At 38.7% G+C, this 72089-nt stretch overlaps 2 protein-coding genes across 3 annotated transcripts; one reads left to right on the forward strand and one right to left on the reverse strand.

Moving 5' to 3' along the window:
* Positions 1-1025: 1025 nt before the first annotated feature.
* Positions 1026-31415, reverse strand: KLHL15 (kelch like family member 15). Of its 2 annotated transcripts, XM_029241009.1 has the most exons (3): positions 31046-31415; positions 19075-19786; positions 1026-4626 (listed from the first exon to the last, which is right to left on the reverse strand). In XM_029241009.1, exons 2-3 carry the CDS (start codon positions 19777-19779, stop codon positions 3517-3519), a joined length of 1815 nt encoding a protein of 604 aa, XP_029096842.1. In that variant the 5' UTR covers positions 19780-19786; positions 31046-31415; the 3' UTR covers positions 1026-3516. The 2 variants fall into 2 exon arrangements, with proteins under 2 accessions (XP_029096842.1, XP_029096841.1); XM_029241008.1 differs by lacking the exon at positions 31046-31415 and having other exon boundaries at positions 19075-20185.
* A 12359-nt stretch (positions 31416-43774) lies between these two features.
* On the forward strand, positions 43775-59728 carry EIF2S3 (eukaryotic translation initiation factor 2 subunit gamma). The gene is made up of 12 exons (XM_029241222.1): positions 43775-43877; positions 44432-44495; positions 45488-45615; positions 45706-45827; positions 47943-48037; positions 49320-49478; positions 50422-50556; positions 52056-52150; positions 52571-52715; positions 54610-54779; positions 55161-55333; positions 59313-59728. The coding sequence occupies exons 1-12, from the start codon at positions 43809-43811 to the stop codon at positions 59374-59376; spliced, it is 1419 nt and encodes a 472-aa protein (XP_029097055.1). The 5' UTR covers positions 43775-43808; the 3' UTR covers positions 59377-59728.
* The last annotated feature ends 12361 nt before the right edge of the window (positions 59729-72089 follow it).

Raw genomic sequence — 72089 nt, forward strand, 5'->3', positions numbered from 1 at the left:
AACCAACTCTAATCTGATAGAACGTATGATCCCTAAAAATGTTCAGAGTACAAAAAAAAATAAAAAATGTATAATAGGCAAACAGGAAAAATGGCACGAGCAGTTTTACTGCCATATAGCCCTCATTTATATCTAATTTACACTATTATCTATGTTGTGTTTTACTTCAGTCTAAAATTTTAAATTACGTATTCTCAAAAGAGCTAGTCTTTTCTGAGAGATAGCTTATAAACTGAAATAACAATTTATATTATAAACTGAAATGTTATGACCTACAACCACATATACATATATAAAAATAGTCCCACTGAACGTTTGACATGTTTAGATAATGCAGCTCAAATAATTTGCTATAAAATACTTTAAAGCTTAGTTTCATGTAATTAAGACAAAACCATTTTTACCACTTCTCCCCACACAAATGTGTGTCCTTTACTATGACTCGAGCAGGCTTCCCAGAATGAGGTGTCCAAAGGTGCTGCTTTAGAAAAGATAAGTGAAGGGCTCAGTCAATATTTCACAAATTATAGTAACACTCACACAGAGTAATGAGGACACAGAGAAAGCTGTCTCAAGAAAAGCTAATAATTCTATTAATTATGCTTTACTTTTTAAAAACCAGTAGTATTTCTTCCAATACAAAACCTTCAATGTGAGAATCTTGAATTTTATGAAAAGGTTGTAGTGCAAGGATTTTCTTTAAGCAGATTAAAATAAAAACTTAGAAGGTCAAAGACATGGAAGAGAACAAACGTTTCTAATTAAGATGCAATTAACAAAAATCAGCTATTTTTGTAAAGTCTGGCATTTAAAATGTAAAGTGAAAATTAACACACAAAGATCACAGCAATTACACTGTATAGTTTTAAATCTTACTGAATTAAAAAAAAAACTATTTTGAGCACATATAATGTATATAAACAAAAAATGGTTCCAAATGAAGCACACAAAAAATAAACTTGAAAAAAATTCTATGAAAAAATTTTCCATAGTTTAGTATAACAAAAATAAATCTCTTTCAGCAATTAAACCATAATTTTAAAAGGGAATGTAAGTTAATCATGAATTTAAAATAAGCTAAATTAGCACTACATATAAACAGAAGAGTTTTCTCATACATTCGGAACCCAAAGCAATAACAACGATTCTTAAAGCTCAAAACTGATTACAGCTGACATCAGGTCAGACATGACTTACGTGTGAAGCTAAACCCAGAGTCAGTTCAAGTTAAAAGATTTCACCAATTTTCCAAAACATGAACTTTGACCTTGGCCTTGTGTTTTTACAATGAAGACCAAGAATATTCAATTGTTTGCCCAGATCTTACTTTAACTAGGACTACGAAGTCATATCTAAGCAATTAAAGAGAACCACCACTGGAGTGTAAAAGCCTGATGGGGTTCCCTGTCTCGGTCTTTTCCAGCAAAAGACAACAATGAGGAAAATAATGAAGACGTTACTGTTATTTTCTTTAAAGCAAGACGGCACACATAAAACACTAAGCCAACTAATATATTAGAAAAAGAATTAAACGGCTAATCTAACTCCTAGTTTTCAAAAGTAAAATGACTAAAAATGATTTTTAAGATGTAGAAAAAGGCTTTTACCCATATTACCATGGGAAACAGGATACTGAATTTCGTTTTTAGAAACTGAAAGTAAATGATAGGACCACTTAATAAAAATTTAAGTCTCATATACAAAAGAATATTAAGTTGATTTCTAAAGCCAATCCCAATGTTTCGCTTTTTAAAAAACTACTTATGTACCTGACTGTTTCCAGCCTCCAGTTGTAGAGTTTTAAAATCAGGTTTTTTTCATAGTTGTCTATTTTAATTGCAAAAATGAAACAAGTCTTCACATTTCCATGATTTCACTCTTCCATTTTATATTCAGTGGCGGCAGCAGCAAAAAAAAAAAAAAGTAAAACTAGAAAATTTACACAACAGCCATATAGAAGGCATTGCAATATTGCACCAATATCCTAAGATCTGGCAAGTTTTGCCAGTGTAGATCTAGTCTGTATCATACATAGAGTCTACTCAGAAGAAAATGGCATCAGTTTGAATGATCCACTCCCTGGTTATTCTTGCTTAATTTTGACAACTATATGCTTTTTCTTCGAGTTTAAAGAGTTGAAAGGTGCGGCTAATCTTAAAACACTTATTATAAATGCTTTTAAACAGTTATTCTTGATCCATTCTGAACTCTGAGGTTACTATCTTTCATGCTAGTAGCTTTCAGTAAATAAAACAAAAGCTGAGGGCTTACATCCCCAGTGCCACTAAATATTTTGTACTAAATAAACAAGTAGATATGACCAGTTAAGATTATAATTCTATTCCTTACCTCTAAGTCAAAACTGAGCTCAAATTTTCCACAAGTTGCTACTTTCCATTCAATAACAGATGCAGCAGCCTTATTGAATGTAAAGAATGGGAGTTGCACTTACTTTTAAGGGGCCTTTATTTAGGACTCTGGTATTACCTAAATTCTCTTTAAAAGTGCTTGCACGCTGCAGGGCCAGGGCTTGTCATATACCACTCCGATTCTCACTAAAAACAGGGTAACATTAAACAGACTGCAAAGAAAAACATTTTCAAAAAGAAGACATACATCGATAAGCAACACTAACGTTTACTTTTGAAAATAAAACATAAAATGTTAGTTTTCATAAAACCATACATGTTTCAGGAATATAAGGAGTTTGAATATTACTGAATCAGTATGGACTGAAGATAGGCTACTCTGATACCAAACGAGGACTCCAGTTATTTTAACTTTCTAAAAATGTTAATACATGAAAAGACGTTACATCTAGAATACAACAAGTATGGCAAACCGTGTGTGCAAGTGCACTAGCTTAAAAATATAGAATCCTAACCACGCATAAAAGGGGATGTGCCTTATATATTCATAAGATGTAAGCAAGTATGGATATGCTTTCACTAACACAATGCAGATAAGAGAAGGCAGCTTAGAAATAGTGTTCTGAATATAAAAAAGTTAAATTTGTAGAAAATTTATATTTTTGCATTTTCAGCAAAAAGCCATGCAAAAAGGTCAAGAGTTTTAAACTTAAAAAATAAAACCAAAAAGTCTAACAGACTGCAATACACCGAAATAAATGTTCAAAAAGATTTCAGATAGAGATAGGAACTGAAATTACATCCAGTGACACTTATCAGGTCTTCTCTTAGAAGATGCATGACTCCTACACTGACATTTGAAAGAAATGTTTAAAGCATAACATCAACTTCCCAGATAAGTGAATCGTTCTATTAAACTGCTTCTGGAAGTAGTTTCAAGAGCTAGTGCTTAGAATTGACTTATTGCATGAGTTTGAGGCCACTAAAAAGAAAAAACAGGATGCGAGAACAGAACGAAAACATTTTCATGTATTAGACCAATGGCTTTGATAGTAAAACTAGTGAGGTTCTTCTTTATGTGTTTTAATTAACTACTTTGTCTCAAACAAATTTTTTGTTTGGCTTTATTGAAGGGAGAAAGATGCCATTAGTTGCAACGTCTGACCTCGTCCAGTATATATTCTGGAAAATGCAGGTTGCATACTTGTAAACCATCCAGCTTGCAGGGCATCCGCGGGTACTCATCTTCCTTCCATTTGTTTTCATCCGGATCAAAAGTGAGAATAGAATCGCTGTAATGACCATTGTAGCAAAGGCCTCCAAGAACCATTATCTGTTTGTCCAGCACAGTCACACCATGGCCACTTCTACCAATTGGCATGGACGCCAAGATGGTCCACTGATCAGTCTCTGGGTTGTACACTTCTGTGGAAGGGCATCCCTGAGACTCAAAAGAGGCCCTCAAGATCACACAGACACCACCGAAGACATAAAGCTTGCCGTTGTAAGAAATCATCTTGTGAAAACATCTAGCGTAATTCATTTTGCTCTTATTCTCCCAACAGTTGGTAACTACTTGAGTTCTCCTGGTCCGCTGTTCTATGGTCCCTTCTTTACTGGGGTCAAACACGCACACTTGTTTGGAGGTGGAAGATGAGGTGATTCCACCAGTGATAAACAACTTGTTATTGAGCACTGTCCCCTCATGTCCATACTTGTTAACTGGATAAGGATCCACAAATTCCCATTTATCATTGGTGATATCATATCTCTCTGTTGAATAGAAAGTCTCATCTCTGGTTCTGCCTGCTACAGCGTAAATAAACTTTCCAATAACACCAACTGCAAATTCTGAACGTGGTACAGACATGTCTGCCATCCGGAGCCAAGAGTTTTGTCTCGGGTCATACCTGAACACTTTGGAAGAAGCATGGAATTCGCCATCTGGGCCCAGTTCTTCCCCACCCAACAAGAACACGAAGTTATTCACGATAGCAAGGCAGTCCGGACGCAGAGGTACTTGTGGGCCCTCCAGTTCCCACCAGACTCTTGGTTTCTTTAAGAGAAGTATTTTACTGTTAACCATGCTATGTCCAATCATGCCTCGGAATACTGTAGTTTGGGGTTTGGCAGAGCGGATGCGGCTTGATTTCATGTCCAACAGAGGCTGCTGGTGAACGTTCTGAAAGTAATTCAAGGCTTGGTCAACTTCATAGCGCAGCTGTCGGGAGTATCTATAAAATTCTGATGTCTTAACCTAAGAATACAAGTAAAAGAATTTAACAACAAAAACAAAAAACAAAACGTCAATGGCAAACAAAATATCAAAGCCCACTAAGATGATTAGCTTATGATTTTAAGCTACTTTACTAAAACTGATTTCCTGTTAAGATCACATACTTTCTTTTTATTATTTTTTTTACAAAGCTTTTATCATATTTGTTTTTGTAATTTCTATTTGTACTAATTTATGCACATTCCCAATCTTTTTAAAAGTAAACAAGTTATTTTCCAGGCACAAGCTAAATTCCTCTAACAAAATGTATTAATCATCTAATATATGTCGGGCCCTGGGCTACAAGTGGTGGCTATACGAGGAGAAGTAGAGGTTTCACAGTAGAGGAAATGTTGGCCTTGGTTTTCTTAACCACAAGGAACACTGTAAGAACACCCATGGCTGAATAATTTGGGGAATTAAGTTAGTGAGTTAGTAAAAATTTAAATACACACAAAATTCTCAGTTGGTTTTTGACATAAAAACTTGGTGTGATATCATTAACTCCTATAGTAATAATTCAGTTGACAAGAAAAGGTCAAACTTTTTCCTTTTTGTTTTTGGGGTTGGAACTACCTAATTATAATGACTGCTAACATCTTATGAAGCACTTTTAAGTATCATGCTAACTACTGTGGGGAGATGAAAAAAAAAAAGAGTATAAGATGTGGTCCATTTCCTCAAAGAACTTAGAGTATATTTCAGGAAATGAAAACAAATACACATCTACCAGTTTTAAGTAAATGAGGCAATTGACAGTTAGGTATGAAGCTGTATAGCACATCTGTGAGTGCTATGAACTTTAGATACAGAACATATCAAACTGGTCCAAAACATTCAAGGGATGTTTTGTGAAAGAGGTAGGAAGTTGGAAACCAAGCAGAAACAGCCTGTATCATGACAAGGGTGAGATAAGAGGGCTAGGATTTGGATGGTTACCATTTGGATCCTGTAGAGATAAAATCGACAGATTTTATACTTTTTCTCTTTATTGAAATTGTTCACTATTATTATTTGCTGATTTCTTTCACAGTTATTTTGCTAGGAGGAATTAGGTTGTATGTCCAACCATTGTGATCGTATGATTAATTCTTTGTATTAAGAACAATTATACGATCTTTCCTCTTAGAGGGGTCATTAGGCTAACAAATTAAATATTTAAGGGCCTACTGTGCACAGCCAGTAGTCTGACTGCCTCACAGGTTTTGAAGTAACAGAATCAGCATAGTAATTAAGCATGACATCAAGCAGCCCAGTATGGTGATTAAGAATTCGATTTAGGAAATATCTGACTTTGCCACTCACAAGCTGTGTGATTTTGGGCAAGTGACTCAGTATCTTTAAGCCAGTTTCCTCATCTGTATTACTGGGACAATAGCACCTACACCTCATAACCCTGAGGTAGGAGACAGGCAAGATAATCCTACACGGAAAGGACTTAGTATGGTGCCTGTCATGTGGCAGTGCAGAAAAAATTACGGCTGTTATTAGCTATTATTACTGACCAGGGGACATCTGTGGAAGTGTCACTCAGTTTACGTTAATGCATCTGATGATGTGCGTTTGTTTGTGTAAATATTCAGTCTTCCAGAAAGTAGAGGAAAAATGAGAAAAACTGTTACTCTGTACCTAATCCTCACCAGAAAAGCATGACTGATGACATGCAAGTAGGAGGAAGCTTTAGAGGAAGCAGCCGTGTTGTTTGGAGATCAAGAAAGAAAGGAAGGGGAATGCTGCCCATAAAGGATAGGCAGATTTCAAGATTTCAAAGGAAAAATAGGATCAATTCCAAGATCAGAAACTGTGTAAAGAAGCTCGAGAAGGCTTGGAGGCTCTCAAAAGCATAATGCTGACTACATAATTGCAAAACATACTGATGAGGGGAAGAAAGGGGGAAAGTATCTAAAAAATCTGATGTGCTGCAGAGAGCTTTCTGGAATTCGGATGTTAAAAAACCACTTACGACAGATGGTAAAAAACAGGCACATAAAACAAGTATTATAAAGAGTGAAATGGAGCTGTAAGAATATTGTGAACAAAGGTAAAGCCTTAGGAGGAATTGTGACTTTACAAAGTGCCAGATAGTGAATAAATGGCATTTTAGAGGTTAAAGTAAAAAAAAAAAAAAAAGTAGAGGAAAAAGTGAACTCCCCCCTGGATGAGGTGGTTAATGTAATATTAACAAAGATAAAGAGAAACAGCCTCCTATCTTATTCCCATTCTCGGCTAAGAATATTATATTCTTTCCAATCTGAAGATCAAACACAATAACTAAGAAAAAACTTAAATCCAAGATGGCTGAGAAAAAAGAAAAACCAGGCAGATATTCTCACCGAGTTCAAGTCATCTGATCTCACAAATCACGTCCTGGGATCCTAGGAGCCTTCACAGATAAGGTTGCTTAACTGCTCTCTGTAATGTGTGTGGAATCATGAAGGATGGCAGAGGACTTAGAAACCAGACAGATTTCCGAACTAAGGCTGGTTAGCTTGAGCCTGATCCTGCATTGTTAAAAACTAGTTAGCACTTGCATATAAGAAAGCACTACAAACTAGGAGGCAACACAGACTCACCCAGTAATGCCAAGACTGACCATTTCTGGTTTAATTTTTGATGATGTAACAACACTGCTACAGAATGAGAGAACCTATGACTTCAGCAAAGTAATCAACAAAGCTTAGTCATAAAGAAAACAGAAACACTAGGGACCCATGAACCACCTGAAATTGCAACAGTAGTTATGTTAATGCATTTGGGGGAGAGGGGAGAGGGGAGAAGTCCAAAGCTTTTATCAGATGTTCCAGGGATCCACAAACTCCAAATGTAAAGCTTTAAATGACTCTATCCTCACTGCGAACCAACAATGTGATATGACAGTCTTAAGAACTAATAAAATCATGGACTGAATTAGACAGTCCCACCCTCTCTGTTCAGGTGAAACCACAACTAAGTGTTCAACTCCACCAGTGTACTTTAGACAACAAAGTGGATCATGTCGAGAAGACAGCAAAGAGATCCAAATCACAGGAAGAGTGGTCAAACAGATTAAGAATGTTTCAATCCACGAGAAGACTCAGGAGAGAAAGATGGCAACTGTTTTCAGGACCAATAAGTAGAAGTTAAGAGAAAGACTTTAGGCCAATATAAGGAAAAGCTTTGCAATTAGGACTGACAACATAATGGATGTTCACTGCATTATTATTTGTAAGAGCACAAAAACTGGGCACAACTCACATATCTATTAATATGAAACTGGTTGACCAAACTCTGGTATATAACATGCAATCGTTAAAAGGAATGAGATTAATCCACATGCAGTTAACACAGACATTCAAAATGTCAAAATGACAAAACCTGCAGAACTGTATATATAATACTCTCAAAAAATAAAAATGGACTGTTTTGCACAGTCAGCAGTAATATGCAGGGGAAAAATGTATATAATACAACATATAGTTACCAGTGAGCTCGTGAGGGGCTTGCCCTTTTGAGATTCGAAATAGGTCTGTATTGGGCTTTTCTACAGGGACTACAGTAAAAATGGTACAGGTACATGTTCCCAAAGTGAAGAACTGTCTACTTCTGGAGTCTAGCATCCTGCCACTGAAGGTAGTGCAGGTGTGGCCACCTATCAGGAGGGCTGGAGAGGAATTCCAGCATCACACGAGGACTAGGCAGAATGGCCTATAATGACTTTCCACCTTCCAACCCCAGGTTCTTGCAGATCATGTCAAACTGGGCCAGCTTAATGGCTTCCTAGAGTCACTTCCTAGCCTTTTCTTTTTTTTATATACCCAATCTTCTGGTCCCTTTGTCCTCTCCCTATTTATTCTATCGTGCTCCTTTGATATTTGGGTTCCAATGAGTTTACAAGAATCACTTCAGCACTATGTTGAAGTCCCAGTCAAAGCTACATCTTTACCTGATCTGTTCTACCTCTAAGCCCACAATAATGGAAGTTGTGCCTTTTGAGATAGCTATTATACCCTAAGAGATATTCTAACCAAAGAAATTTAGCTCCTACTTCTCTCTGCCAAGGCTAGAAGTTCTAGACCTACCTTGCCTTTTCCCAGGGCTACTTATTGCTGCAATTTTCCTCTAAAACCACACAATATCAATAAGCATAACTAGCTTCTCCATTCATGATAGAAACAGGAAATTAATGAATCTGTGATAATCCTGGACAAAGTAATTACAGATACACTCTGCTTTAAAACAAAAAGTGTAGGGCCAAAAGCTTCTTTGTGAATGGAATCACTTAAAATGCATTAATGAAGGGAGCTATCCAAAAAGAAACGTGTGGCTCATCTTTTCACAGAGAAAGCATTTCTCTCATCATTTGCTCCTCATATAACAGTTTAACTATCTGTGTATCAGGCTCTCTCAAAAGAAAGATATGGAAAGAATGACATTTCTTTCATGTTCTGAATTACTTTCCTTATCCTTCCTAGGATTTAAAAAGCTGTCTTATTTTAAAACTTGGAAAGATTATCACTTTTCTTGCTTTGATATTTAAAAAAATTGTATTATGACAAGCATTTTGAAGTGAAAGTATTTATTACCTCTTAAAAACAGTGATCTGAACATTTTAAATTGGCCATTTCCTCCTCTAATCTTTTGGTTTAATGAAATTGTGTGCATGCACATATGCGTGTAGAGAAAATGTGAGAAATTAATAATTTTGAATGTGATTCCTCTAAATATGTTTATTAAGTCAAAGAAATAATAGCTAGCCATTAGCACTGGGTAAAAATTCCATGATTCTCTTCTCACTGTCAAAATGTTATATAGTCCACTTACTAACTTTTTAACTTTTAAAGGTAATTTGTTTATACTGCTCTTAATTTTGAAAGAATTAAAATGAAGCAGGCAATATAATTAAAACAGGCATTTCCATAGAGCTTACTACCTTTATTTGATTAAAAATCTACAATTTAAAAGTATCTACTAAAACAGGCTATAGTTTAAAAAATTATTTTAGGCTTTCAGCCAGCCAATTTAAGGTATTATCAGCTGTTTCACCTTTCAAAAGGATTTTTTAAATGCCCAATATACTAAACCAAAGAAACAAAAGGCCTTTGATTAGTTTATCCAGTTGTAGGGAGGTGGGAGGGGTGAGGACTGAGGGTTAGAATAATCTCTCAACTCAAGATCCCAGGTTTTAGACTTGACACTGTCCCCAAGTCACTGTGTGACCATGGAGCCTCCAGTTTAGGTATTTTCCCTTTATAAAAGGTGTAAGTTGCATGAACAGACATCTCTCTGGCCCTCCTACATCCAAAACTGCTAACCTAATTTTTGCAACGATGAATATAAGGTGTCATGTGGAAGGAAGACTGAGTCCTGGCTGTCAGTTTTATCATCCTTCCTCCATGATTCAGTATTCTCAAAAGAAATACCCAGAAATAAAGCAGTTACTGTCATGGAGCTTTAGTGCGAAAACAAATTATGTCTTTGGGAACCACAGCTACATTTGATATTAATTTTGATATTCAGTAAAATGTGGAAGTCTTTATATGTTGTACTGCAAAAGCATCTACCCTGATATCAGAGGTTTACTTATAAAATCATGCTCAGGGCTTCCCTGGTGGCGCAGTGGTTGAGAGTCCGCCTGCCGATGCAGGGGACACAGGTTCGTGCCCCGGTCCGGGAAGATCCCACATGCCGCGGAGCGGCTGGGCCCGTGAGTCATGGCCGCTGAGCCTGCGCGTCCGGAGCCTGTGCTCCACAACGGGAGAGGCCACAACAGTGAGAGGCCCACGTACCGCAAAAAAAGAAAAAAAAAAAAAAAATCATGCTCAGAACTGAAGCTTGTATTGATTTATGTGACACAAAAAAAGCTAGTTACAAAGTACCTTTAATTAATCCCTTTGTCCTGAAAAACTGAATAATGACCAGGGATAAGGCTATTTTAAAAAATTAGTTCCTGTTAAGCACAAATCCTCTCAATAACACTATAATTGCAGTCAAATACCAAACAGTTAAAACAAATTTTAAAAAGGATTACACATCCTGTCTTCTCCAAGTAGACAAGAGTCTAAAGTATTGACAGCTTCAGAAGGCAAGTGACCAGGGCAAATGGGGGAAAGGGAAAGGACTCCCTCACGACAATATTCTTATAAGAGTTTCAGCACAATTTGGTGAGTCCTCTATCCCTTCAACTTTTCTATAGATAGTGAAAAATATTTAACTCAAAAATAAATGTGCTTCATATGTAGAAAATAAACTTACGGTTACCAAGGGGGAAAGGGGGGCGGGTGGGAGGGATAAACTGGGAGATTGCGACTGACATATACACACACTACTATATATAAAATAGATAACGAGTAAGAACCTACTGTATAGCACAGGGAACTCTACTTAATACTCTGTAATGACCTATATGGGAATAGAATCTAAAGAGTGGATATATGTGTATGTGTAACTGATTCACTTTGCTGTACAGCAGAAACCGACACAACATTGTACGTCAACTATACTCCAATAAAAATTAATTATAAATAAATAAATAAATGTGCTTAGGGAATTCCCTGGGGGCCCAGTGGTGAGGACTTGGCGCTTTCACTGCCAAGGGCCCAGGTTCGATCTCTGGTCGGGGAACTAAGACCCCACAAGCTGCACTGCAAGGCCAAAAATAAATAAACAGATAGACAGGTAAATAAATAGGCTTAGAAAGTCCCATTTCCTTCCAATTTTGGTAAACAGTAATAGAGCACCACTAGAAGTTAAATGAGTGCACAAGCCTAAAAGGTAGGAAATAATGTAAAAGACTTAAGAATATCTTACCACCTGATTACACCGATATGTAGATAGTACAACTAAGTTCTAGAATTCACAACTTTTCTTACACAGTTTTTCCCTACTTATGGAAATACTCTCAACTATGTCAATATTTTATTTATAAATACGGAAGAGCAGAAGGAAAGTCAAATAAAAGGTTTAATCCTAGAACTAACTTCTGAATGAGCAAGGCATGACACATGTAACATTTTCTGGGTAAATATTAAATTTGAGAATTAAAACTTTCAAGCCTAAAATCTTAATATACCCCCCTGGTTCCTTTCCTGCTCCTAACCTTTTCTCCAGTCATTTTCTGAATTCTCTGATCCTTTTCGATTTCTGCGTATCATTTGGTTTCTCTCCCTCTCTTTATTTCCCAATTCATTAAAAAGATTTTCTCCTTTTACAAGTAAATGTGGCTGTCCCCATTCCATGTCTTCCTCTCCTGTTACTCCACAGTCAGTTTCCAATTCTATGCTTTTGTCTTCATCTCCCTTTTATTTAAAAGGAAAATCAGCGAGGTAGGTTGAATTTTTTAACTCCCATTTTCAGTAGGTTCCTACCAGCTTAATACAACCTTCTAATAGTCTCTTTCCCAGGGGATTTCACAGCAGTCAACACCTAGTCAACTCCAGGAACCTGGAGTGAATGCAAGTCAAAGGTGGAAAATAAGAGCACTCCATATCTATACACAAAGGGCAGAAGACTGGAGAGGAGAAAAACACCTTGGGTGATTTTTAAAGAAGTGCACATGTATTAATTACAATCATCCAAGTCCATGGGGCTGGGAGGGAGGGGTCGATAAAAAAGAGACTGATGCAGAAAAAGACATTGACTGAGAAAGTACGCTTAACCCACTGACCTAGTTTCAAACAAAACCCTGCTAATCTCTGTGCTTTCACTCCAAGGGGCAAGTGAGCTGATTGTTAAGTAATTTCAAGTTTATAGCTGTATAAGTACTATTTAATATATGAAGAGGATTTAAAACTTTTTCAAAAACAACTCAAGCTTATTAGAAATTCTAATCAAATTTCACATTGGAAATCCAGGCTACTGTCTTCTAAAAAATATTTTTATTGTCAAATACAGCACTGCTTGTTTCTTCTAAAACTGTGAGGGTTACAGGGAAATTTGTTTTTTCCTCTAGATTTGTCTGGCTGTAGTTTAAGTCATTAGAAATAATTACTTTTCTCGAGTTTTGGGGCTAAACTGTGGTAACACTAAAGTTAATGGTTTGGTTTCTGGACAGAAATTTTGGATTGGTCAAGTGCTAGATTAGTCAAATCATGTTGCAGTGCCTAAGTGAAGGAATTCTGAGGGGTACACAGCCCCTACATTTTTACATAGATGTGTCCTTGCCCAGGCAATTTCATTACCAAGTGGGTTGTGCCTCAACCAAGATATCGCACCACCCAAGCACGACACATTAAGAATAAATTTCCTTATGTGTCATAGTCCATTGTTAATGCTACATAAACCAACTATGCTGATAGAGAAATATTTGGAAGATTATCAGTGCTTTGTGAAGACCAGTTCTGAGAGCTACCATGTTCTTAGGAAGGTACTAAGGGTCTTAGTAAGGTATACTTGGATAATTTGTAATCCTTAAATTCTATCAGTTTCAAGGTGAGTCCAGGACACCTTACCCCATTTTAAACTGTAGCTTTTAAAGCCACAAATTCTGGTCCTTAAGTAAAAGACATTAAAAGAAAAAAAGTGTTAGCCTTTCTGAAGCATTTTCACTCTCATCCTAGGATTAATACTCACTAGTAATGAACTTATCTTTTTTCAATGGACTATCAAAATTATCTCAAGGCTGTAAATATCCTTATAACAACAAACTTTTATAAAATGCAGATATGATTTGCTAAATCCAAATATATTCTCAGTGAAGGAGAACTAACATCTTCTCTCATTAAAACATTAGCTTTGCTCTTCAAAAGTTAAATAAACCTAATTTGGGGGGATATGGTGAATTACATTTAACAGGTTAGGGGGAAAAAAGCACATTAGGGTATCTGAATATCATGAGCTAGTTTATAAAACAAAATATTTGGAATAAAGCAGAATTCATCTATATAATCTGATTCCTTAAAAAATAATTTTCTTTCCTTTTGAAAAATTGTAAGATCTTATGATTATGATCAATATAATTTCTAAGGGGATCATTAATATGCCAGATCTTACCTTACGCATATTTATGATACTGAAGATGCCCTGGGTTCAAAAATATTAAAATGTCACTTTACTAAAAAATCAACATATGGGTATTTTAATGAATAATTTAACAATTTTGCTAAAAAGATCTTTTCTGTACAAAAAAGTAAAAGAGGCATTTTGCCAAATATACATTTACTTAATAAAATGTTTTCAATAAAGCAATAATTGTTTTTTAAAAACCAAAAGACCAAAGTTTAAACTATTTAAATCTTCACATCACTGAAATTCAGAATGACAAATGTCAGGCCTTATCTCTGTTAACAGATGCAAAGACCATTAGAGTTAGTAAAAATACATGACGCAGACATTTGCATTACGTAAATACTGAGATTGAAGTCTAGTATTAAAACTGAGAATGGACTATAGTTAAAATGAATCATACTCCTAACCAACTATGTCAAAAGGACAAGATCCTTAATTTTCAGCTTTCCTCGATTATACAGGGAAAACTCCAGAATTCTGCTTTCACACCTTACAGTGTTCCCACATCTTACACTTTTTTCAGTGCCATTAAAATTCTTAGGCTATGTTTTGTTCATGCAAACATGTTAGAATTTTCACAGCTCTGTAACAACTTCTAAACCACCCAAGCAGGCCCACAGGGTTAACTATATGCTTCCTGCACATGAGGGTCCTCTCCCTACTCTAGTAGCTTGGACTGAGAAGCAAGCAGACCCGGGTTCCAGTCTGGACAGTGCCACTTAATCTGGGATAAGACTCCTAACTCTTCTGAGCCTGTTTTCTTACCTACAAAACAGAGATAACCTGCAGACTCTACCTATGTGTAGAGCACTCAGTGCAAGGCCTGGCATATAAGTGTAAGGTGTTCAGATAAGTAGAATCACTGCCTCTAAGGAACTTGGTGAGGAAATCTGGAAAGTCTTGGTCTCTTGGGTGATGATCCTGTCCCAGAGTCAGTTCAAAAGTTAAGACAGTCTGTTTTCAGCTGGGGAGAAAATCCAGTAGACGACTAAGGGAAAAGATACCGCAGAAGAATAAACCCAAAGATTTCGACACAGCTAGAGGGCATGATTCGGGTCCCTGGAATCAGTGGGGGCTATTCCTTAGGGAGAGGCAGAATGGCCCCTTACAAAGCCATTGCTCAGATCTGATCGTTACTACCAAAGGAAGAATTAAAATCTCTAAAGGTTTCTTCACGAAGCTTTGTTCAATCACTTTTTATTTTCCTGAGGCCAGGAAAAGGATTCTCACAAAGAGATGCTATACTTAAGTTATCTTCATCAGCCATTCCACAGAATAGTTAAGTAGGAAGGTTCACTTAACACTAAACTGTACAGAACATTTCTAAAGGCTAAGGATCCAGGAGAGGGTTAAATAAGTGAGAAAGGCTGTTTAATGTATGCATATTTAGAGTTTCTAGAGCACAACTTACTCCCTGAACTTGTAGAGCAGCGCTGTGCAACAGAAATATAATCTGAGCCACAAATGTGAGCCAAAGATGTAATTTTTACACTTTTTAGTGGCCATAGTTTAATAAGCAAAAAGGTGAAACTGACTTTAACAATGTATTTTAGCCCAATATATCCAAAATATCATTTCAACATATAATCAATATAAAAGTTAGTAATGAGGTAATTTATATCCTTTTTGTCATCTTAACCTTTGAAATCTCAAATCAGACTTGTCACATTTCAAGTATTCAAAAGCCACAAGCAGTGATTGTACTGAACAGCATGGTTCTAGAGATACACTACTTTTTTAATAAGAAAGAATAATCTTTTAATTTTGACATTTTAGCTAGTTTTAATTCCAATAAATTGAATGGAAGGGCTCCACATTTTTTTTTAAAGGGAGGGAAATTTTATGAATCTAAAAGGAACCTAATGCAGAGTAGTGTGAATAAAGTCCTTGATGATTTTAGTCATAGGAATGGGCTACTTAGCCTCCTAATACAAAAAAGAATGGCAAATTCTAAGTTTGATCAGAGTTGCTAAGTGGTTTTCCAGGACTTTCTCTGGCATTACAACAATATTTTCCTGTAATTGTTCCTGAAAATACACGATGCTAAAAAGTAGGTGTGTTAACAGGAAATATAAGGAAGAGAAGAACTAAGTTAACACCAACACAAGGAAATAATCTGATAAATCCAGAATGTGGGGACACACTAGGACAACTGGTAATCTGATCTTTCTAAAAAAAAAAAAAAAGTGGGGGACTGTGTTAGATTCTTTAAGAAAGATTAAACAGACATGATAACCAAAAGCAATGTGTAAACCATGACTGGATTCTAGGGCATTTGGGGGACAACTTTGAATATGAACTAGCTGTTAGATGTTATCAGGGTCTTATTGTTAATTTTCCTGGGTGGAATGGTATTGAACCTGGGTAGGAAAAAGTTCTTATTCTTATGAGAGGCATGCTAATAAGTATTAAGGGGTGATATGTCATGATGTTTTCAACTTATTTTCAAACGTTCAGCAAAGGAAAAAAAATCTACATAAAGAAAATATGGTAAAATGTTAACAGTTCTTGAATCTAGGTGACAGCTATATAGGTATTCATTATACTATTCTTTCAACTTTTTGTATGTTTGAGCATCCTCATCATAAACGAGAAAAAGGAGAGACAATTTCAGATTTAAAGAGAGACGTAATAACAAATGTGCTGTATGAACCTTGATTCAATCTTTAAGAAACAGCTTAAAAAAGACATTTTTGGGAAAACTGAGAAAATCAGAAAATGAAATGGATATTACAGATATTAAGGGATGACTGTTAATTTCAATAATGGTATTATGGTTATGTAGAATTTCCTCACTCTTGGGAGATAAGATGCTTGCTGAAGTACTTAAGGAGGAAACATCACATCTACAACTTTCTTTGAAATGGTTTAGCAAAAAACAAAAATTTAACATAAAGGCACACACTCTCCTCTCTATCTAAAAACAGGGTGGCAAAATGACAACTATTAACCTACAAGATATGTTTATGGGTGAACATTCTACTGTTCCTTCAGCTTTTTTGTATGTTTACAAAGTCTAATAGTTTTTAAAAATTGAAAGCTAAAAAGTGCATATTAACATTCCATTTTTCTAAATTTCAGCAAAATAGGATAAAACCACAAATCAAAACTGCCTACACTTTTCCCCATGTAGATCCTCATACTAAAAAAGGACCAGCACAGATGTACTATGTCTTTATTTCTGTGCCCTTTCTGGTTCCATGCATATATAATGGTTTTAAAATGGCCTTGTTTGAGACCTGCAGAGTGCTGAGTACAGGAAAAATAGATGGGCCCTATTTTCAAGGAGCTCAAAACAGTATGGTGTAAAATAGTCCAAATTCTTATTCCCCAACCAAATTTTCCATTCTAGTTTCTGAAGTTTAATTTCTAGAGATAAGGTCTCAAATCTGCTTAGTGTTTTACAACACATTCCTTTGATAAACATTATCTCTCACACACTGCTAAGACAAGAATCACCAACTACCTTCCCTTCCATTTACCTTACCAGTATCACAAATAAAACTGAAGATTTATATTATAAAAAACAGAAAGATTTCTCTGTAGCCAGGGCCTTATTAAGTTTTTGTAAGAAATTAATTCAAGAAGGAAGCCTTAACAACATTTTTATTCTGATGAGATTCCCAATACCTGGCCAATAAGTAATAACCACATCCTACGCTATATATGCAAACAGAACCATCAGAAGGTACAAATGTTGTTTTATATGATTTACAAAACTGGGAGTTCCCTGGCGGTCCAGTGGTTAGGACTCCATGCTTCGATCCCTGGTCGGGGGAATTAAGATCCCACAAGCCGCGCAGTGTGGCCAAAAAAAACAAAAAAAGAAAGAAAGAAAGAAGATGATGGAACAAAAAAACAAACTACAAAATTACCTGATGGTATTAACTTCCAGCCACTGTCACTATTGACCACCCTGAACTGATAGTTGGAATATAAAAAGGCTCTGCAGCTCAGCACTTAATCATTTACTGCTATCAATTATCCATCATAATGTCCTACAAGAGGGAAAATTTTATTCTCTATTTCATGAGCACTTCCATCTAGACTGAAGTTGAGGGGGGTTTGTTTGCTTTAATAGTGGGAAAGCATTTCCATCTAACATGTAAAGACAAAACAGGATTCCCCAGGAAAAGAGAGCAATAAAAACAATAGTAAGGAAAAAAATCAAAACATCAGAGAAAAATGATTTACATTGTTGATGTGGGGCTGATTATCACTGAACAAAAAATAATTAAGAAATGTATTCTTTAGTTTCAATTATTTGTCATATCAGTACATTCTGAGAATAAAGATAAAATCCTACAAAACTGAGTTATCTAGTAAAAGTTTAAGTTAATGATATTTCACAGCATTTCAGAGGGGAAAAAAAAAGACATGCCAGGCTGCTGAGTGTTATTCGAAGGCGCAAATTTGTTTATTTTTCAAATGGTGTAAACAACCCTCCTTTGCAAATGTTATATTTTTATCACCAGGTCTGGTAACTAAAGCTGAGGAACCACCTAACATGAAGGGTGTCGACCAAAGCTTTAAGTGTGCTTTCTAGAAAGAAGAAAAGATGCAAGAGGTAAACAGAGCGCCAGAGGTAACCATGTGATTAGAAACCAATTAAGTTAAGCAATTACTGAAACTGCTTTCTCTCCTTTGGGCAAGAGAGCATCACAACTGAGACTCTGATATAAAAATGAAAAATGCTTACATGCAAAAAGGCCAAGGCTGTTTTGGAGAAAGACAATTTTAAGACAGCAGAACTATTACATGGTAAAATGCGCACAGGGATATTTGATCAATGTAGATAGAGGATCTATAGTCTACTTGTTTAGAAATGCCAAAACAACGATTTTAGACAAACATATGTTTTCAAGATTAAATTTAGTTAGTATTCACAGTGGAGGGGGCTGGGGGAGACGGACGGGAAGGCGCAGAACTAGGCAAGAGTAGGGAAGAAAATCAGTGCCAGGGCCTACTGGTTTTCAAGAGCTATTTTATGTTTCCTCACTACATTTTAGAGGAATACGAAATTGTGTTAATACTTATCATTCAGAACTACAAAACTCCTCTCAACTCTAATTTCAGCATGATTCACTTAAATTCATTTTTGAAAAGAGAGCTAGACGGACCCAGTTCAAATTTAATTACTCTGTGAAAAGAAAGAGAAGCTAAAGCAAACTTATAATATTTGGGGTTAAATAATTATGCTTCAACTTTAAAAGTACTTTCAAAATGAAACTATTCTACCACCTACCTGGTCCATCTTTCACCCACAAAATGTGTTTTAAAAAACCTAAATACAAAAGCTACAACAAATTAGACTTCTTACACATAACTATTCTTAAAAACTATTCATTCTTTCTGGCTCCTGACCAAGCCTGAGAATCTTATCTATAAAGACATACTGCCTTATTAGCTAAACGATGAGTCCTGTCTATTGCTTTCAAATGCACCAACCTTCTCAAAAACACTGGATGGGGTCATCAAACAAAACCTGATGTTCTGAATGATGGTATCGGTATGTCTCCAGCGTCTTCTATCATGCCGCAGCCAAGACTGCACAGCCTCGTACAGCTCTATCTCTGGGAACCTGCTCAGATGATCATTATCCAAGTAAGACATGAGCTTCTCAAAGCTCAGATAAGACAGGAAGTCAGGCCTGGACATGAGTGGTACGAAGTTGTCTAGCAGAAAGGCGTCCAACTTCTCCCTGACTCCCTCGATGTTTACACCGAAATCATCTAAGAGTCTCATAATTTCTGCACAGTTTTCTAAGCAGATTTTTGCTAATAGGAAAGAGCAGCAGAACTTCACCACTTCTATAAGTTGAACATACATGGCAGCCTGAAGAATCTCATGAACAGTACTCATACTCAGTTCTATAGTTCCATAGTACATAAACTGAAGGACGTGGCTGAAACCGGTAGCAGTTAGACCTTTTAAATGAATTTTGTCCTGATCTCGCTCCCTCATATCTGCGGTAAACATAATTCTGAAGTAATCACTCTGGGTGGCCAAGAGGGCTTTATGGGCCTGGAACTGATGATCTTCAATAACCAGAGTGACATCAAGAAGCAATCCCTCCTCATACAGTGCTCTGAACCCAGCAGAGACACTGGTGTCATGGATGGAGGAACAGAATCCTTCCACGTCCCCTGCCATGAATCACCTGGAAAAAAAGTAATCAAAGAAAACTGTGTTAATCATTTCCATGCATTCTGAAGACATTATTAACTTAGAGCTTAAAAAGTTTTTATAATTATCTCAATTCCACTGCCTAAGTCCTACATGTACAAACCCTTTGGGAGAAAACAACTTAAAGGTTTGTGGGCTAATATTTTTGGCTTCCCTACCTGGGGGAAAAAATCTATTAAATATCTATTCAACAATGGTAAATTGTTAACTTACAAATATATGCCTATCCCAGTGATTTTACACTGTTTACCAAATATATTTAAACATGTCCCCAAATTATCAACCAAAAAGGATTTCTCAGCTAAATACTAAATCATGAGAAAAAGAGATAAGAAATTAAACCAAAAAGTACACTGTTGACCTTGAAAACTCCTAGAAACTTACCCAAAGGAAATAATCAGATACATATGCCAACTTGCACACACAAGGTTTTTCTTTCTAACCTTATTGATAATAAAAAACTGGAAAGTATTCAAAAGCCCAACAATAGAAATAAATACAGTACAGTCCTACAATGGATTACTATAACAACTAAAAATGATGGCAGCAATCTACCTATTCTGAGAAATAATATTTACTAGGTATTGTTGTTATGTGGGAAAAAAAGCAGGCAACTGCAGTATACTCAGTATATTTTCAAAAATTAAATATATATATATATATATATATATATATATATGTTTAGATGAGAAAAAGTCTGGAGGAATATATACCAAAATGATGTCCCTGGGGTAGTGGGACTTCAGGAAACTTTGAGGTTTATCTTTTCCTTCTTACTTACCTCATTAACCTTATTTTTAAAAACAATGACCATGTATTGTTTATATATTTAAAACATAAATACATAATTTTTAAAGGAAATTAAGCCGCATTTTTGCATATCAGAGAAACGAAGCCAAATAGTGGGATTATAATTAGATCTCTTAAGCAGAATAAACTAATTCAGCTTACGAGACTGTTTATGAAGCAAAGTAATTTTCTTTCCACACAAACCCCCCAGGCCAACTATCTATCCTCTCCTCAACTCTCATCCTCACACAGCTCCAAGCTTCCTCCACACTGACACATCATCCCATCCACGAATTCCCTCCCAACCCTTTCCACTGTGCCCTGTGGAACCTTGCTTCAGTGTAAACAAACTCCCCTACAGGCTCATGCAGGTCACAGAGAGTTTTCTCGGCTTTCTGATTTAAAAACAAACAAAAAAAACCACAACCCTCTTCTATGTTCTTTTTAGAACAAAATGCTCTTCTATAGCTTATGACCTACCTTCTAATAAGCCTTCTCTTGGCTTTCTACTGTCCTTTTTCTAAAATATGGCAGAGGGGATTCCTGAAAGGCATATACCGCACCGCTATATCTAATGTAATGCCTGGCACACAGAGGTGCTCTTCTTTTGGTTAACAAAGGGGAAGGCACTGGTAATAGACTGGTGAGGCTGCCAGGATGGCCTCCCTGAAGGAGGAGGTAGAGCAGGTGCCAGCAGTGACTGTGGTGCCAGCGGCTTCACTGTAGGGCTCTTGGTCCACCCAAACACTCAACCAGGGAAAGGAAAGAAAGTCTAAGCTGGAGAAGGACAGAGGTAAAGTTTGGAGATGACAGACCAAATGAAAAGAGAGGAGATTAAGCCAGAGACTGGGAAGCCGACAGTTAAAGATTTCAGGTATGGATCAGTTCCTGATTGTGGCAAGGCCCAGCAGGTTTGAGAATAAGGTTGTTTTTTTTTGCGGTACGCGGGCCTCTCACTGTTGTGGCCTCTCCCGTTGCGGAGCACAGGCTCCGGACTCGCAGGCTCAGCGGCCATGACTCACGGGCCCAGCGGCTCCGCGGCATGTGGGATCTTTCCGGACCGGGGCACAAACCCGTGTCTCCTGCATCGGCAGGCAGACTCTCAACCACTGCGCCACCAGGGAAGCCCGAGAATAAGGTTTTAAAATGGAGCGGGGGTGGGGGGGAGGTTATAAGAGTTTAGGTGGTCAGGGAACTTTGCCTCTCAGGTTTTGGATGAGTGGTCTTATGTGAACATTGAAGAGGTGGAGAAAAGGAGTCTTAGCCAGGTACCACAGTCATCAGTGAATATGGAGGGGAAAGAGAGAGATCAGGATATGTGTATATGATAAGTAACAAGGAGCAATAGAAGGTGGATTTTTATCTAAGAGAGCTATCCCTTAAACACTGGTGTTCCCCAGGATTCTATTGTTGCACCTTTTCTCCTCTCATCTAAACACTGTATTTCCTTCAACGATCACATCTAAACCCACGGTTTCTACTACTACCTACCTTTATCAGTACCTTCACCATCACTGTCCCAATCTCTATCCTTACACTAGTACTATACATAGCAAATCTCCTGTTAGATACCTCTGGGTGCCCCACAGGGATCTCAAAATTGTGTCTAAACAATCATAACTCTACTCTCTCCCCAATCAGTTTTCTTTTGTATTCCCCATCTTATCAAGAGGCATGCTAGGTGCCTCTTTCTCCCCCTTTGTCCTTAACTTACCTGTAAGTCTTATTGATTATCCCACATAATATGTTCACTTACCTAACACAGCAAAGTATGCACAAGATGAAATTAATATCATAATTTTTATCAGCACTCCATTAATCCAAAAGCTATATACTTTCATTTTGGAAAGGTAGAACACAAAAGCGCTGTCTATAATTTGGAAAACAGATATAAAATATTTTAGACACTGTAATCAATGCTTGGCAGAACTACTTTACTAACACGTTCAAGACTAAAGTAAGCTATCAGATTTTATTTCCTGAATTATTTTTAAAGGTAAAATGAATGAACTTAGAATTTTCCAAGTGATATAAGGCACATGTACACAAATGCATACTGCGAACAAAAGGAACATATCGGAATAATCAAATATTCTGGCCAGTAGAAGGCTATCAATATCACACTAATTATCAATTTTCAAAATAATTAGAATAAAAAACAAATTAAACTAGATGAATATCTTGATATTTCATTATCTTTCTCAGGATCATTAGGGACACCAACTATCACTCTGACTCATCAAGATTTATTGGTCACAGTTAATGTGGATTTAATAGTAGAAGGTTGGGCATGAGCATTCATATACTTGAGAGGAAACTGCTTTGTTTCATTAATCTGTTATTTTGACAGTGCCTAAAATACCATACATTTCACTTCTTTTCAAAGTAACCCTCTCTATTCAACAGTTATCACTATGTGATATGGTCTCAAACAGCTAATATTCACCTTTCAGACAAAGATTCCATCTAAAGGAAAGATTGTGTGTGTGTGTGTGTGTGTGGTACGCAGGCCTCTCACTGTTGTGGCCTGTCCCGTTGCGGAGCACAGGCTCCGGACGCGCAGGCTCAGCGGCCATGGCTCACGGGCCTAGCCGCTCTGCGGCATGTGGGATCTTCCCGGACCGGGGCACGAACCCATGTCCCCTGCATCGGCAGGCGGACTCTCAACCACTGCGCCACCAGAGAAGCCCTAAAGGAAAGATTTTAAAGAGATACTATGCTTTCTCAAAAAAAGTAACCTAGGTTCCAGATACTTAATATGGTGGTAACATCATAGGGCAAAGAAGCCGGGGGAGTGGGTGGGGGGAATGAGGAGGATTGATAAGCTGTGAGGCAAAAGACCCTAAAGATGTAAGGAGAGCACCCACTCTCCTCTGGGCACCCAGCCCACCAAGTGGGATTCCTAGCAGACAGGCATCTACCCTGTGATCTTGTCCTGTTACATATGGTCAGACTGGGGTGGGAAATATGAATCAAGATGAACGCTCCTGTGTCAAGAATTTAGAAAGAAGAGGAGAGAAAGAGAAAAAGAGACGTGCACTGACTATGTATGACTGGAACTAGAACATGTCAAGGAGCAGCTGTGGGCACCAACTTCTGCCTGCCATGTGGGCTGAGTATCAGAGAAAGCCAGTCAACTGAGAAAGAAGAGGAAAGCCAAGACGAGAAGACAGGGAGTGCTCCCTAACTCCTTCATTTTTCCACTTCCTAGGCCCAGCTCTATTCCTACCCATGGGTGCTGAGAGAAATCCTTACATGCTCAGAATAGATCCCCCCCTTACTACCTCAGGTGGGTTTTTCCTACATATAACCAAGGTCCCTAACTAATACAGTTTTAGAGCAGAAATAGCTATACTTTGAGTAAGTTACTCAAACTTTCCTGGCCTTATCTCTGCACCTATAAAATAAAAGCATTCAACACGATGATCTCTAAAAATGTTTAGTAATAAAACTCTTATTTATTCTACTTTTTGTATGATTTTACAGATGTGTAAAGCACGTATAAAGATATGCAAAGTAAATAAACTATAGCTATTTTTTAAGTCTTAGCAATGCATTTCTGAAGTTTATCTGATCTAAAGTTCTTCTAAAACTAATTTGTAATAGCTGGGAAATTTGCAGTAATTTTTTTTCTACATGAAAAAGCTTGGTGCATCTATCAATAAGACAACTTTAGAGAAGCAGCAGTATCTTACACTTTTATAGGAAGCATGTATGTAAGTAGAAAATGATACTCAGTGATTAACTGACCAACATGATATAGTCTGTAAATGGTAGTGAGTTACGAGTACAGGACTCCAGACCTGGAGTCTTTTAATTCTGGAGAAACCCTTCTCCTTAGCAACAGCACTCCAAACCCCAGCTCATTTTCTCAGTAAAGTCTCTTAGGACGCAGGCCAACTCTAACTTGAGAGATGAAGATACTAATGTCCACAGGTGAAATTTTTCTTCAAAGTCATACAGCTAGTTAGAAATAGAGTTAAGACTAGATTTGCAAGAAACACAAAATAGTGTGGTTAGGAAGAGCAAAATCTTTGAAATCAGAGCGCTTTTAGTACTTACCATCGGTGTGACCTGGAGAAATTTAACTTCCTGACCTCAGTTTCCATCCATATATTAGGAATAATCATCATCTATTATTACTGAGTTGGGATGATGATCAAATAAACTGACGTAAGTTACATGTCTAGCCCAGAGGGAGGCACCCCAGCAGAGGTCAATCAATGCTGCCTTCCCTGTCCAGCTCTTACCTAATGCTCCTTATCACCCACAGAACCACAGGAACTTAACACCCTTCAAACTTCCCTCTACGGACGCCATACCTCCCTAAGGTTTATCACAATGCAAGTTTATAAGAGATCAGGAGATGTACTGGTAGTCAAAACACTGGACCTCATTTGCAATGGCATTGTTTTCCATTTTTTCTCTTCACACAAGTATAATTTTCTAGCTTTTCTGGGCTCCTTAGGCTTTTCTGCCCTAACAAGAGTAACTACTCTTTGTATCTGTGCTGTTCAATATGAAAGCCACTACCCATGGGGCTTTTGAACACTTGAAATATGGTTAGACCAAACTGAGATGTGCTTTAAGTGTAAAATGAACACCAGATTTTGAAGACTTAGAAAAAAAAAAGTAAAATATCTCATTATACAAATGTTTAACACTGATTACATGTTGAAGTAATATTTTGGATATACTGAGTAAATAAAACATTAAAATTAATCTCACCTGTTTTTTACTTTTTAAAGCTGCTGCTATGAGAAAAATTTAAATTACATATTGTGGCTTGCATTATATTCTGTCGGACAGCACAGATCTATAACATAAATGTTTAAGGTGTCAAACAACCAAACTTACAAATGAACATGTGAAACAAAACCAACTTGTTCACAATCCATACCCTGGAAGCTATAAAGAAAAGAAAAAAAAGTGAGATTTAGATTAAAATAAAACAAAAATAACACAAAACACACATGTAAGCAAATAAAATAAACAAGAAAAAGGTAAGTGTAAGAAGAATACAAAAAGAAAAATATACAAAATCTTAAGTGTAAGATAGAGAATTATAGGAATTTAAGGAATAAATTAATAATTATAAGAACTAATCACTGTAAAAGTAAACAAAAATAACTATAAATCAATGAGGGCTGGAGAAAAATAATCTGCTAAGGGGCTTTGAGAAAAGATATTTACTGACATACAAAATGCTCAATGTACAAAAATTATGTATCCTAACTTTTCAAAACACATCATCAGGTTAAGAGAAATCATGGTTTATAAACCTGTATACCCTTGGCCTTCTACACTTCTGTATTCTACACCTGGCCTTCAGAATTTCAAACGGTAGGGTTTTTCAAAAGATGAACCAACTTAAACTAAATGATAAGGCATACTGATACCACGAGGAAAGAAAATACTGGAGTTTGTCCTGTTCCATAAACTTGGCACTGACTACAGAAAAAAGAAAGCCTCACATTTTCTATGCATCAGAATGACTGGTATAGCATTTCTCAAAGTGTGGTCCAGGTGTAACTGGGGCCTTAGTCCCCTAAGAGAACTTCGCGAGATCAAAACAATTTTCATAATAATTATTTTGTTTATTTTATTTATTTATTTATTTGCCGTACGCAGGCCTCTCACTGTTGTGGCCTCTCCCGTTGCGGAGCACAGGCTCGGGACGCGCAGGCTCAGCGGCCACGGCTCACAAGCCCAGCTGCTCCGTGGCATGTGGGATATTCCCGGACCGGGGCATGAACCCACGTCCCCTGCATCGGCAGGCGGACTCTCAACCACTGCGCCACCAGGGAAGCCCATAATAATAATTTTAAAAGCGATTTTTCTTTTTTACTTTCATTCTCTCAGTGTTTTCCAGATACTACATGTGATATGAATGCAGAAGCCAATAAGAAGCCTATTGTCTTTTATTAAGCCAGACATTAAAGAGATTTGCAAAAATGTAAAACGATGCCATTCTTCTCACCAAGTTTTTTGTTGTTTTAGAAAATATTTATTTTCCATTAAAAATGTTATTTAGATTAACAGGTAATGGGTTTTTTTAGAATGAATTACAAGTATTTTTTTAAACTTCCCAATTTTAATTATTAACATGTAATGTGTTTTTAGAATGAATTACAAGTATTTTTTTAAAACTTCCCAATTTTAATTTCTAATATGGTCAGTATAAATAGACACAACCCACATAAATAAAAGCTCTTTGAGATCCCAGTAATTTTTAAGAGTACAATGATGTTCTGAGACCAAAAAGTTTAAGTACCACTGACTGCACAAGAGCTAAATAACAACACACACATACACAAAGCAACCTCTTCCTACCTCTGCCCTGGAAGACCATTACTGCTATTTGTATCACAGAAATTTCTAACAGTTCAAACTCTCTAGTGACCAGTAAAGAAAGAAGTCTGGTGGGGGTAAAACTGGACAGGAAATTAAAAGCAAAGAAATTAAATGCTTCCTTTTCAGTTAGAAGGCTGTCATTCTGATTGGAAGGCAAAATTCTGGGCAATTAAGTAGAAGATATTTCAAAATTAACTAACCTCCATGTTTATGCCATAAGCAATAATTTAATGCTTTCACATTCCTCCTACAGCTGCTTGAAAATTCATACTAAACCCTAATTTATTCAGTACAAAGCTAGATTCTCAGAGGTTGATATACGTATCTCCAATGAAAACCGTGAATTATTTCATACTACCTTCATCCTCAAACTGTTAGCCTACCAATGTTAATGCCTATGCAGAAAATGCCATACTTGCATACTAAAAAGAAAATGCAAAGCTTACTAAGGATAAAAATAGAATTAATTCCTGAATCGTAAAATTTCTCACAATTTCTGTAACCTGTGAAGTAAAACTTTTATTCAACAATCTCAAAGCAACCAACTTCTCAATCTAAAAGGAAAGAAATTCCAAAAACAGGCTAACTTTATTAGCTCTATTAGCAGTCATTTTACCCTGAGATATACTACTCAAATTGAGAAACAACTAAGTCTAATACTAGAGGAAAGGCTGCATAAGTTAACTAATTTGTTTAGTACTGGAAATTCTTTCTTGTCCATCAAAATGTTTTTATAACTCAGTACCAAACTGCAAATGACCATTAACTAAGCTTTTAAAAAGGCTCTGAGTCCTCCAGCCTCCCGGTTGGCACCTAATATCTAAATTACTTCACTTTTCAGGTATGTTTAGCATTTAGTCATCCTATAATAAAAGAAACCTTATAAGAAAAAGCCACTCCTGTTTCAATGCTATTTTTTCATCAGAAGATTTTAATTTAATGCTCCTCTGCTTATTCCTCACTACAAGTAAAAGTAGTCCAAGAGTGATGTCATGGAAAACAGCTTCCCTAGCCTTTAGAGATTGGATCCAGTGAGAATTCTAGGAAAAGCCTCTATTGGGGAATAAAACCCCAAATATTCTACTAAGTTACTTCCTAACATGAAATCATCAATACTATAATGTTAACACCTTAGTTTTACATAAAAAATAAACAACTAAACTGAACCTTTTGGAAGGTCCTGATGTTATGATACAGATTTCCTGCAAATCTTAAAATGATGCAGAATCATTAACTAAATTCAATGATCTTATCAGAGACAAAGAATACATCTTCTATCTGTTTTTATCTGCTTCAATGATTCAGCCAGATGAGTTTTAAAGGTCTTATATTAAAAACAAAAAGTCTGAGGAAATATCTTGCCACTTGCCTCTTTGCTGTTTCTTGAAAAACAGCCACACACCCGCCTTAAGACCTCTGAACCTGCCATTCCCTCTGCCTGGACCCCTAATCCCAATATACATGGCTCCCTTCAGGTCTTTACTCCAGTGTCTTATCTCAGTGAGGCCTTCCCCAAACCCCCTCTTTAAAATCAAAAACCACCCACCCGCCCCACCCAACAGAATATCCTCCTGTTCTTTTCCTGCTTTATTTTTCTCCATAGTATATTAAATGGAGATACAGGCTATTTTCTTTAGTTTACTTTCTTGTTGTTTTCTTTTTGTTTTGTTTTGTTTTGTTTCGTTGACTGTTGTATCCCCAGAACCTTTCTAGGAACAGTGCTTGGCACATAATAAGTGCTTAATAAATATCTGTGGGATGAATAAATAAATTTAACCCTCGCAACCCTCCATGCTCTGTAACCATCCCTGATTTAGAGATGAAAAAAAACCAAAGCTCACAGACGTTAAGTAACTTGCCCAAGGCTATGATTCTTCATAAGCTGGGGTCAGTCTGACTTCAGAGCCTTCGAGTTTAACCACTATCCTGCAATGCTTCACCAATAACTGCCTTTCATTTCTCTTCAATAAAAAAGCCCATAACAGCTACAGCATTCCAATTCAGAGGAAATATATGCTAATAAATTAATCCGACCCTTCATAAGCTATAGATTCATTCACTTCACAGTTAATGTTATTCACTCTGAAAACGTTTAAAATAGGAAAGGGCAAGTTTCAGAACAGGCCAGCTACATCATTTTTGGGGCCCAGGGAAAAATGAAAATGTGGGGCCCCTCGCTCAAAAGCAGGAAAAAAGTGTCGTTAAAGGTAGTAAAGTACAAAGCTTTCTCCTTTCTTCTGAGGTCTCTCTCGACATGTCATGGTGTTTTTTAATTTGCTCTTTAATGCATTCTAAGTAAAGAAAAATAAAAATTTACATTATTACCACGAATTTCACCATTCACCTTTATATTGTACAATGCCAGTTTTATGCGCAGATTATTAAACCAAGTTTGGGGTCCTTCTGGACACCCATGAAGCCACGCCAGCCCTGGTTCCAAGGTTTTAGCCCCAGGTAACCCAAATCAAGGCAGAGAGAAGGCCAAACCTTGAAATTCCCCATGAAGCACTGATTTGACAAAATTTTATCTTCAGGACAAGCGATAAGTCCAATGTATAAAAGCTAGCACATTAAAATAGGCTCTTCCTTTTGCTAATTTAATCCTGCCCGCCTTATATTATTCTGCTTTTAAAAAAACAATGCATATTCGGAAAGACAACTGGTATTGGATTATAAATTTAATAAAACATTTCAGAAAAAAACTCAGAAAACCATTTGTTGGCTAAAAATAACAATATACTAAAAAAAAAAAAGCTTCTCTTTCACTTTTTGTGGACCATTTTAAAAAGCCATACATTTTTGATGTGCCAAATAAAAATGATTTCATACTGATCTGTTACACATATGTATCATAAATTCTGACAAATAAGTCCAATTTTCAAACCACAAATATTTATGGCTTATATATCCTAGTATCCCCCCCAAGTTAATCGGCAATAAAAAGTGCAAATTAACATCCTTCACCACTGAAAAACTGGTTCTAAGCACCTACTAAGTGTTGTGATGATTAAAAAAGGGAATTAAATTCCATAAATATGAAATTAAGTGTCCCAAAATTGAAATTTTCTATACATTTCTAGATCTATTAAGTGCAGAAATCTGAATGCATTTACAAGCTCTCCAAAAACAATTTTCAAATTAGTAGAGATATTCAGGCATCTTGTTTCCTAGATATGAAAACCAGGCATTAAAATTAGGGTATATATCTTAAAAGCATTTCCTAAATTACAATTTAATCAGATTACCAAATGAAAATGTAAATTCAAAATATAGAAAAGACTAAACAAATGCAAGGTGCTTAATATTCCGAGTAAGAAAAAGAGCATAAGCGGCCTAGAAAAATGAAAAGCAAAGCACTACAGTAACGTTAAATTTGAATTAAAGAATACCGTTATTTAAATAAGCAGTTAGCATTTCGTAGGAAGAAGGCCAAGCAACGTGACTATTATATATCTAGTCGATTCACAGCACTGCTTCGCTATCCCGCACTTATTCCTTATACTTATAATATAGAAATAAAGAGGCAGCAACAGTTAGCCACTACAACATTCACCACTCTGGCAAAGGTTACTTTAAAAATTGCCTTGCATTTTTACAACACTTTACAGCTACAAATTATTTTCACATATATGACCTCATACAGTCCTCACTACCCTGTGATGTGGCTATAACTGACTAGATTTCATAGATAAGAAACCGAGGTTCGGTAAGCGATTTTCTCGGAGTCACCCAGTCGAACCCAGACCTTCTGATTCCGCGTTTTATGCCTCGCATTTCGCATAGTTCTATTTCAGGCACACACAGAATTTTTAAAGGGAAGAAACGGGTTAGGGAGAAAATAGTCATGGTACCTGCAGCTGTGTGCTGCAAAAAATGGCTGAATTATGCTTCTTCCTTTTTTTTTTTTTTCTCCTTGAAAAAAATTAAATTTCAAACAAATTAAGTAAACTCAAAGACAAATTAGATCCCGGCGTCAACCAAATGTGTGATTCGGGTCGGTGCAGAAAGGGCTACCGAATCCGTGCCTAGCGCGGGGCCGCGGACGAAGCCCGGGCTCCCGCAGGCCGGAGGGCCAGGGGCGGCTACGCACCTCGGGGGTCCGTCCAGCCTCTAGTGGACGGCAGTCTGCATCAGGAAGAAGCGCGCCGGACGGTGGGCGGTCGGGCGCCGGGACGGCACTCAGCTGGCTCCTCGAACGTCTACAAGGGGCCGCTCCGGGGCCGGGCCGGGGCGCTCCGGCGGGGGTCGAGTCTGCGCGCCTGCGGCCCCCACGAAACCAGTCCTGGGAAAGAAGACAGCGCTGAGACGCGATTCGAGACAGTCGGGATCTGCGCGAGGCGGAGCGGCGTCGGGGCCGGGCCCGGCCTTGCCAACGCCAGGGGCCTCGCAGCGCCCGGCGGGGGTCGGCGGTAGGGCCGACTCGGGGCCTCGGGCGGAGAGAGGGGCTGGGGGGTCGTGGGCAGCAGCAGAGGTGCACGCACTGGCGACGTCGACGACGGCGGCTCTGGGCTTCTGCTCCGAAGCGCGCCGAGCCTCAGGATCACCCACGCCGGGGGTGGAGGAAGGCGGGAAAGGGGCGGGCAAGGGGCGGAGCGTGCGGGGCCACGAGCCAGGGGCCGCTCCGGGCCGCGCGCCCCCTGCGGGCCACGGGAGCCGCCCGGGGCCCGCCCAGGGAGGCGGGGCCAGCCGGCATGGGGTTCCGTCCGCCGTCGTCGCAAAGCGGAAGCCTGCCACGCGGGTAGGGAGGTCGTGGGGTGGGAAGCCGAGAGTTGGAACGGAGGCCTGGGAGGCGCCCTCGGCCCCCACCGGCGCCTCGAGGGGGCCCGCGCGCGGGGAGCGGCCCGGAGGGTGTTTACCTTCCCCCTGGTCGAGCGCCAATGCCGCCATCTTTCAGCCAGCGCGCGTCACTTCCGGCGCCGCGGGAGCGGGAGCGGGTGTGGGAGCGGGGTGGGGGCAGGGCTGTCCCACGCCCGCGGGGCCCCACGTTCTGTAGGCCACGCCAGCGGGCCTCACCGAGGGAAGAAGGCGGCCCGACGCTGCCGCCGCGGGCCCGGCCCGACGTGGCTTCCCGCGCGGCTTCGCCGTCGGGGCTGGGAACTCTCGGCAATGCTGGTCCCCTCGCCTTGGTCCCACTTCGTTTGCACGAGCGGTGGGCTCGAGCCAGTGGGGTGCGCCAACCCTCGACAAGTTGAGGGTTAGGAAACCCGGGAAATGTCATTTTGCATCTTGCACACGGTGGGGGTGGGGGAATCAGGGACGACGTGGAGGGAGCTTTGCGGTACGTACCTGTGTTATAAACGTGACTACATCTGCGCCAAATAATATCATTGTTTTAAAGGCAACTTGCATGGGATTGTTGCATCATACCTCCACTTGGCTAGTTGCACAACAGTTACGCGTTTCAGAAATACATTTCCCAGAGGTGAGAAAATTCATAGAAAACGGCATGTCTGCACCGCACAGAAATGCCGGATCTAAAAACGCTGTTCTGTTTCTATTTGCGTCAAAATAAGATAGCAAGAACGAACATTCAGAGGGCAGTGATTTTGGGGGTTGTTGTTCGCTTTTGACAAATCGGTTCTAGAGTTGTAGCTAATGCTTTTCACATACCGCCTTTTCTTGATTTAAGAATTTAAAACTACATTACAGGACTGTTTTGTAAATTTATTGTTGTGAAATCTCTCTGTGGGAAAAGTGTAGATGACAGAAAAACACAGTTGGAGGCCACTGGTTCTACAGCTAACCTTAAATTAAGTCATCCATTGCCCATTTCTGATCCTAAACTGAGAGATTTCTCCTACCCCCACCCCCTGCCACCATTTTCTCTCTACACCAATATCCCGAAGATATTGGGAGATGTATGGCTAAAAACGATCATTAATCTCTTTCTAGCAAACTTGAATATGTCATGTTTCCCAAGGGGCCAAAATAGCACACTGTGTACTGTTTTGCTGAAGCAGACTACTCCGTGGGAAAAAATAGTGAATCACTTTAATCTTTTGAAAATAGGGAAATACGTGTCCCTTTTCTGATTTAAACTATAAAACAAGCTTTAAAAAACTGTAAGCCATAAATAACTTTTTAAAAAATAAATTTATTTTTGGCTGCGTTGGGTCTTCATTGCTGTGCGCGGGCTTTCTCTAGTTGCGGCGAGTGGGGGCTACTCTTTGTTGCAGTGCGCGGGATTCTTATTGCTGTGGCTTCTCTTGTTGCGAAGCACAGGCTCCAGGAGTTGTGGCTCGCGGGCTCTAGAGCGCAGGCTCAGTAGTTGTGACGCATTGGCTTAGTTGCTCCGCGGCATGTGGGATCTTCCTGGACCAGGGCTTGAACCTGTGTCCCCTGCTTAGGCAGGCGGATTCTTAACCACTGCACCACCAGGGAAGCCCTCTGTAACGTTTTAAAGTTATTTTATAAAATATAAAATGCATATTTTATTATGCATTTTCTTTCCTCGAAAACTTTTGCCAAGCACTCTGTAGCTCTTCAGGGGTTTTTTCTAAGCCCCTCAGGGTACACCGGTATCCCCCGAATCAGTACAAGCTTCTGCGGGTCCACACCAAGACTTGTACACTGACACATTCCACCAGGATGGTGGCTGTTGTCCTAGGCCTTATTTCCGGGTCCCTATCCCAGATAGAACCTTCAAAATGCAATCAGGATCCCCTGTTTGATCCCAAACTTTTCCAGCCTTGAAAGTTTGTTGTTTTAACAGCCAAACAGAATATTACGTTGCATGACTAATAAAAAATCGGTGTCTTCATGAATGTTGGAGGAATCCTGGTTAATGTTTACACATCTTGGGCATCGTTGGTCACCTGTCACTTGGAATGGCTCTTCTTAGCTTCTCTCCTGTTATTACCTCTGGCCTTCTGGTCTTTCACCACCTCTCCATATTTCTCCAACTCCCTCTTTGCACTTTGTGACTCAAACTTAGTTCTCCCTCCACTTCCCTAGCAAAGCAAAAACCTAAAGCCATCACAAGGAAACTGCAGTCTCTTTAAACAGGTCATGGCTTCTAGAGATCCTTACACAGGGATGTTCCTTCTGGTCATCTCTAAGTCAGATCTGTACTATTTGGTGGGAACCCATTCTTAAAAATATCAATTGTTTCTCCCATCTTCTCACTTCCCCAATCTCATGAGCCCCCAGACCAATCCCCTGGGCCCAGCTAGGAGAATACGAAATTCCTAAACATCCAAAAGGGATGTGGACACAAAAACAAACAAGCAAAGGCCCTTCACAGGGCACTCCCCCCATGAAACAGGTGTGTCTGAAATATTTTCATTTGTGTTATTTCACCAATGTGCGGAGCTACCTCAAGGAAAATGAACTGATAACATACCTTTATGGTCAAGGGGACTCAGCACTATAATTCTTCCAGGAACCAAATGCTTCTTCATATTTCACTTCCATCCTTAAAGCCCTAGCAAACAATTCTCTGCCTGCAGTTGTTAGAGTAACTGCTTTGCACCTGTGGCCAGCCAACAAGGATTCAAAAACACTCAGCTTTGGTTTCAGAGGCCCTAACGCTCTGTGACACATTTAGACAACATGGGGTGGTGTGTGACCTAGCACAAATGGGGTGATGTAATCTGGGCTTGAGCGTGTCAAGCAAGGTTACTTGGAGACAGTGATTGCTAAGTTCAGTCCAAAGGGAAGGAGGAAAGGGAAAAAGAGTAAAGGATACTCACAGGGCAGTGCCTTCCAATCCTGGAAGAGGCAGCGAGGCACCTTTATTTAGAGAACCGCTGAAAATTTATATAGGGTTACAATAGGACCCGAAGGGCAGAGAGAAAAGAAGCAAAAATCAGGAAGGTTGGCATGTATAGACCTTGGCAGACAGGGCTTCTCCCCTCCTGTGTTGCCTCTCACCCCATGCTCTTTCCACTGTATTATGTTATTTTACAGATTAACATATTCAGTGATCTTCACACTTGCATTTGTTTTACTCCTAGTTAATTCAATAAATTGTTCACTTATAATCTACTATACTAATTTATTTATGCCATAAATATTTATGAGTACCTACTATGTACCAAGTCCTGTTCTAAGCACTGTGGATCTATCAGTGACCAAAACACATAAAAATCCTTGCCTTCTTATAGACTGCATACGTCAGGCAATAAAATAAATAAGCAAATTATATGGTCTCTCTTAGAATGTGACCATATGGGAAATAATAGAGCAGGATAAAGAGATTATGAGTGTCAAGGGGGAGAGGTGTTCCAATTTTAACTGGGATGATAGGGTAGTCATTTTAGCCTTTTTTTTTTTTTTTTTGGCCACACTGCGCGGCATACAGGATCTTAGTTCCCTTACCAGGGATTGAATCCACGCCCCTGCAGTGGAAGGGCAGAGTCTTAACCATTGGACCACCAGGGAAGTCCCTTTTTTTTTTTCTTCTGTTATTTTAGCCTTGACTTGAAGGAGATGAGGGACCAGACTGTGTAAAGCCTTTTTGGCCATTTTAAGGTCTTTGGCCTTTGAGAAATTAGGAACCTTTGGAAGGTTTTGAGAAGAGGAGTAATATGATTAACACTCAGGCTGCTGTGTAGAACAGAATTTAGGCGTAATGTAATATACAACATGATGACTATAGATAACACTGGTGTATGGTGTATTTGAAATTTACTCAAAGAGTGGATCCTAAAAGTTCGCACCACAAGGAAAAAAGCATTTTTTCTTTTTTTTCCCCCCTTGTATCTGTATGAGATGATGGATGTTAACTAGACTTATTGTGGTGATCGTTTCATAATATATGTAAGTCAGATCATTATGCTGTACACAAACTTATACAGTGCTGTATGTCAGTTACATCTCAATAGAACTGAAAGGGGAAAAAAACACTGGAAGATAATACACACAAAAAAATAAAATGAGCAGTTAAAAAAAAGAATTAGGCAGACAAGTGTGGAAGCAGGGAGATGGGTAAGGAGACAGACTTTTCCAACGATGGAGTGGAATGGGGGCCACAGTGGAGGCGGTGAGAACTGGCCAGAGCCTGCAAATATTCTTGAAGGTAGAACCAACAGAATTTCCTGGATGTAGGGATAAAGGAAAGAAAGGTAGCAAAGAAGGATGGAATTTTCATTTCCTGAGATCTGGAAGACTTCAAGAAGGAGTGGGTTTGAAGGGAATGGGGGAAAAAGGAAAAGGTGCAAGGAGTAGAACCTGGGGTGTGCCAAGGGTAGGGAGCCATCCCAGAGAACATCAGGAACTGGTCTAGGAGACTAGAGTGTGGTACGCTACAAGCTGGGGAGACACGTACTGTAAGTTGCTGAACATCCACCGTCAATAAAAGATACGGTGAATGTCGCCATTTTTTTTTTGTTTGTTTGTTTGCCGTACGCGGGCCTCTCACCGCTGTGGCCTCTCCCACTGCGGAGCACAGGCTCCGGACGCGCAGGCTCAGCGGCCATGGCTCACGGGCCCAGCCACTCCGCGGCATGTGGGATCTTCCCGGACCGGGGCACGAACCCGCGTCCCCTGCATCGGCAGGCAGACCCCCAACCACTGCGCCTCCAGGGAAGCCCGAATGTCGCCATTTTTAAAAATTAATTTTTATTGGAGTGTAGTCGATTTACAATGTTGTGTTAGGGAATTCCCTGGCGTGGAATGTGGTTAGCACTCTGTGCTTTCACTGCCAAAGGCCGAGGTTTGATCCCTGGTCAGGGAACTAAGACCCCGCAAGCCGCGAGGCACGGCCAAAAACCGAACAAACAAAAAATACAATGTTGTGTTAGTTTCTGCTGTACAGCAAATTGAATCAATTATACATATATACACTCTTTTTTAGATTCTTTTCCCATATAGGTCATTACAGAGTATTGAGTAGAGTTCCCTGTGCTATACAGTAGGTTTTTTGTTGGTTATTTTATATATAGCAGTGTGTATGTGTCAATCCCCCCCTCACTTTCCCCCTTGGTAACCATAAGTTTGTTTTCTACATCTGTGACTCTATTTCTGTTTGGTAAATAAGTTCATTTGTACCATTGTTTTTAGATTCCACAATATAAGCGATATCATGTGATATTTGTCTTTCTCTGTCTCACTTACTTCACTCAGTATGACAATCTCTAGGTCCATTTTAACTGAAAATATTTACCTTGAAATGCAGTCTAGACAATGCCCCCTTGAAAATGAAAACATTAAAAAATAAAATTTTAAAAGAAATTCACCACTTTTGTGCTCCTTACAAGCTAATGAAAAATAACCCTGTGTTTCAGAAGCCTCAACATGCAAGCCACACATTCATGAGGTGTTTGGGAGATTACCAAGGGGCTGAGGGTAAGTAGAGCAAGGGCTGGGCTCTGGGGCACTCCAACGTTAGGGAGTCATCTGGGAGAAGATAGAGAGCTGTCAAGGAGACAGAGAAGGAGTAGCCAGTGACATAAGAGTAAAACAGAGTGTGGTATGCTAAGCTGGCTAGAAAAGTACTGTAAGTTGTTAAACACCCACTATCAATCAAAGATGAAGTTAATGCCATCATTTTAATGAAATGTATTTACTTTGAAACACAATGTAGACAATACCCCCTTGTAAATGAAAGTGTTAAAAAGAACAAATCCTCCCCTAAAGTTAATCATTTTTATGTTCTTTATGAACCAATGAAAAGCAACACTATACTTTAGAAGCCTCAAGACACAAGCCGCATATTCATCAATACTGCACTTCAGTAGATCTGCATGCAAACACACACACATCCTAAGTGTGAACACCAGAGTTGAGGTGAGTGGGAGCAATGAAGAGCTGCTATATGGCGTTTGCTTGATGAAAGAAGTGAAGAAAAGCCTCCAGTAACTACTGTTGCCAGAGCACAGCTTTAGGGTTTGGGGACTGTGGTTAAGGATAGAGACGGGATTGAATGTAGGCTCTGAGGTTATTTATTGGTTCTAAAACTAAGTTCTTTAAAAAAAATAGCTATGCATAGCCGTCTTGGGACAAAATGTCTTTGTCAATACAGGGCATGGAGGGACTTCAGGTAAGTCAGTTCTGGCCTCTTCAGCTTGGGGCGGGGGTAGCTGAAGTGGAAGCAGGGGAGGTCCATGTGAACAACCGGGGCCCAGGCCTGGCTGAAAGGATGGCTGAACTTTCCGCTGTCCTGGGAGCATGACTTGGGAGGGACACTGGAATGCTAAACATAAGTGGGGCAGGATGGCCCTCTGGGAATGGAAGTCTCAAGGTTGTGAAGATGGTGATTTTCCTCAAATTTATCTACAGATTTAAAACAATCCCTATCAGAAGTGTTCTTATACAAGCAAACACCATGTACCTGTGGCACTTCGGTCATCTTCACCAGAGAGCAGTGCAGGAGACTGTGCAGCACAGTGCTTCAACATGTGGGTCTGGGTCTGACTGCGTGGGTTCAAATCCTAGATCCTCCATTTTTTTGCTTTATGCCTTGGGGCAATTTATTTTTAAAAAATTTTTATTTTATATTGGAGTATAGTTGATAAACAATGTTGTGTTAGTTTCAGGTGTACAGTAAAGTGATTCAGTTATACATAGACATGTATCTATTTCAAATTCTTTCCCCATTTAAGTTATTACAGAATATTGAGCAGAGTTCCCTGTGCTATATAGTAGGTCCTTGTTGGTTATCTATTTTAAATATAGCGGTGTGTACATGTCAATTAATTTCACCTTTCCAAGGATATGGACGATCTCCAAGGGTAATTGTTTTTCTTTCTTTTTTTTTATACTAAGTATTTTATTGTATGCTGCCACCAGTGTATATAAAATAATTACCCTTGTGAAACAGAAATTCATGAATATTCAGAGAGGTAGACTGACAAAAGTAGAAGTTTGTATAGTATGGCACGTGTTACAGAGACAGGCTTTTGTACAGGCTTCAAATTTGGCTTTCCTTTGAATATTCACCGGTTTATGAAAAGTGGTTTAAAAACCTTGCAAAGATTCATTTTACTACAAAAAGTAACAGACTTTCTGAGGTCTGAAGGGATTTGTACTTGAAGATACTCCAGTCAGCAGGGGGTCATGTTGAGCATTCTGCAGACAGAATTGTTTCAAATCTGCAGCTGCCTGGGAAACCTTCACGCGGTTGAGCCCGGCCTCCAGCCGGAGCTGTTGAACCACTTTCTTCATAGCGGCGACGCTGGAGGAACCAGACACGGCGCACGCGAGAGCTGGGCAGATCGGCAATCCGTCGGTGGATCGGTGGTGGGTCCTCCAAGGGTAATTGTAAGGAACAAATGCAATAAGGACTGTAAACCACTCAGCACCATGCCTGGTAAACAGTAAATATTTATTTATATTATTATTCCTAAGAAATATATGCTAAGAATTTGGGGGTATTTAGGAAGAGGAGAGCATCCAAAGGAGTAAAAAGATATAATCCCCCCCAAAATAAAATCCCTATCAAAAACCCAGCAGGCTTTATTGCAGAAATTGACAAGCTGATCCTGAAATTTATATGGAAATACAAAGGCTCTAGGAGAGCCAGACCAGTTTTGAAAAAGAACATAGTTAAAGGACTTACACATTCCAAATTCAAAATGTACTATAAAACTACAGAAATCAAGACATTGTGGTACTGGCATAAGGATAGACATGTAGATCAATGGAACAGAATAGAGAGTCCAGAAATAAACATTTATATGGTCAATTTCTTTTTAACAAAATATTTATTTGGCTGCGCCAGGTCTTAGTTGCGGCATGCAGGATCTTCGTTATGGCATGTGGGATCTTTTTTTTTTTTTTTAGTTGCAGCGTGCGAATTTTTAGTTGCAGCATGTGGGATCTAGTTCCCCAACCAGGGCTCAAACCCGGGCCCCCTGCATTGGGAGCACAGAGGCTTAGCCACTGGACCACCCGGGAAGTCCTTGGTCAGTTTATTTTTGACAAAGGTGCCAAGGCAATTCCATAGGAAAAGGATTGTCTTTTCAATATATAGTGCTGGTACAACTGGATAACTACATGCAAAAATATGGAGTTAAACCCTTAGCTCACACTATACACAAAATAGATCACAGACCCAAAAGGTAAGAGCTGAAACCATAAACCTTTAAGAAGAAAATAGGAGTAGGGGACTTCCTGGTGGCACAATGGTTAAGAATCCACCCGCCAATGCAGGGGACACGGGTTCGAGCCCTGGTCCAGGAAGATCACATATGCTGTGGAGCAACTAAGACTGTGTACGCCACAACTACTGAGCCTGCGCTCTAAAGCCCATGAGCCACAACTACTGAAGCCTGCGCGCCTAGAGCCCGTGCGCTGCAACAAGACAAGCCACCACAATGAGAAGCCACGCACCGCAAAGAAGAGTAGCCCCTGCTCGCCACAGCTAGAGAAAGCCCGCAACGAAGACCCAATGCAGCCACAAATAAAAATTAATTAATTTTTAAAAAAAAGAAAAAAAAAGAAAACATAGGAGTAAATCTTTGTGTCCTTGGGTTAGGCAAAGTGTTCTTAAATTTGACACCGAAAGCAAGATTCATAAAAGAAGAAATAAATTGGACTTCATCAAAGGTAGAAACTTTTGTTCTTCACAGACACCATTAAAAAAACGAAAAGACAAGCTACAGACTGGGAGAAAACATTTGCAAATCATGCATCTGATGAAGACTTGTATCCAGAATATGTAAAGAACTCTTGCAACTCAATAATAAGATAACCCAATTTTAAAATGGGTTTAAATACATATTTTACCAAAGAAGAGATATGAATGGCTATTAAGTACATGAAAAGATGTTCAACATAGTCATTAGAGAAATGCAAATTAAAACCACATCTACTAGAATGTCTACAATAAAAAGAAGAGACAATATCAAGCATTGGTAAGGGTGTGGAGAAACTGGAGCTCTCATATGTTGCTGCTGGGAATGTAAAATGGTGCAGCCACTTTGGAAAAATTTGGCTGTTCCTCAAGATGTTAAACATAGACTTACCATAGGACTCAGCAAATGCACAACTAGATATTTACCAACATAAAGGAAAATATGTTCTCATAAAAACTTGTACACAAATGTTCATAGCAATATTATTCACAACACCTAAAAAGTGGAAACAATCCCAATATCCATCAACTGGTGAATGGATCAACCAAAGTGGTATGTCCATAAAATGGAATTATATTCAGCAATAGAAAGGCATGAACCACTACTGATAGATGCTACAACATGGATGAACCTCAAAATCATTATGCTAAGTAAGAGAAGCCAGAAGCAAAAAACCACATATTGTATAATTCCATTTATATAAAATGTCCAGAAAAGGCAAATCTATATATAGAGAAAGACCACTAGTGGTTGCCTGGGGCCAGAGATGGATACGGGGATTGACTGCAAATGGGATTGACATGAGGGATCTCTTTGGCGTGATGGAAATGTTCAAAATCTGGATTGTGGTGATGGTTGCACAACTCTGTAAATTTACTTAAAAGCATTGAATTGTATACTTTTTTTTTTTTTTCTTCTCGCGCCTTGCAGCTTGTGGGATCTTAGTTCCCCGACCAGGGATTGAACCCAGGACCGGGCCGTGAAAGCACCGAATCCTAACCACTGGACCGCCAGGGAATTCCTCAAGTTGGAGCCAATGTTAATACTATTATTAATAGCATTATTTTCAGTGACATTTCTACTTCCAATAAAAGTTTCTGACAGTGAAGCATATTATATACTATTACCAACAAATTTTATATTTTTTATTGAGAGATAATTCACATACCATAAGATTCACCCTTTTAAACAGTACAATTCACTGTTTTTTAGTATATTTGCAGTTGTGTAACCATCACCACTAATTCCACATCTTTATTACCTCAGTGGGTTTTCTGAATTGGCTGGTACGGTATAACTATTTAGAATGTAAGATAAATTCGAAATTTAGGAACTTATAAATTTAGAAGTTAAATTTGTTCAAATTTAGGAATTAAATGCCTCCACCCAAATACAATATATTGTACAGTTTCTACCATCACTTAACCAATGAATGCATTTATTGAAATGTAACTTACTATTTTAGGTTAACTGTTGTACCCCAAACTTGTGTAATAGAAAACATATATATATAAAAAATATATATGTTTTATATATGTAAACATATATATGTTTACAAAATGTTTATTTTATTGATAGTTGATTTACAATGTGTTAATTTCTGCTGTACAGCAAAGTGATTCAGTTATACATATATATACATTCTTTTTCATATTCCTTTATGGTTTACTACAGGATGTTGAATATAGTTCCCTGCGCTATACAGTAGGACCTTGTTGTTTATCCATCCTATATATAATTGTTTGCATCTGCTAATCCCAAACTCCCAATCCATCCCTCCCTGACTCCTCCTCCCCCTTGGCAACCAGAAGTCTGTTCTCTATGTCTGTGATTCTGTTTCGTAGATAAGTTCATTTGTCATATTTTAGATTCCGCATATGTGATATCATATGGTATTTGTCTTTCTCAGATAGAAAACATATATTAATTTTAATCTTGCTTAAGTATTCAATGACCACAGGTAACTGAAATACTTACTAATTTCTCCTTACATTTTTTTCTGGCTAGAAATGAAGACCTGTACATGATAGAAAATTTGTAAAGTGTAGAAATGCGAATGAAACTTACTGTAATTCTTTTTAACACGATGAAAAAGGGGTTAATAAAGTCTCAAAAATCTTTAAATTTTAAAATACCGATTTATTGGTAATTGTTCGAGTGAAAAAGTGGGTTTTCTCGGATTTGTTTTTTTCATACAGAATAGTTTGTTATTATATGCACATTTTACTGAAAATCAGGAAGTCAAACAAGAAAGCAATAGCTCTTACCAGAAACAAAATTCCAAGTACATTAAAATAAGTCAGAGATTATAAATATCTTTAGTATATTCACTACTCTTTGCTTTTTTCACTGTTTTAAAAAGCAAATCCCCAAAGAATAATTTTACATTTGATTTTAGAGCAGGTGATTTTTAACTATATTTTCTTACATTTAAGATTTACAAAAAATATGTATGTACAGATTGTTTTATGTTCTTGGGATAAAAAAACATATTTGATGACTCCCAATTTCCACTGAATACTATCTGTACTCTCAAACATGACATTTGAAGACCTTCACTTTTCATTAGCTGCAGAAAAAGTACATTGAATATTTAGAAACAAGAAAGGGTAAAGAAAATAGAGATGGAAATTCGGATCGGCTTAAAAAAAAATTGGGGCGCTCTCAAGACACCTAACTTCTATCCAGTGCTAGCTCCATTAGCGCCACCATGGACCACCTCCCTGGCTCTAGAAAGCTCCCTCCGAGAGCAAGTTAGAGACTTTGCTTTTGCCCTCCCTGGGCCGCGGAACCTCCGCGTGAGGGCGCCCTCCCCACCGCCAGCTCGGTGCGCGGCCACTTTCCGGCCAAGGGCCCCGGCCGGACCCGGAGCTGATCTCGCCTTACTAAATTATAGAAATCGGTAAAGAACGACATTCCCAGTGTCTATCTTCACACCCCAGATAAGAATCCCGGGTTTCGGGAAATTCTTTCGGCCCGCCCCACGGGAAGCGGAAATGGCTGCACCCTCCCCAGCGCGCGCGTCGGTTGCATCGCCTGCCTAGCAAGGGGCCTTTTTTAGGGCTGCCCTCATCGTTGCCTGCACAAATATGCAACAGGTCTGTTGCGAATAGATCCTGAAACTGGCCTTGTGTTTTTTAGTCAGCCTGCCGGCAGGCACTGTACAAATCCATGGGGAGAAAAGTCCAAGCAGTGAGGCCTCCGCTGCACCGGCCATCCTCCTCTCCCAGGCCTGGGCCCTAGTCGGCCCTCCCGCCTCCGCTGCCCCGCCCTGCACCAGGGGGCTTGCGAACGGTCAGGCAGCCACCCGGACGGCTTCCTTCCTCTCCGGGCAAGATGGCGGGGGGCGAGGCTGGTGTGACTTTAGGGCAGCCGCACCTGTCTCGGCAAGATCTCAACACTTTGGTAAGTCATCGCTCTGGCAGGATGCTGAAGGAGCTCAGGAGTGGGGATGACCGGGCCTTCCGGGAGGCTTTGAGACGAGGTAGTGCCGGGCTGTCGGGAGCATGGGTTAGGAGGGAGACCCGGAGCCCGGCGCCCTAAGTCGTGCTCGCGCCGCCCCATGCTCCTCTGCTAGTATGCGAGCTGGGAATGAGGCTATGCGGTTGTGAGACCCCGAGCCCCCCGAATCATTCGGCTGGAAAGTCACAGTGTTAAGTGTCATTAAGGCTTTTTAGTTCGGAAGGTCTGGGAAGGGGGAGTATCTACACTGTCCTTAGTGCTAATGCTCTCAAGGTTGGGGGACCTCAAGCTTCCACATCCCCCATAAACAGTGTGTAACGATGAAGGACTTTTAGGGCTTCCCAGTCATCAGAGTGCAAGGTTGCTTGTACAGAAAAAGCGCTTTAGAAGTAGAAGAGGGCTATTCAAATGGTAGAGAGCTGTAGGTAGCAAATGTAAAGTCAAAGTTGTGATTTGTTTTATGTACAGCGATTTAAAATAAAAATGTTCGATTGCAGGATGTTACCAAGTTGACGCCACTTTCACATGAAGTTATCAGCAGACAGGCCACAATTAATATAGGTAAGATAAGAGTAACTTGGAGACCTGACTTAATTGATCTCCGGCCACTAATTTTAACCTCTCCCTTTGTGTGATTACCTGAATTACATGAAGATGCAGATATTCAATAAATAGATGTTCAGCTCTTGCGAGCCAAGCACCTGCTAGATATTTTTGGGAAGCCCATGTTGCGCGTGCGTAGCTTACAGACTAGGTGAGAAGAAGCGATAAATACATAAGAAAAGTTTAATAGCATAAGGTGATTATAGTCATGTAGCATTTTAAAGAAAAGAGGGAAACGCGACTGTACTTGCCACACAGGGTTATTGCAAGGGCAGAGTTTGCGGAAGTTTTGTTTGATATATAAGCTATTATTAACTAGATAATTTTTTTTCTTAATTGGCACATAGAACTTTAGAGAAGAAGTTATGTTGACTGATTGTAAATTTGGGGTATTTGAGAGTCTGCACAAACAACACAGTAAAGCCTAGTTAAAAGTAAGGCTCTACTATGAGGCTGTTAAAAACTTATAAGATTAAAAAAAAAAAAAAAACTTATAAGATATGTGCTACCCTTGACAGCATTACCGTAATGATACCTGAGTTGTTTTCTTTGTTTTCATGGATTCCTTTTTGTTGTGTGAGGGCTCCTCATACCTATTTACTTCACTCTGAAAATGCTGGAAAGTTTCTTGATATACAAGATTTTATGTACTTTTTACCAAGTGTTTATTTTAAATGAAGGCATTCTTTTCTGTGAGTAAAAACATAAGATGGATAGCTTTTATTATGCTGAGTATGGTTTAAAACAAGGTTGTCGGTTACATGGAAAGTTCTCCTCAGTCCTGTGTCAGATTTTGTAATCAAGGATGTGTAGGAGGAGAAATTGAAGTCACTATTAGTTTTCCATTGATGTTTACAGTGAGTTATGGCTTTGGGTTTTCTACTCTAAAACTGAAAAATATGTTGTGTAACTGAATGCACATGAATTAATTTTTTGTACTTTGTCTATAGGTACAATTGGTCATGTAGCTCATGGGAAGTCTACGGTTGTAAAAGCTATTTCTGGAGTTCACACTGTCAGGTTCAAAAATGAACTAGAAAGAAATATTACAATCAAACTTGGCTATGCTAATGCTAAGGTGAGCTGTGTACAGTGAAATTAGAAACTAACTTTAATTGTTGAATGTGCAGATAACAAATCCAAGTTTTTTTTTCATTGGAACTTTTAGATTTATAAACTTGACGACCCAAGTTGTCCTCGGCCAGAATGTTATAGATCCTGTGGAAGTAGTACACCCGATGAGTTTCCTACAGATATTCCAGGGACCAAAGGGAACTTCAAATTAGTCAGGTGACCTCTTTTCTGCTAAAAACACTTTACACTTCATATTTTGTTGTTGTGTGATTTGTGCTTTTTGAAATATTTAACTGAGACTTTAAACAGTGAACCTAATTGTTGAATGGCTTTATTTTTGCATTATTTTGTTTTTCTTGTCCATAATGACAATAATTTGAAAAGTCAAGTATTTAAACCTACATTAAGAGATGTACATGTAGGTTCTCCAAAGGAAAAGTATCACATAAGCAGAATGAAATGGAGGGAAACATGGCTCATTGGATTTAAGGGATTCTTTTTGCCAGGCCTCATAAATTTCTCTTAAACAGTGTTGTTTCTGTTTCTTGGAGGAGAACAAAGCCATTCTTAATCACGTTTTTTAAATACACGGGCTCGTTACCCCTCTGTTTTCTGAATATGATTGCGTATACTTACTCTTTATTAGAGGATACTGTCATCCACCCAGCGATGTTTATGGGGGTTGGGGATATTCCACAAAGAAATTGTAGATTGGGGCCGAGCTGGGACTAGGGAGAGGCAAATGAAGCCCAAAGTTTAAGGGGAGGGAGAAGCTTTAAAAAGAAAAGAAAAGAAAAGAAAAAGAGCCTCGGTAATCAAGATAAATAGTATTATTTATTTATTTATTTTTAAATTAAAAAAAATTTTTTTTTGGCCCCACTGTGCAGCTTGTGGGATCTTAGTTCCTTGACAGCTCAAACTACTAGTGTTTTCCTTTTCATTATCACTTGGGGTTTTTTGCTTGATTTGCTTTTGGCGTGGCATTGTTGCTGATCCTGTTTTCATTTAAATTTTTGATATTTTGTTCATCATGGATTTTTTGCATGAACTTTGATTTTTTTAAATATTAAGTTTAAATATTGTTTGTTTTGATTACTGGGTTTTTTTGGGCACCCCCTTAAATTTTGCACCTAGGGCGAGTGGCTCACTTGCCTCACCCTACTTGTGGCCCTTATCAGATATCAGCAAACTTTTCCTGCAAAGGGCCCAATAGTAAATATTTTCAGCTTTGCAGACCATAGATTCTCTTTGCAACTACTCATTTCTGCTATTGTGTTGTGAAAGCAGACATGATGTGCATGAGTGGTTATGGCAGTGGGCCAGTCTGCTGCCCCTATTTTAGATCGTGAGTGTGAGCATACAATTATTAAAAATAATGATTCCGAATGAGTAGCATAATTTTGTTTAAATGGTGCTGCCATCTGCACTTCAGATGGGCAATTCCAGCTTTTCAAGATGCTAGAGAAGTTTTTGGCAAATTTTTTCAGATGGCACTGCCCATTCTGTTAACACTGGTTTAGCTTTCAAATCAATGACATTCCCAGTATATACTTTATACCATATTCACTTTAATTGGATTTGGGAGTTTTTGTATCCAGTTATTTCTACACATAGCTAATTTCATTTGCTTTGTAATGATCTGCAGTGATTTTACTCTCATCCAGTAGGTAATTTTTGTTGTTGTTCTTTTCATATTTTTTTCCCTCCAGTTTTATTGAGATATAATTGACATACAGAACTGTATAAGCTTAAGGTGTACAGCATAATGATTTGACTTACATACGTCATGAAATGATGATCACAATAAGTTTAGTGAACATCCATCATCATATAAACTTAAATGAGTAGAAAAAAAATTTTTTCCTTATGATGAGAACTCTTAAGATTTATTCTGTTAACAACTTTCATGTATAACAAACAGTGGTGTTAACTATATCATATTGTATGTCATATTTCTAGTACTTATTTATCTTATAACTGAAAGTGTGTACCTTTTGACTGCTTTCATTCGATTCCCCCTTCCTCCATCCCCCACCTCTGGTAACCACAGATCTGATAATCACAAATCTGATCTCTTTTTCTATGAGTTTTTTTGTTTGTTTGTTTTTGAAGTATAATTGAGCCAGTAGGTAATCTTATTTCTGAGGTCTAGAAACACCAAGTCCTGTAACCACTTGACTTTACAGAAATAAAAATTTCCATATTCTTATTTCATATTTATATGTAATATTCATATTCTATATATAAAGGGATTTAACTTTAGGAAATCTGTAACTTGAATGTTGAAGTATTGATTGATCTTAGGACTGATTGCTGTTTTTTAATTGTTAGACATGTTTCCTTTGTTGACTGTCCTGGCCACGATATTTTGATGGCTACTATGCTGAATGGTGCCGCAGTGATGGATGCAGCTCTTCTGTTGATAGGTAAATACGTCAGAACTGGTTTGGACAAATCATTGTGGAGTAAATCCAAGATGGACTATTTAAAGGGAAACTAAGGCCTTTAAGGGCCACATCCAGTACCTAAAGGTGACGGAAATGGGAACTAACATGTCAACCAGGATGATATCCTTGTCTACCAGCTATCACAAAATACTAAAGATAGACCTAGGGCAGATGTCTTGTGAGAATTCTTTTGGTAGTATATATTTGAAAAAATCAATAGTACATTTTCTCCCCTTAGATCACATGAAATGATTTATTAGTTTTATATTTACATGTAAAAGTGCATGTATTTTTTTGTGTGCATCTTTGAGTTGTCTACTGCGACACTGGTGTATAATGGTTTTATTTAGATGCAAATGTCATTCATAATAAGTGCTGAAGTCTAGATGAATTGGGGTTTTCAAGGCTGGTGTTGTGCCACCTTCCTTATGTGAGCTGTCAAGAGATTTTGTTGCTATGGGATATAATTTTTAAAAGTATGCCGAGTGGATATAGTACAGGACACCTGAACATCATCACTTAGGATGGTCATTAAGATGCCCAAAAAACATACCTATTTCTTTATAATACCAGTGGTTGTTTTTAGTGTTCTTCCCTCGGTTTGTTAGGGAGTAGCCTCTGATAGTAGCTGAAATTCATGGACTGTGTTAAGTGTCTTCCCTTAATTACTCTCTGCCTCTCAGGAGCTTGACTGGGCCAGAACGTCTCTAAGACTAGACAGAGCCAGAGGGCTCTTCCTTATGCCTGAGCAAAAGCTAAGGGCAGACCCTGAGATGTCAAACTTGTTGAGTCCAAGCTTTTGGCTTAGGACCAGGGAAGAGAGCCAAATGATCAGGAGGCTCCAGTGAATCCAGACACAGTGGATGAAGCAGGGGCAAAGGTGGATGCTCGGCAACGATCCAGGACTTTTGCCTTGAGTAGGGCTAGGGCATTCAAGCATTTCCTTTTTCAGATGTCAGCTAGTGTTTTTTTGGTAGTACAATACACATAACACAAAATTTAGCATTTTAGCCATTTAAAGTATACAATTCAGTGATATTAAGTACATTCACAGTGTTCTACAAGTGTCAGCACTGTCTAGTTCTGGAACATTTTCATCACCCCAAAAGGAAACCCGGTGCCCATTAAGCAATCACTCTGATCCCCCTTTCCCTCAGTCCCTGGCAACCACTAACCTGCCTTCTGTCTCTTATGGATTTGCCTATTCTGACAGATATTTCTAGCTAATTCTCATGCATCTTTTTTATTCTTTATCATTTAGCTGGTAATGAGTCTTGTCCTCAGCCCCAGACTTCTGAACACCTGGCTGCTATAGAAATCATGAAACTGAAGCATATTTTGATTCTACAAAATAAAATTGATTTGGTAAAAGAAAGCCAGGCTAAAGAACAGTATGAACAGATCCTTGCATTTGTACAAGGTAAGAAGCCATAATATCTAATAAAAATCCTCCTCAGTGATAGTAAAATAAACAAAAGCATTTAAAAAAAAAAAACCTTAAGTCTTCGGAATTCCCTGGTGGTCCAGTGGTTAGGATTCTGCACTTTCACTGCCGAGGGAGTGGGTTCAATCCCTGGTCGGGGAACTAAGATCCCACAAGCCACGCGACATGGCCAAAATAATTAATTAATTAATTAAAAAAAAAAATCCATTAAAAAAAACTTCAGTCTTACACTGTTCTTACTGAGTAGCTACTTTTAGAATTGAAACTGACAATGATTTATTTTATCTTTTAGTGTTCCTTTCCTCTAACAGCAGTGTTTTTCATTTCAGGGAAGACATCTTATTATTGACATTTGATCCTCTCTTAGCCTTGTTTTTCTTGCTAGAAAGGTTGATTTCCTATGCACCCAGTTCTCTCATAACAAAAAAGAATAAGTCATTTTGATTAAAACCTCATTGTGTTTGGTCCGTTTCTTTCACCAGCCTGTTTGACAATTAATAAGGAGCAAATACTATATATGCCATCAGTCTTTGATTAGCAGAGTCTATAATTTTATCTTGACATTTATTGGGAAGTTAATTACATGTTATCAGAAATCTTTCAACTAGTAAAGTGCTCTTTCCCAGGAGTGTTAGTATTTTCTTCTTTTGAGCAGTTTTATCATTTTGGTGTATTAAATATATCTGTTAATATATTTTGACTTTTTTTTCCCTTAAATGCAATAGTATTCATTTTCAGGAGCAAAAACAAACATAGAATACTGACACTTTTCTAAAAAGAATTATCATTTTCTACCTGTTGCTGGTTTTTGGGGATGTTTAGGCATCTATTTTAGTAATCTTAACTGTTTCCTATAATATGTAAAGAACAAGTTCTGTAAAACTGAAGAATTTTGATCTTTCTGAATTTTGTCTTATAGGTACAGTAGCAGAAGGAGCTCCTATTATTCCAATTTCTGCTCAGCTAAAATACAATATTGAAGTTGTCTGTGAGTACATAGTAAAGAAAATTCCAGTACCCCCAAGAGACTTTACTTCAGAACCCCGACTTATTGGTAAGTGATAGGATTTTGTCTGATCTTTTCCACATTGGTGATTCCTCTTTAAGGGAATCAGCAATGGTTTCTGCAGGGGTGATAATAAATTACAATCTCCATAAAATTTTTTTTGAACTCAGTAATTCTGAGATTGTATTAGCAGTACTAGATTGCATTACTGATGAGAGAAAGTTTCGAATACAGAAGGAACTTTTAGTCTTTTTGTGCTTGGTATGTGATATGTGATTGAGGTGGAGTAATGCATTATTCTGTATGGAATTATGTTTTAGTCAGGAGCAGGATATTAGAATTTCCATACAAATTATTTCATTGTACCATTAATGAAGATTTTCATCTCTTTCAACTTATTTAAGTGCATAGTACCAATATTGGTATAATTTGATCATCTAAACTCGTGATTTCTACATAGATATAGGAGCCTTTTCAAAACAGACATTTGAACCCCTCCCTTCATCCAGGCCCCCCCTCTGTGTGTTGTGGGAAGGGTTCTCTTGGGTGATTGTGATGTGTACCCCTTGTTAATGATCACTGCTCTCAGGACCGAAGTCCAGGTCACATAGTTCTAGGGTTGTGGGGTTTTTTGTTTTTTGTTTTTAATTAATTAATTAATTAATCTTTTGGCTGTGTTGGGTCTTTGTTGCTGTGTGTGGGCTTTCTCTAGTTGCGGCGAGCCGGGGCTACTCTTTGTTGTGGTGCACAGGCTTCTCATTGCGGAGCATGGGCTCTAGGCGCGCCGGCTCAGTAGTTGTGGCTCATGGGCTCAGTAGTTGTGGCTCGTGGGCTCTAGAGTGCAGGCTCAGTAGTTGTGACGCACGGGCTTAGTTGCTCTGTGGCATGTGGGATCTTCCCGGACCAGGGATTGAACCCTTGTCCCCTGCATTGGCAGGTGGATTCTTAACCACTGCGCCACCAGGGAAGTCCAATCCTAGGGTTGTTTTGAAGTTTTAAAACTACATTTTTAATGCAGAAATCATATAATATAGAGGTATATGAAGAAAAAGGTCTGCAGTCTCCCTGCCTCGCCCCTTAGCCCTGAAGTAACCAAAGTTAACAGTTGGTGTGTACTATACCTGCACCTTTCTTTTTGTTCATATCATCATGTATAAACATATACACATTTCTTGTTTTAGTTTTTGTTTGTGGAAGTGGGATCATACTATGCATAACTAGTTTTTTCTTTTTTCCTTAACAATATATGAAGGTTATCCTTCCACATCATTACATGTGCTCTAATGTTCTTTTTTAATAGCTGCGTGATACTCCATACTATGGGTATACCATAATATGCGTCCTATCAATGAACTTTTAAGTTATTCCCACTTTTTCCATCGTAATTAAGGTTGCAGTATACTTAGTTGGAATAATATTAGATTTTGTCACAAAGTCCCCCTTGTATAAATCTTATGTGTCTACTATTTTAGAGAAGTTAACTTAATCAAATTTTTCTGAAGTTAATGTGAATAGAATTGGCTTTAATTTGTTTTGTTTTTTTTTAGTTATTAGATCCTTTGATGTCAACAAACCTGGCTGTGAAGTTGATGACCTTAAGGGGGGTGTAGCTGGTGGTAGTATTCTAAAAGGAGTATTAAAGGTAAACTAGGTTTTGGTTGTTGTGTTTTTATTTTGTTTGTTTTTCTCTTGTCTTAATTAGGAAAATAGCATGAACACTCCAAATTGAAAAATAATTTTTTTCTTCATGGTGTCTAGTACTTGATATAGACTTCTTTGTTTACTAGTATATCTTTTGAGTGTGTTTGACCTCTAACTTTATAGGTTTCTATGAATATGGAGCACATTTTATATGGTGATAGGCCTGTGTGGTAGGTAGTTTGAAACATTTGGATGGTTCTGGTTTTGAAGATCTCTCCCGTATCTTTTTTTTTAAAATAGTGATCTTTGAAATAGAGAAAGGATTGCTTTTCAGTTTTGTGGTCTTCCTGTTAGGACTTTTTGTATGTAATGGAAATCGTGTTGTCCCACAAATTCTAATCACTAATTTATATTTTTACAGGTGGGCCAGGAGATAGAAGTCAGACCTGGTATTGTTTCCAAAGACAGTGAAGGAAAGCTCATGTGTAAACCCATCTTTTCCAAAATTGTATCACTTTTCGCAGAGCATAATGATCTTCAGTATGCTGCTCCAGGAGGTCTTATTGGTAAAGATTTTTCTCTCATCCCTACGTTTTTAATTTGTGGATATTCATGGTACTTTTCATGAGAAACATATTACTCATACAGATATAGATTTTTAATTTGATGTTTAATAATTGAATGGGGTAGAGGAACATATGTGGTTAAGCTGTTGATTTTAGGTCATAAGATGGTTTCATGTGTTTGTAAAAATTAATTTTAAACATAAAAGAGAATTTTGGTTTAGTTTTGTCTTTTTGTTTTTTTTTTTTTTTTTTTTTCGTACCCGGGTTTTCACTGTTGTGGCCTCTCCCGTTGTGGAGCACAGGCTCCGGACGCGCAGGCTCAGCGGCCATGGCTCACGGGCCCAGCCGCTCCGCGGCATGTGGGATCTTCCCGGACCAGGGCATGAACCCGTGTCCCCCACATCGGCAGGCGGACTCTCAACCACTGCGCCGCCAGGGAAGCCCTTGGTTTAGTTTTCAAAGTAGCTCCTTTTTAGCAGTAACAAAGTAAGTTTTATGTCCTAACTATACTTTTCTTTTTAGCCTACATGGTTTTGGGAGTAGAGTGGTGGTGGTTTTTTGTTTTTGTTTTTTTTAATGTATGTTTTGCAAATGGAGAGTTACCCACAAGTGTCAGCTGGATCATGTCAGATCATAGTTACACTGAGGTGGGAATTAAAGAAGGTAACTTCCATTATGTTGGAATTACTGAGATAATTTATGGATCTTCTCATCTCATACAATAGTGTATTACCAGATACCCAGAAAAAGGCAAGATACAGTGAGAATTAGAGGTATTATAACTTTTAGATTAAAGAAGAAAACATTTGGTGAAGGAGTTTGTCTTTTTGTTCTCCGGTGTTTGGCTATATAATTCATTTTTCTCTTGTATCTTGTAATTAGGAGTTTACCATGTATAATTTTATCCTTATTGTTTGTTTTGTAAACAAGGAAACTCTGGAGACTTCTAAAATTTAACTTACGGAACTTTTCAAACATAAAAGTAGAGAGAATAGTGTAACGTAGTGTAATGTGTGGTCATGTAGCCACCACCCAGGTTCAACAGTTAATACTTTACCACTCTTTTTTTTTTTTACTTTGGCCACGCTACGCGGTTTGTGGGATATTAGTTCCCTGGAACCTGGGCCCATGGCAGTGAGAGCACCAACTCCTAACCACTGGACCGCCAGGAATTCCCAATACTTTACTCTTCTTTTTTTTTGGCGGTACGCGGGCCTCTCACTGCTGTGGCCTCTCCTGCTGCGGAGCATAGGCTCGGACGTGCAGGTTCAGCGGCCATGGCTCATGGGCCCAGCCGCTCCGCGGCTTGTGGGATCCTCCCGGACCAGGGCACGAACCCATGTCCCCTGCATTGGCAGGCGGACTCTCAACCACTGCGCCACCAGGGAAGCCCTACTTTACTATTCTTGCCTCATCTTTGTATCTTCTTCCCTCTTCTTGAAAGACATACAGATAAAATATTTTGAAGTGGATCCCAGGAATCATATAAAGTCTTTAAGCTGTCTTTTTGATCAGCCTTCCAGGGGAGAAATGGCAGGCAAATATCCTGAAAACTACTCATTATGAATTTCGTATCTTTTCAACCTTCATTAAGGATATTCAGGCTCCTTTTTGAGTTAGGCTCTTAGCTCTGTTTGTCCTTTGCTTAGAATTTAAATCAAGAGAATCTTTCTGTTCTCAAATGCCCAACTAACCCATGAGTTTACAGTTCTGTTTCTTCAGATAAAACAGGTATTTTGTCACATCTATGTAGCTAATACATGAGTATGAAAATATAAGTGTGTATTAAAATGTATAGGTATATGCTGTACTTGTTTGACTAAGTCTTTTGGGTAAACAGCTTTATAGGAAATAAAATGTTGAACAATAAAATGTATATCTTATTTTGTATTAGGAGTTGGAACGAAAATTGACCCCACTTTGTGCCGGGCTGACAGAATGGTGGGGCAGGTACTTGGTGCAGTTGGAGCTTTACCTGAGATCTTCACAGAACTGGAAATTTCCTATTTCCTGCTTAGACGGCTTCTAGGTGTACGCACTGAAGGAGACAAGAAAGCAGCAAAAGTAAGTGCTTCCTGTAATTCCTGTTCCAAAAAAAGTGACAGTGAAGTTAAGACCAGTTTTGAGGTTCATTTCTTTTCATTTAACATGGGATTAAGAAAAAGGAAGAGGTAGATAAATTTGACTTCCTGAAAATTGAGAACTTCTGTATGGCAGTCAGTTCAAAGTAAAACAAAACAGGAAACAGTATGTCATGTATGACAGTGACATGATAATTCCTATTATCCATGTGATTTTTTTAAAAAGTCTTGCTGAGATCAGGTTGGCAGAGATGGAAAATTGCTGACATCTTTTGTTGGCAAGGTGGTAGGAAAATAAGCAGTTATTTGGAAAGCATTTTCTTGATTTTGGGGTTTATTCCCCCCCCCCCCTTGATTTCCCTAGGTGCAAAAGCTGTCTAAGAATGAAGTGCTTATGGTGAACATAGGATCCCTGTCGACAGGAGGAAGAGTTAGTGCAGTCAAGGCTGATTTGGGCAAAATTGTTTTGACTAATCCTGTGTGCACAGAAGTGGGAGAAAAAATTGCACTTAGCCGAAGAGTTGAGAAACACTGGCGGTAAGTTTATTAGCCTTTGTCAGTGTCTAATAAAAAAGACAGAATCAGTTTTCTTAACACATGCACAAACACACTTTACCTTGAACGCAACAGTTACTATACTGTGGTTTCAAGTCTCAACTGTTTATTCGATTGACTTAGAAATCTGTATTTCTAGGCGTGATTTGTGATAGACACAACCTATGCGAAAACCAGTGAACTTAGGTTTAATATCTCCCTTATCTTTTTCTGAACCATTTGAGGAATAGGTTGCCCCTTGATGTCTTAATACTTTGGTGTATGTTTCCTAAAAACAAGGATATTCTCTTATATAACCACTTAACAAGTTTAATATTGTTAAAATACTGAAATCTACAGTCTTTTCCAGTTTTATCACTTCTTCCAGTAATGTCCTCTGTGTCCCCCGTCTGGGATCATGCATTGCATTTAGTTTTCATGTCTCTTGATCTCTAATCTGGAACTTCCTCAGCCTTTCTTTGTCTTGTCATTGGCAATTTTGAAGAATACAAGCTAGTTCCTTTCTAGACTGCTCCTCAGTTTGGGTTTACTTGGTATTTCCTAAGATTAGGTTTAGGTTACGTATTCTTGGTTGGAATACTTTCGTGTAGGTGGTGATTCTCTCCTTAGGGAGTCACAGCCAGAGGCACATGATATCTGATTCCTCCTTGTTGAGGTTAATTTTGATCATGCAGTCAAGGTGTTAGCCAGTTTCTCCACTATATGGTTACTCTTTTTTACCCTTGCAAATAAGCGTTCTGTGGGGCGACTCTGCAAATAGCCTGCTCCTCATCAAATCCCACCCCGCTGGATTTAGCATCCACTGATGATTTTTGTCTGAACTGAGCTTGATTATAGTGTTTACAAAGTGGTGATCCCCATCCCCCAGCTCCACCACTCCTCATTTATCATTTGTCATTCTTTCTGCCCCATTATTTACTTATCTAGTTATAATATGCACTCATGGCATCCTATTTTATTCAGTAGGTTATGATTCATTACTGTTCTTATTTATTTATTTATTTTGAATTTTTGAATTTTATTTATTTTTTATACAGCAGGTTCTTATTAGTTGTTCATTTTATACATATTAGTGTATATATGTCAATCCCAATCTCCCAATTCGTCCCACCACCACCTCCCCACCCCGCCAAGTTTGTTCTCTCCATCTCTGTCTCTATTTCTGCCTTGCAAACTGGTTCATCTGTACCATTTTTCTAGGTTCCACGAATATGCGTTAATGCACGTATTTGTTTTTCTCTTTCTGACTTACTTCACTCTGTATGACAGTCTCCAGATCCATCCATGTCTCTACAAATGACCCAATTTCGTTCCTTTTTATGGCTGAGTAATATTCCATTGTATATATGTACCACATCTTTATCCATTCGTCTGTCAGTGGGCACTTAGGTTGCTTCCATGTCCTGACTATTGTAAACAGTGATGCAATGAACATTGTGGTACATGACTCTTAGAACTATGGTTTTCTCAGGTATATGCCCAGTAGTGGGATTGCTGGGTCGTATGGTAGTTCTATTTTTAGTTTTTTAAGGAACCTCCATACTGTTCTCCATAGTGGCTGTATCAATTTACATTCCCACCAACAGTGCAAGAGGGTTCCCTTTTCTCCACACCCTCTCCAGCATTTGTTGTTCGTAGATTTTCTGATGATGCCCATTCTGACTGGTGTGAGGTGATAACCTGTTTTTATTTATTTTGATACCCAAATTGTCGAGGATTTGTCCAGTAGAGACCCTTTAGGTGACTCCTATGTCCTTTTGACATTTCCCCTCTTTTTTTTTAACCTATTATTTTATTAAGGAATCCATTTCTATGACTGTCATGAAACCCAGGCTTGGTTAGCAGTGTTGCATTCTGCAGGTAGCTGCATCCCGCTCTGGACTTTCTGGTAATAGCCACTGTCTTCTCTACCTCAACTGAAAACCCAGAATCAGTCCCTGCCCTCCTACCTTGGGAAGATGCCAAAGCCAACTACATAAGAGGCTTTTTCAGAGAAGATGACTTTTCTTAGAAGACAAACCCTCTGCTTTGTTTTACGAAGCAGATAGCAACCCCATGGACAGGTTGGGACTTGCACAAGCCTCAGTATTTCCCCATTGGGTTTGTTTTTGTTTTTGTTTTTTTGACAGTTCCTTACTTTGTGGCACAAGATGTTCTGGAATCATCTTGTACCTCTCCCCTGCTCCAGTTTAGAATTGGTCATTTCTCCTGAGGGGGCCCTGGTTCCTCTTAGTGGAAAATGGTATTAGAAATGCAGATACGGGTGCTAGGTGTGCTTGCTGCTCCTAAGGTGCTGTTGCTTCGGGACGCTTCGAGTGGATAGAGCTAGGAAACATGCACATATTGTTGACTCCTGTCTCTTTTCTCTTTTCCTGGTTAGTTACTGAATCTACTGTTTCCTTTCTATTCTGTGTGACCTCATTATAGCCCATACCACCATCATTTCACACATAAAAGTTATTGCAAAAAATTCCGAATTTGCCTCTTCCACTGCTACTTAAGTACTCAGTCAAAATTAATCTTCGTAAAACATTTTTTCATGCTGTACTCAGTAATTTTTAGTAGCTTCCCACTACTTTCTGATATTCAGGACCTTTCTGGAAGCCTGCTTGAACGAATTTTAAGTTTCTCCTGCTTTGTCTCATATAAACCCTCTAAATTAGACTGTTCTGTGTCCTGATTGTCCCCATAATTACTCAAATCACCCTTGGCTTTGTTTTTTTCTCATTACCTACCTCCCTTATTAAGGCTTCCGTGGTACAGTGCCTCAGGATGGTCTCTCACCATTTACTGTTCAGAAGATATGAATTATTACTCTCTAATTTAAACAGAGTTAAACTTTTTGTTCTCTTTTAAGTAAATCATTTCTGCTTTGTGGTGATTTATGCCTGCTTGATTTTACTCTCTTGTGTGATTATACTATTTGCTGTTATAGACATACTGATTTACAGTGTATTTTAAAAGAAAGGAATGATCTTTTTGTGTCTGTTGTTTTTTATATTTATTTATTTATTTGGCTGCGCCAGGTCTTAGTTGTGGCACACAGGATCTTCGTTGCTGCGTGCGGGAGCTTTAGCTGTGGCACGTGAACTCTTAGCTGCGGCATGTGGGATCTAGTTCCCTGACCAGGGATTGCACCTGGTCCCCCTGCATTGGGAGCACAGAGTCTTAGCCACTGGACCACCAGTGAGGTCCCTGTCTACTAATATTGTAAGAGGATTCTACCCAAATGAAATTTTATACGTTGCTTAAAAATTAGCAAGTATGTTAAAAGAAATGGAAGCATCTGAATGATCCTTATATTCTTTAGATTTGTTGTTTTTAACCCATGATTAGGTAAGTTCTGTTCTAGAAGCTACAGTTGAGGTAGCAGTCTGGCCTGACTAGTGACTAGAGCAGACATTGAAAGAGAGAAGGAGCAGAAATCCCTCTGCTCTTGAGAGTAATCTGTTTATAGATTATCTAGTCCTCTAGGTCTTCTCTTAATTTCCTTTACCAGCTAAAGTCATGATAAAGCAAGCCATGGGGATCTGTTGAAGTGCTGTGAATGGTTAAAAAGAAAACAGAACAAAACATAAAAACATTTTTCAAAGAGGAAAAGAGAATGAAATTAAAAAAAAAAAATCAGGCGGAGGTGGTTTGTGTATGAGCATGGTTCCTTGGGCGGACTGGAAGTTGCTTCATCTGTGGTTCGGAGGGGCAGGTATATTTTGATAAGAGTGAAGATGAGCATATTTATACTAGCACCTTTTTGTTTGCTTTTCCTATCATTCCTTCTGGCTAGAGCCCATCTCTCTGGGTCTAAGAAGATAATGTGAGTTTTCTTTCTGGAGGAGCAGGTTTTGTAAACAAATTTAGACTTAGCAGATAGGCAAGTAAAACTAGTTATGTCATGTGATTATGTGGTAATGATAATGAAATGGATATAAAATTCATGATTTCTTTTATTTTCATTTTGCAGTTTAATTGGTTGGGGTCAAATAAGAAGAGGAGTGACAATCAAGCCAACAGTAGATGATGACTGAAGAATTAAATAACAGATTTGGATGAAGTCGGAATTTCTCTTAACAACCTAGGGGTATATTTTCAAAGCAATAGTGAGGAATTAATTTCACAGCTCATTACCTTAGGAGTAGCTGTAAGGTTATTCTCATTTTTTGGTGATGAAAATTTAACCTCTAGTACTAAAATAGGGTCTACAATAAATGTAAAAATTGGCATAATGTTGGATTGAATCTACATTTTACCAGAAATTAATCATTCCCAAATAACATCTAATTTATACATCAGTGCAGGTTTGAAAGGAAACTGCTACAACCAGCCTTTGCTGTAGCACACATACCACTGAATCTGTTTGAAATAAAATTCTTCTTCTTATTTTTCATGATTCGTCTTTGAGTAGCTCCAGGCTTGAAGGATTATTGTTATCAGTAAAAACTTGAAGACAAATTCTTGAAGACCAACTTCCCTTTACCCCATATTTTATGTTGCTTTTATCTTTTTGAGTGACAAATTAATAGGTTCAAATAAAATTGTCCTTTCAGGCATGAGGGCTTGTTCCCATGGACATTCCTTTCTCTCCCCCTTTTCTGGACTAGAACACAGGAAGCTAGAGCCCGAAGTTCTCATCCTTTCCCTGTGATGCCCTGCGATTGTTTCTGCATTGCTTTATGCCCGAAGCCCTACAGCATTCCCCCACTGGAAAGTACTGTTAACACCAGATGATTTTAGTTAAGTAACAAAGATCTTTTCCAGTCCTTATTTTATGTTTTTTCTTAACTGCTTAATTGATAAGGTTATGATGTAGATTCAAATATTAGTAATCTTTGGAACTTTCAGGAGGCAAAAAATGTTATACAGCAAAGGGTGAGCCCTTTCGCTTTTAACTTATTCTCCGTGTTCCTGCACTTTTCCTGTGTTATGCATTTTAATTTTTGTTTATTTTTGTTAAATAAAATTCCGTTAAAGCAGTGGTTCTTAACTCTGGCTGACATTACAATTGTTGGGGAAGCTTAAAATCGATAGATGCTCCACAGAGATTCTGATTTTAATTGGCTTTGGGTGGAGCCCAGGCATTAATTTTTAAAGCTCCCCTGTGTTGAGTAACAAATTTAGAGAGTTGAGAAGTAGGAGTATCAAATAACAGAATCTTACTAAGGTTTGGTAGTCTGATAATACTCTTGTTTGCTTTTCTTAAATTTTCATTTAATGTGGGACTTGATGCCACAGTTGTAACCTTGTGCTCTTTTGGGCATTGGACATGCTGCCTTGTAGAAGTTTAAAAGCTGTGGCTCTGGTTGTTACGTAAGTTTATAAGTTTTGGGGAAACATATTAATGTTACGTACTTCCTTGACTTTGAAGTGTTGTGTTATAGCATGGAGAACACACTTAAATGAAACAAGGTTTTAATCCAAACATTAATTTCATGTCTAACATGTCCCCATGTGTTTTGTAAGCACCTTCTACCAGAAATTCTGGAGTAACATAAGACCCAGGTTCACTAATTTATTGTAATTGATCTCATGTCGGAACTGAAACCAGAAGTCTTTTCTATTTCAAACATCCACATGAATTTCAACAAATTTGCAAAGCACTGTGCTTAGTGTAAATGGGAATATGCAAATATGAAAACAGTGGGCCTTGTTTTCGTAGAACAGTGATTCTCAGCAAAAGTTGTACCTGGTTGAGAATCTGCCTGTAATGCGAGGTTATTGATGAAAGTACAGTATATATGTAAATCCTGTTGGCTCTCCTGTTAAGGTATTTTCAGAATCTGACCGGTTCTCACCATCTGCACTGCTACTGTCCTAGTCCAGGCCACCAGTGGCTCTCACCTTGAATAGCCCTGTAACAACTCCTCACTTCCACACTTGCCCCACTGCAGTCTGTTCTCAACACAGCCAGAGTTAACCTTTTTGTAAGAGAGAATGCTATGCACCACTCTGATAAATTATAAAGTTCATCTCACAGGAATGGGGGGCATCAGGACAGTAGCTTTGACATCTTCCAGATGATTTCCAGGCTGACCTAGAAAGCTCACTCTACTATTTCACTCTTTGTATGTAACCTCCAAAGATGATGATGATGATGTGTGTGTATGTTTTTGGTTTTTGCAGAGCAAAAAAGAATTTTTCTTTTAATAAGAGTGTGCAAATAGCTGCACTCCCATAAAACTTCTGAAATTCTATTTCTAGAAAAATTTAATATGGTGAAAGGAAACGGATGCTTCTCTGGAAATACATAAATTTTTTAAAAATTACCAGAGATGAAGCAGATACCCTTAAAATATTGATAATCAAGAAACTGAGGTTATTAAAAAATTTCCTCTGCAGAAGTTTCCACAAACTCACAATACAAGGAATGGGTAATTCCTGTTGTTTAATTTGTACCAGAATGTAGGACACAAAAAGGAAGCAAAAAAGGAGACATTCTAATTCATTGTTCAAAATTATTATATCCTTGCTACCCAAACGTGGAGAGAACACTACCAGAAACAAAGCAAAAGCAAACCACTAGAGACCATTCTCACAAAGTTATAAAATCCATACTAAAATATTAGTAACTTAAGTCCAGCATTCTATCGAAAGAGTAATGCATTCTTGTATGTACCTGGAGCTTTTAGAGGTGGAAAGGAAAAAGCATACCTTGAAGATGTATTTGATACAATTCAAAATTTTTTAAAAGTAGGTAATGTAGAGAAGGACACTATTAACTTGATATAAGGTACTTAGAGAACTATCGGAATCATTGTTTTTAATGATGAAACATTGGAGCACAGTAACATCCTTCCATAATGCTGTAGGTGGGATAAAGTTTCAACTGGGTAAAATGTGGGGTTGTGAGGTTAATGAAATAACAAGGGTAAATTCAGAGGGTTGGGAAGTAGTCATCAATTGCATTGCACCAGAATTCATATTATTGTTTGGCTTCTCTGTATTCTCATTAGTGTCTGGAACAAGTCAAGAATATCAGCCACCGCTTGAATTCTACAATATTGTTCTCTGGGGCTTAGCAAATGAGATAGAAATATTGAGAATGGAAGCGACAGAACGTTACTTACAAGGTATAATAAGATTGTCTGCCTAGAAAATACAACCCAGAAACTGAAAAACTTGAACTGCTGTGAGAGTTCAGTAAGGTGACAGTTCAAAATAAACACGCAAAAATTATTAGTTTACTAAATAATTTACTAATTAGTTTACACCACACACATGTACACACAAACACACAAATCAGAAAATGCCATGGGTATAAACTTACCGGGTATAAATTTAACAAGATTATGCAAGCTATACATGAATAAAACTAATTTGTTGAAGGACGAGAGGAGCATATGAGTAATGAGAAAATAGGCAATACTCTTAGATGAGAATACTCAATATTGTACAGATGACTCCTTTTTTTCCACCTATAAATTCAGTGTATTTTTTTTATAGTTTATTATTTTTTAAATTTTTATTTTTGGCTGTGTTGGGTCTTCCGTGCTGTGCACAGGCTTTCTCTAGTTGTGGCGAGCGGGGGCTACTCTTGTGGTGCGCGGGCTTCTAATTGTGATGGCTTCTCTTGTTGCGGAGCACGGGCTCTAGGCGCGCGGGGTCAGTAGTTGTGGCACGCAGGCTCTAGAGCACAGGCTCAGTAGTTGTGGTGCACGGGCTTAGTTGCTGCGTGGCATCTGGGATCTTCCCAGACCAGGGCTGGAACCCGTGTCCCCTGCATTGGCAGGCGGATTCTTAACCACTGCACCACCAGGGAAGCCCAATTCAGTGCATTCTGAATAAAAATTTCAGTAAGGTTTTTTAAAGAACTTGTCCAGTTGATATTAAAGATTTGGAAAAGTAAGATTCACAAGAATCGTAAATAAACCGGAATTCCCTGGCGGTCCATTAGTTAGGACTCTGCGTTCTCACTGCTGAGGCCCCGGGTTCAATCCCTTGTCGGGGAACTAAGATCCCACAAGCCACACAGCACAGGTAAATAAATAAGTGAATGAATAAAAATGTAAGTGTTCTTGACGGGGTTGGGGGGAATAGTAAATAAACGTTTAAAAGAATATGATGGGAGAGTTGACATGTTTTAGAACATATGATAAAGCCACAATATAAGAAGTGTGGTATTGATGCAGAAGTAGATCAATCATTGGAACAAACTTTACAAGCAGATATAAAATTTTAATAATACATTCTATAGGCAGCATTTTATGTCAGTGAGAAAAAGAATAGACTTTTTTAGTCAAAATCGTGAGCCATTTGGGGATAAAAGATCTTTTATTTAAAACCTTATTTAAGATATTTTATTGAGACAAAATTATGAACAAAGAAATCTTAGGGGATTATTTTAATAGTTTGGATGAGAAAGGCAAAACAAACCCAAAAGCCTAAAGGAAAAGTTGGTAGATCTGATGATACATAAAAAGTTCAAAACTTACAGCCATGGAGATTACAGATTTAAAAGATGATAGGTTGAGAGAAAATAATTAAAACTTACATGAAATGTGAAAGATTAATATTCCTAGTACAAGTCAGTAAGATAGAATAGAAATGGGACAAAATACATATTGCATCAGTTTAGATGGGCTAAAGATCAGCAGGAAGAGGACTCATGTAGACTCATGAGCATACTGAGTGCCGCTGATTTGATTTGGGCAAGGATGGAAGTTAGTGGCAGTGAAGTCCCACAGGCAGGAGCAGACATGGCATCTCATCTCCATAGAGTTTTCTTTGTGCCTCAGGCTCCACAACAGGGAAGGGCTGTGCTGCTGCCAGTGACTCTTATAAGGTAGGGTCTTGCCAGAGCAGAGAAAATTAGTTCTGTGCTGAGCCGTTGACTTTCATACTCAGGGATCATATCACTGTTCAGGAAGAACTTAGACAAATACTTCTCTTAATGCTTGCACTTAAGGGAATGTTTATAAACATTGGGCAGCAGGGTAATCACACTATTCTGGAGGATAAAGCACCATTATTGAACAATATGTCTGACTTCAGCTCTTTGGCAACAGGGAAAATCCAGCTCGCAAATATGTATAGACTGTTTATAAAAGAAATGCAAGTACCCAATACACATTTGTGAAGTGTTCAGCCTGTCTAGTAATAAGAAACGTGAACAATGTGATTCACTCATTAAAATTGGCGAAAATTAAAAGGATTTATAGCAGCCAGTGTTGGTGAGGATATATTGTTGGTGATAAGTATAAACTGGTACATTCTCTAAAGTGGACAGTTTGATTACATCTATCGAGATTTAAAATATCTCACCCTTTGACCCAGAGTTCCGCATCCGGGAATGTATCATAACGAAATATTTGCTCATGTTCACAAAGACCTATGTAGAAGGATGTTTATTCCAGCATTGTTTAGTATGGCAGCAACTGTAGGACACTGAAATGTTAGTCAAAAGGGGATCATGAAGTAGCTTTTGTGGTACATTTATTCTGTTATGAAATAAAACTATAAGCCACCTTTGATTCAGCCCTGGTTAAAATGAAAGGTGAAAATATTGGCCCCAAAGGTATTTTATGAAAATCCTGAGAGGGAATAATCTCTTTGACTTAAAGTGCTTTGAGAATTCATAGTACAGTATTGGTTGTTGCCCACCTTAGCAAAAAGAATCGAGAGGAGTGTCAAAGGAATAAGCTCCTTGTCGGTGTTAGCACTGAATCTGTTAGAATCACAAGTTTATTTTCTCAAACAAGTTTTTTTGGGGAAAGCCAAGACCAGCAAGTGAATTCATGCCACTTACATAATAGTGAAATTATACATTAAAGTTTATCACTATCGGGCTGGTATATCCGTTGTAATCTATATTCCTACAATAAATACATTCTATAAAATATTTCCTATTACAAGCATACAGTGACTAATATATTTCCTACAACAAACATATAAAAAGACTAAGCAGAAATCATAGTTTTAAGTAGTGTACTCCAAAAGAGTTAAAAATCAACCCTTTATAAATGATAGGTATGTCAAGAATATTGCAGTAGGAGCTTCAATTAACCAGGAATGCATTTAATGATGGCAAGATGCAGATTATAGCTCAAACTTAAAGAAAATCTTTATCCCTTTCAAATTCTCATAAGTCTTAGGGACTTTATGGTTTGTAAATCATCTTCAAACTTCTCCAAAGGGTTGTAAAAAATACAACAAAACCCGGGCCTCCCTGGTGGCGCAGTGGTTGAGAGTCCGCCTGCCGATGCAGGGGACACGGGTTCGTGCCCCGGTCCAGGAAGATCCCACATGCCAAGAAGCGGCTGGGCCTGTGAGCCATGGCCGCTGAGCCTGCGCTCTGCAACGGGAGAAGCCACAACAGTGAGAGGCCCGCGTAACGCAAAAAATAATAATAATACAACAAAACCCATTAGTCCAGTGGTTTTTATTCTCAAAAGCACTATTCCAACAATCTTTTGTCTCAAAAGTTTCTCATCAACTACTATTATGCCTCATGGACTATTTTTTAAAAAATTGTATTGGCCTTTTCAAAGGACCAGTTTTTGGCTTTGTTGAGTCTCTTGTGCGTTTTTCTTTTTTTTTTGTGTGGTACGCAGGCCTCTCACTGTTGTGGCCTCTCCTGTCGCGGAGCACAGGCTCCGGACGTACAGGCTCAGCGGCCATGGCTCACGGGCCCAGCCGCTCCGCGGCATGTGGGATCCTCCCGGACCAGGGCACGAACCCGTGTCCCCTGCATCGGCAGGCGGACTCGGATAAAACCGTGTTTTGTTTATCCATTCACCAGTTGATGTACATTTGGATTATTTCCACTTTTTGGCTGTTAAGAATAAACCTGCTATGAACATTAGCATTCAAGTCTGTGTAGATATATGTTTTCATTTCTCTATTTATTTGTTTGTTTTTATTTTTGGCTGTGTTGGGTCTTCATTGCTGTGTGCGGGTTTTCTCTAGTTGCAGTGAGTGGGGGCTACTCTTCGTTGCAGTGCGCGGACTTCTCATTGTCACGGCTTGTTGCAGAGCACAGGCTCTAGGCGCACGGGCTTCAGTAGTTGTGGCACATTGGCTCAGTAGTTGTGGCTCGTGGGCTGTAGAGCACAGGCTCAGTGGTTGTGGCACATGGGCTTAGTTGCTCCACAGCATGTGGGATCTTCCCGGGCCAGGGCTCGAACCCGTGTCCCCTGCATTGGCAGGCGGATCCTTAACCACTGCGCCACCAGGGAAGCCCTGTTTTCATTTCTCTTGAGTAGATTCTTAGGAATAGAGTGTTAGGTTGTATGGTAAGTCTGTGTTCCACTTTTTAAGAAACTGCTAAACTGTTTTCCAAAGTGGCTGTACCATTTTATATTCCCATCAACAATGTATGGGGGCTTCTGGTTTCTCCACATCTTTTCCAACAGTTGGTATTATCTGTTTTTTATTATAGCAATTTTAGTGGATATGCAGTGGTATCTCAGTGTTTTAATTTGCATTTTCCTAATGACAATGTTGAGCATCTTTTCATGTGCTTACTAGCCATTCATATTTCTTTGGTGAAATGTGTATTCAAATCTTTTGCCTACTTTTTGATTGGATTGTTTTATTACGGAGCTGTAAGAGTTCTTTGTATATTCTCCATACAAATCCGGTATCACATATATGATTTGCAAATATTTTCTCCGTTTCTGTGGCTTGTCTTTTGATTTTATCAGTGGTATCTTTTGAAGTGAAGTTTTTGATTTTGATGAAGTCCAATTTATTTCTTTTTTCTTTTATGGATTATGCTTTTGGCATCATATCTAAGAACTCTTTGCCTACCCCAAGCTCACAAAGATTTTTTTTCTCCTATGTTTTCTTCTAGAAGTTTTACAGTTTTAGCTCTTACGTTTAAATCTGATCTGTTTTGAGTTAATATTTTTATGGTATGAGGTAAAGATTTAAGTTCATTTTCTATATGGGTATCCAGTTGTCCCAAGCCATTTGTTGAAAAGACTATCCTTTCTCCAGTGGATTGTCTTGGTACCTTTACTGAAAAGCAGTTGACATAGGTGTAAAGGTTGATTTCTTGAATTGTTTTCTATTGATCTGTATGACACACTGTCTTGATTACTGTGACTTTACAGTTAAGTTTTTATATTGGGTAATAGAAATCCTCCAACTTTGTTCTTTTTTTCAAAATGGATTTGACTATTCTAAGTTCTTTGAATTTCCATATAAATTAGCTTGTCAATTTCTCCCAAAAAGCCTGCTGGAATTTTGATAGGGATCACATTAAATTTATAGATCTCGTTTGGAGGGAATTACTATCCTGACAGTATTGATTCTTCCATTTCATTAATATGGAATTCTCTCCATTTAAATTTATTTCTCTCAGTCATGTTTTGTTAGTTTTCACTGTACAAGTCTTGCACTTCTTTTGTTAAATTTATATTTAGTTATTTTTGATGCTTGTGAATAGAATTATTTTCTTAATTTCAATTTTGGATTGTTCGTTGCTCATATGTAAAAATTTTTTTTTTCTTTTGCAGTTGATATGATCTTTTTTTTTTTTTTTTGGCTGTGCCATGCAGCATGCGGGAGGTTTCCCTGACCAGGGATCGAACCCAGGCCTCGGCAGTGAAAGCACCAAATCCTAACACTAGGCCACCAGGAAACTCCTGATCTTACTTCTTTTTATTTTAGTTTTATTGAGATATAATTGACATGTTTAAGGTGTACAGCGTAATAATTTGACTTACATACATCTTGAAGTGATTACCACAATAAATTCATTGAATATCCATCATCTCCTATAGATACAAAATTAAAGAAGTAGAAAAAAATATTTTTCCTTGTAATGAGAACTCTTAGGATTTGCTGTCTTAACAGCTTTCATATATAATGTACAGTAATGTTAATTATATTTATCATGCTTTACATTACATCCCTAGTACTTATTCATTTTATAACTGGAAGTTTCTACCTTTTGACTGCTTTCATCCAATTCCCTCTCTCCGCAACACCCACCTCTTGTAGACACAAATCTGATCTCTTTTTTTTTTAAGAGTTTGTTTCTGAAGTATAATTGACCTATAGTGCTATGTTAGTTCTGGTTACACAACATAATTTGATTTGATGTTTCTATGCATTTCAAAATGATCACCACAATAAGTCTAGTTAGGATACATCACTGTATGGAGATGTTACATGGTTATTGACTGTATTCCCCTCATTGTACATTCCATACCTGCGAGTCATTTTTTTTGCAACTGGAAGTTTGTACCTCTTAATCTCCATCACCTATTTGTCTCCTCCACCTACCCCTCTCCCCTCTGGCAACCACATATTTGTGCTCTGTATCTATAACTCTGTTTCTGTTTTATTATGTTTGTTTGTTTTGTTTTTTAGATTCCACATGTAAGGCATACAGTATTTGTCTTTCTCTGTCTGACTTATTTTACTTCGTGTAATACCCTCTAGGTTCATCCATGTTGTCTCAAATGGCAAGATTTCATTCTTTTTTATGGCTGAGTAATATTCCATTTTAAAAATATACCACATTGTCTTTATCCATTATCTATTGATGGGCACTTAGGTCATTTCCGTATCTTGGCTATTGTAAATAATGCTGCAATGAACATAGGGATGCATGTTATCTTTTCTAATTAGTGTTTTCATTTTCCTCAGATAAATACTCAGGAGAAGAATTGCTGGATTGTCTGGTAGTTCATTTTTAGTTTTTTGAGGAATCTCCATACTGTTTTCCATAGTGGCTGTGCCAATTTACATTTGCACCAACAGTGCACAAAGATTCCCTTTTCTCCACATCCTTGCCACCTCTTGTTATTTGTTGTCTTTTTGATAATAGCCATTCTGACAGTTGTGAGGTGATATCTCATTGTGGGTTTTTTTTTGTTTTTTTTTTTTTTTGCAGTACACGGGCCTCTCACTGCTGTGGCCTCTCCCGCTGTGGAGCACAGGCTCTGGACGTGCAGGCTGAGCGGCCATGGCTCACGGGCCCAGCCGCTCCGCGGCATGTGGGATCTTCCCAGACTGGGGAACAAACCCGTGTCCTCGCAACCACTGCGCCACCAGGGAAGCCCCCTCATTGTGGTTTTGATTTGTATTTCCCTGATGTTTTGTGACGTTGAGCATCTTTTCACGTGCCTGTTGGACATCAATGTGTCTTCTTTGGAAAAATGTCTATTCAGCTCCTCGGCCCATTTTTTTAATTGGGTTATTTGATTTTTGATTTTCATATTTTGATCTTATATTCTGTGACCTTGATAAACTCGTTTATCGGTTCTAATCTTTTTGGGGGAATTCCTTGGGATTTTCTACTAATAGGATCATATGATTTTCAAATACAGAGAGTTTTACATCTTCCTTTCCAGTTTGGTTACCTTTAACTTTTTTTCTTCTTCTTTATTATACTGGATAGAATGTCCAGATCTATGTTGAATAGAAGTGGCAATAGCAGACATCTTTGTTTTGTTCCTGATCTTAAGAGAGAAAGCATTCAGTCTATCACCATTATGATGTTAGCTGTGGGTTTTTTAGGTTTTTTAGGTTGAGGAAGCTCCTTTTGATTTCTTGTTTGTTGATAGTTTTTATCATGGATGGGTGATGGATTTTGTGAAATACTTTTTTCTGCATCTATTGAGATGAATATGTGTTGTCATTTATTCTTTTTAAACACAGTGTATTACATTAATTAATTTTTGGATGTTACATCAACCTTGTATTCCCAGGATAAATCCCATTTGGTCATAGTGTATGATCCTTTTTATGTTGCTTAATTCACTTGGTTTGTATTTTGTTAAGGATTCTTGCATTTATGTTGTGAGGGATATTGATTTTTTTTTTTTTTTTGGCTGCATCAAGGGGCTTTCAGGGTCTTAGTTCCCTGACCAGGGATTGAACCTGCCCCTCAGCAGTGAAAGTGCGGAGTCCTAACCACTGGACTACCAGGGAATTCCTGGGATACTGATTTTTAGTTTTCTTTTCTTGTGATGGCTTTGTTTGGTCCATACCAGGCAATGATAATGTTAGGCTCATAGAGTTAATTGGTCAATGTTCTAACCTCCTCTGTTTCCGGAAAAAGTTTGTGAAGGATTGGTAATATTTCTTCTTTAAATATTAGATAGAATATTGATTTGATATCTTTTTTCTCATATAGGCATTTGAAACTATAAATTTCCCTGTAAGCACTGTTTTCTCTGTATACCATCCTTTTTTTAATTATAAATTTATTTTATTTTTGGCTGCGTTGGGTCTTCGTTGCTGCACGCAGGCTTTTCCCTAGTTGCGGTGCACGAGCTTCTCATTGCGGCGGCGGCTTCTCTTGTTGCAGAGCATGGGCTCTAGGCGCATGGGCTTCAGTAGTTGTGGCACACAGGCTCAGTAGTTATGGCTCGCAGGCTCTAGAGCGCAGGCTCAGTAATTGTGGCACGCGGGCTTAGTTGCTCCGCGGCATGTGGGATCTTCCTGGCCCGGGGCTCGAACCCGTGTCCCTTGCATTGGTAGGTGGATTCTTAACCACTGCGCCACCAGGGAAGCCCCATAGCATCCTATTTTTAAGGTTAAACTTTTTACTATGAGATAATTGTGAATTCACATGCTTTTCTAAGAAATCATACAGAGAGATAACCATGTACTCTTTATGCAGTGTCCCCTGGTGGTAATATCTTACAAAACTATAATACCATTTCGCAACCAAGATATTGACATTGACATAGACAAGATACTGGGCTTTGCCATCACCAAAGGTCTCTTATGTTGCCCTCATGCAGCCATACCTGCTTTCCTCCTGCTCTCCCTCCCCCTCAGTCCTTAAGCCCTGGTGACCACTAATATGTTCTCCGTTTTCATAATTTTGTCATTTCAAGTATGTTTATATAAATAGAATCATACCTTTGGGGATGGGCTTCTTTTTTTTTTTTTTTAACTCGGCATAATTCTCTGGAGATTCACCTAATTTGCTGCGTGTATCAGTACTTCAGTAGGTCAGGCTTCCGGGAAGATGGCAGAAGAGTAAGACGCAGAGATCACTTTCCTCCCCACAGATACACCAGAAATACATCTACACGTAGAGCAACTCCTACAGAACACCTACTGAACGCTGGCAGAAGACCTCAGACCTCCCAAAAGGCAAGAAACCCCCCACGTACCTCGGTAGGGAAAAAGAAAAAAGAATAAAGAGAGACAAAAGGATAGGGACGGGACCTGCACCAGTGGGAGGGAGCTGTGAAGGAGGAAAGGTTTCCACACACTAGAAGCCCCTTCGCGGGCGGACACTGGGGGTGGCTGAGGGGGAAAGCTTTGGAGCCGCGAAGGAGAGCACAGCAACAAGGGTGCGGGGGGCAAAGCGGAGAGATTCCCACACAGAGGATTGGTGCCGACTGGCACTCACCAGCCCGAGAGGCTTGTCTGCTCCCCCACCATGGCGGGCAGGGCTGGGGGCTGAGGCTCGGGCTTCGGTCTGAGCGCAGGGAGAGGACTGGGGTTGGTGGCGTGAACACAGCCTGAAGGGGCTAGTGCGCCACGGCTAGCCGGGAGGGAGTCCAGGGAGAAGTCTGGACCTGCCGAAGAGGCAAGAGACTTTTTCTTCCCTCTTTGTTTCCTGGTGCGCAAGGAGAGGGTATTAAGAGCGGTGCTTAAAGGAGCTCCAGAGACGGGCGTGAGCCGCGGCGAAAAGCACGGACCCCAGAGACGGGCATGAGACGCTAAGGCTGCTGTTGCCGCCACCAGGAAGCCTGTGTGCGAGCACAGGTCACTATCCACACCCCGCTTCCGGGGAGGCTGTGCGGCCCGCCACTGCCAGGGTCCCGTGATC

This window comes from Monodon monoceros, unplaced genomic scaffold (genome assembly GCF_005190385.1).
Source record: "Monodon monoceros isolate NGI ecotype Baffin Bay Population unplaced genomic scaffold, NGI_Narwhal_1 Super_Scaffold_22, whole genome shotgun sequence".
In the NCBI taxonomy this organism is placed as follows: Eukaryota; Metazoa; Chordata; class Mammalia; order Artiodactyla; family Monodontidae; genus Monodon; species Monodon monoceros.

What these genes read in the sequence shown, in the direction of transcription:
- KLHL15 (XM_029241009.1), bottom strand. Translation starts at nt 19,779, where the DNA reads ATGGCAGGGGACGTGGAAGGATTCTGTTCCTCCATCCATGACACCAGT. An exon ending in CATCCAGTGTTTTTGAGAAG is followed by an intron (nt 4,627 to 19,074) that starts GTTGGTGCATTT and finishes TTGTATTCTTAG; the next exon opens with GTTAAGACATCAGAATTTTA.
- EIF2S3 (XM_029241222.1), top strand. Translation starts at nt 43,809, where the DNA reads ATGGCGGGGGGCGAGGCTGGTGTGACTTTAGGGCAGCCGCACCTGTCT. An exon ending in GGGAACTTCAAATTAGTCAG is followed by an intron (nt 45,828 to 47,942) that starts GTGACCTCTTTT and finishes TTTAATTGTTAG; the next exon opens with ACATGTTTCCTTTGTTGACT. An exon ending in GAGACAAGAAAGCAGCAAAA is followed by an intron (nt 54,780 to 55,160) that starts GTAAGTGCTTCC and finishes TGATTTCCCTAG; the next exon opens with GTGCAAAAGCTGTCTAAGAA.